General features: G+C 33.3%; 7 protein-coding genes and 1 pseudogene across 15 annotated transcripts; 2 read left to right on the forward strand and 6 right to left on the reverse strand.

Moving 5' to 3' along the window:
• Positions 1–3,500: 3,500 nt before the first annotated feature.
• LOC11416852 (lamin-like protein) lies at positions 3,501–5,766 on the reverse strand. The gene is made up of 2 exons (XM_003618526.4): positions 5,512–5,766; positions 3,501–3,983 (listed from the first exon to the last, which is right to left on the reverse strand). Exons 1-2 carry the CDS (start codon positions 5,690–5,692, stop codon positions 3,637–3,639), a joined length of 528 nt encoding a protein of 175 aa, XP_003618574.2. The 5' UTR covers positions 5,693–5,766; the 3' UTR covers positions 3,501–3,636.
• A 5,729-nt stretch (positions 5,767–11,495) lies between these two features.
• Positions 11,496–12,483, reverse strand: LOC11412989 (lamin-like protein). Its single transcript, XM_003618529.3, has 2 exons — positions 12,247–12,483; positions 11,496–11,948 (listed from the first exon to the last, which is right to left on the reverse strand). The coding sequence occupies exons 1-2, from the start codon at positions 12,437–12,439 to the stop codon at positions 11,620–11,622; spliced, it is 522 nt and encodes a 173-aa protein (XP_003618577.1). The 5' UTR covers positions 12,440–12,483; the 3' UTR covers positions 11,496–11,619.
• A 1,148-nt stretch (positions 12,484–13,631) lies between these two features.
• On the forward strand, positions 13,632–15,165 carry LOC11412510 (40S ribosomal protein S28). Its single transcript, XM_003618530.4, has 2 exons — positions 13,632–13,783; positions 14,748–15,165. The coding sequence occupies exon 2, from the start codon at positions 14,749–14,751 to the stop codon at positions 14,944–14,946; it is 198 nt and encodes a 65-aa protein (XP_003618578.2). The 5' UTR covers positions 13,632–13,783; position 14,748; the 3' UTR covers positions 14,947–15,165.
• A 4,092-nt stretch (positions 15,166–19,257) lies between these two features.
• LOC11408816 (putative F-box/LRR-repeat protein At5g41840) lies at positions 19,258–25,602 on the reverse strand. Of its 9 annotated transcripts, none has more exons than XM_024785404.2 (7): positions 25,444–25,592; positions 25,018–25,094; positions 23,649–24,934; positions 22,361–22,510; positions 20,978–21,973; positions 20,749–20,884; positions 19,298–19,770 (listed from the first exon to the last, which is right to left on the reverse strand). In XM_024785404.2, exons 3-5 carry the CDS (start codon positions 24,930–24,932, stop codon positions 21,668–21,670), a joined length of 1,740 nt encoding a protein of 579 aa, XP_024641172.1. In that variant the 5' UTR covers positions 24,933–24,934; positions 25,018–25,094; positions 25,444–25,592; the 3' UTR covers positions 19,298–19,770; positions 20,749–20,884; positions 20,978–21,667. The 9 variants fall into 9 exon arrangements, with proteins under 9 accessions (XP_039690871.1, XP_024641172.1, XP_024641171.1 ...); XM_024785403.2 differs by having other exon boundaries at positions 23,649–24,937; XM_039834935.1 differs by lacking the exon at positions 25,444–25,592 and adding an exon at positions 25,214–25,431 and having other exon boundaries at positions 23,649–24,937; positions 25,018–25,105.
• Positions 25,603–37,894: 12,292 nt separating this feature from the next.
• LOC11408817 (uncharacterized) lies at positions 37,895–39,184 on the reverse strand. Its single transcript, XM_003618534.4, has 4 exons — positions 39,002–39,184; positions 38,545–38,724; positions 38,350–38,438; positions 37,895–38,202 (listed from the first exon to the last, which is right to left on the reverse strand). Exons 1-4 carry the CDS (start codon positions 39,182–39,184, stop codon positions 37,974–37,976), a joined length of 681 nt encoding a protein of 226 aa, XP_003618582.2. The 3' UTR covers positions 37,895–37,973.
• A 3,627-nt stretch (positions 39,185–42,811) lies between these two features.
• Positions 42,812–44,335, reverse strand: LOC11407686 (F-box/kelch-repeat protein At3g23880). Its single transcript, XM_003618535.4, has one exon. It carries the CDS (start codon positions 44,148–44,150, stop codon positions 42,957–42,959), a length of 1,194 nt encoding a protein of 397 aa, XP_003618583.2. The 5' UTR covers positions 44,151–44,335; the 3' UTR covers positions 42,812–42,956.
• Positions 44,336–47,433: 3,098 nt separating this feature from the next.
• On the forward strand, positions 47,434–53,451 carry LOC11412301 (spliceosome-associated protein 130 A-like; annotated as a pseudogene).
• Positions 53,452–54,396: 945 nt separating this feature from the next.
• On the reverse strand, positions 54,397–59,591 carry LOC11415996 (proteasome subunit alpha type-5). The gene is made up of 9 exons (XM_003618538.4): positions 59,335–59,591; positions 59,044–59,246; positions 58,886–58,972; positions 58,644–58,769; positions 58,436–58,513; positions 58,158–58,213; positions 55,291–55,393; positions 54,906–54,971; positions 54,397–54,813 (listed from the first exon to the last, which is right to left on the reverse strand). The coding sequence occupies exons 1-9, from the start codon at positions 59,531–59,533 to the stop codon at positions 54,721–54,723; spliced, it is 1,011 nt and encodes a 336-aa protein (XP_003618586.1). The 5' UTR covers positions 59,534–59,591; the 3' UTR covers positions 54,397–54,720.
• Between the last annotated feature and the right edge of the window lie 12,498 nt (positions 59,592–72,089).

Consider the following 72,089-nt stretch of genomic DNA (forward strand, 5'->3'; position numbering starts at 1 on the left):
ATTCAATGTATTTGAAAAATTATTTTTTGTTTATAAATTTACATATAATAATTATATATTTTAATTTTAATAATTATAGGTAAGATATATTAGTTATTCAATATACTTGAAAAAATATTTTTTGTTTATAAATATGATCGAAGGGAGTATTTATTATTTAAAAAAATAATTATAGTTTTTAATAATTTTAATTTTAATAATAATAGTTTATTTCCAAAACCCTGAATTTCCAAAACCTCTCCCTGGTGAAATCGTGATCGTTTTTAAACCCTCCGCTTCCACCTTCCATCTTCTACCACTCCACCTGCGCCGTTCGCCGTGCGACCTGCTCTCTCCCTAAAATCTCACCCTCTGCCGACAAACTTCGGCGGTACTGATATTTATTCTTTTCTTCTTATCGTTGGTTCTGATTTATGCTCTTGTTGTTGTTGTTGTGTTGCTGAATATTCCTTCACCATATTATTCTACGTTTTTTTTTCCTTGTTTAATGATCCTATTTAAGATATAATAAAATGCACACCATTTGTTTTATAATCCATGCATTCCATTGTGTATAAACTGAACTGCTACTACATAAGGTGATAGTATCACTTTCACTCTGCCATATGAGCAGATAATTTGGTATTATGACACAAGTCAGTGTAATCATATGTGTTGGTGTCAAACACGATATATATACGACATTAGAACACGCTTGATACGAGGAGTACATGTGCTTCATAGACAGTGACAAATAGAAAGCTAGGGTTGATGAAGTGACAAACCCTAAGCTTCTTCAGGTAGGTTTTTACAAATCTGACCTCAAGGATCAAATACAAACCCTACCTGGAGTGTAGGTTTCGTCTTCGATTCTAAAGCTTCTTTGTCTTCAGGTTTTTACAAATCTATATACATGTTTTTTGTTTCTCTTACTTGTTTTCAGTTTTCTTTTTGTTGTTCTCTAATCCTTGCTTGGTTTTAAATCGAACAATTCTGAATAATTGGTAGTAGATAGATGTATGTCTAGGTTACAAATCTATCGGTCAGTGTGTTAGAAGTCTCACATTGAATAGATAAAAGTGCTCAATATGGTACTTAAGCCATGAGACTCTCCCACGTAATGAACTAGTCTTTTGGGTTGGACTCTCTTCATGGGCTTAAATCCTAACACAGTGATCGTGTGTTGTTGTTAATTTTTGTTTGAATCAGCCCATGTTACTTAGTATATTAAAGTCTCTATTGCTCACTAACATCTATTTATTTTGATTAGTGTTTGTTTCCCTTCATTTGTCTTGTCTTCCATTCCTCAAGTATGAATTGATGATGTCTGTTCTGTTATTTATTACTTAGTATCAGACCAAACATATCGATAAAATAGTAATGTTAAAGAATGAATGAAGCAAAGAAAGGTGTATTACATTTTATAAATATTTTTCTTGATCATGCAGGCAGATTTCTAATAATTAATTAATTTTACTGGGCTAAGCTTAATATCATTGGAGTAGGAATACAAAGAGTGACATATTTTGTACGATCGTCTTTTTGTTGATTGATTCATTCAATCAACAAAGAAAGAAACTTAACTATCCATGGCACCAACAAGAAAAGGAACAGACAGGATCAGCGATTTACCGGATGAAATACTCCATCACATCCTCTCATTTTTGCCCTCCTCACAAATCGCCCTCACAAGCCTTCTTTCAAAGCGATGGAATCCACTATGGCTAACAATCCCAAACGCAGACAGAATCAGTGCTTTACGCGTCGAACTATTATGTCGCATCCTGTCTCGTTTGCCTACAAAACAAATCTTCGTTGCATCCCTTCTCTCAAGGCGCTGGAGACTGCTCCGTCAAAGAATTCTCGATATCAACTTGGACGACATGGAGGGTGACCATAACCAAGACACCTATATTCTTTATTCTGAGGCGGTGAACTTCCTTATGCTGACAGACAGCTACCTATCAAAACATTAACTCTTTTGTCCGCGTCTCGCTTCTGCAACTCTGCCTCGTTATGTCATTGGCTTTACTATGCAATCTATTGGAAAGCTGAACATGTTGATTTCACTTTTTTGCAGCAGCACTCTTCCGCTACCCCGATTTACTTGCCAAATAACATTCTTTGTTCAACTCTTGTTGTTTTGAACTTGAATGGGAATGGGGTGTTAACAATAGACTGTGTTTATGAATCTTATACTAATCTGCCCAACCTCGAAAAACTCCACATGACAAAGGTTCATTTTCTAAAGCTTAAATATCTTATTCAGATTCTCTCTGTATGTCCACTTCTTGAGGATTTGCTCATAAAAAATGTCACCACCAATGATGATAATGATACTCTTGATGCTCTTACTAAACAAAGAGACAAGTTGTTAAAACCCTTCCCCAAATTGCTCAAAGCCCACATTTCCGACTCTTCTTCTATTTCGTCTTTTTTGCCCTTGAAATTGTTTTACAATGTGGAGTTTCTACGCGCACAAGTCGCGGTACAAACACCCTTGAAATTGTTTGACTATGTCGCACCAGTACAAACATCTGAACAACAAGACACTACTCAGTTTTTCAATTTAACTCATATGGAGCTTAGCTTTGAGAAGGAGGATGAGGAATATTATCATTGGGATTGGTTGAAGAAATTCATCCGCGCCTGCCCCTCTCTTCAAAGTATTGTGATTCATAAGGTTTGTTAACTCTATCATATTATTTAATTAGCAACAGCTTTTGTTTTATCTTTTCCTCAGTTATTTGATTTCTTTATGTAATTTTTGTTTGGTTTATTTTTGTCAGATCGTCGGAGGAGGAGTAGGTTATGGATTAAGCGGCGATGATCATAATTCATTGCATCCACAATTTGTCCCCAACTGCAATGCCTTTGATCACTGCAATAAGTCTTCTCTTTTAGAAATTTTGGAGGCAAGGAAAGTGAGCTTTACAGAAATAAGCAGCTCCAAATGATCAAAGAATTACACTTCTGTTCTAAGCCAGCTTCATTTTGAATGATCTAGCACTAGAAATCTGAACAAGAGCTATTCGTTGCACTCGGAGTTTCTGCTGCTTTTATTGCTTTTAGTTGTTGCTGAATGATTCTAGCATGCTACTCGAAAAAAGATTACTACACCTTTTTATCTTAATCTTAACTATAGTTTTTTACTTATGACTGATGAGTCATTTTGACATTACCAGTTTTCATGATTGTTAGGTTGTGTTGTTTAACTTGTTTTCTATATGACAGTGCTGCTCGTGTTGCAGCTGGTCTCTTTATGGTACTGATGTCGACTTTGTGTTCTATGTTGCCCGAAGAATCATCGAGTCATGTACTAATTTGCAATAAGTCCTTATGTTAATCTCTGAGAAAATGTGAGTAGTTTCTATTTCCACTTATGATATTTTTGTATCTGGAAAATCATAAACCAACATTGATGACATGTTTAGAGTATTTGGTAACTTTGATCATGATTCCCAAATTTACTTTTCTTCTTTTACCACAAGCAAGCGAACATATATTCAAGCGAACATGGGTTAAAGTAACAAGTACCAAATCCTAAATAAAAAGTAACATGTATTATTCAAGCTGCTTTCACTTTTCACTCACATAAGATATCCTTAATTTATATAATCCATGCCCAAATAATTGTCAATTCTTTACCCTAATCTCTTACAAAATCCCCACTAAAACCAAACTCACATAAACAACATTAGCAACAATAATCCCAAAGCATGTATACATTGATGGCAAAATAGAATCACCACCGGATTTCGCTGTATCTGAAAGAGATGGAGATGGTGCAGGTGTTGGGTGTTCTTGAACGTCCACGGCAACTTTCATTCCGTGAAAGCAGTAACCTCCACCGGTGATAAAGTAGTATGTCTTTGCCTCCGTCAATTGAACCACGTCGCGACCACCTCTTGTCAAGTTTCTTATGAAGGTCATGTCGATGCAGTAATCATAGCCTGTCTTGTTCACTTCCAATACATTGTAGTATCTTTTGTCAAAGACAAATTCTACACACCATACCAATAATTATTTTGTTAAGCATGTAACAATAACAACAAAAACCTTTTCTAGTGTTACAATAAGATGTTTTAATTTCATTAATCAATATGAAACTTTGTTAATTTGAAAGATCAAATTGTCATAATAAAGTTTTCTCTACTATAATATGGTTACACAAAGTTTAATTCATAATAATACTAAATTAAAGCACCTTTTATGAAATTCTATATAGAATTTCAATTTTGTCTCCAATTGGGGATGTTTGTTAATTGGTTCATCATGTGATTCATTGCAAACTTTTTTAGGTACAAAAGTTAAAGCACTATATCAAATCGTACGTTTTGAATAGAGGATTCTTTTTTCTTTTTCTTTTCTGTTACTAAGTTTTGCTTCTCTTGATTTTACCTTTAACTTTTTCTCTTTTATTACTACTCCTTAAGACGGTAATTTATTAGGGGATAAGTATAATCATTTTCATCATTGAAATGGAAGAGACGTTCTCCTTATTACTAATTACTATTAATAATATTTTGTATTTTGGTATTATGAAAGTTATGTTTTAGCATTTAACAAAAGAGGAAAAGTGGTTCCAATTTTTTTTCTTTTATCTTTAATAAATGTGATGGGTGGTATACTTGGCCAATACTCCAACCCACGTAAAAAAACTTCATATTGATTATAAAAGATATTTTCATGAAGCTTTGCCAAATTCTAAGCAGAAATTGAGATGCATGCATCATTATTATGCTAAATACTCCCTCCGATCACATTTATAAGCAAAAAATAAATTTTTAGATTTATTGAATAACTGATGTATTTGGTAGACCAAATACATCAGTTATTCAATAAATCTAAAAATTTATTTTTTGCTTATAAATGTAATCGAAGGAAGTACATAATAACAATGTTAAACTTTGAAAAGAGCGAATAAATAAGAACAATTTTGAAATAAACAAATCAATAAATGAAAAAAAAAAATTGGCAATTTAAAGTTTGATCGAAAAATAGACAAATGTTGGGTAATAATTTTTTGGACTCGAATACCACCTTTTGTTTTTACAAACTTCGGGTATTAAACAATTTGACATTAGTTAATAAAACACGTAAAATTGTACCAAAAAAAAAAGTGTTGACAGCTTACAAGTATATCTGATAGCTTAGCTCTATCCATTGATAATTATGAGAAATATTTTACTTTACTAAAAAAACCTAAAATTCTCAAATTTCATATCAAAATTCAAGAATATAGTACAAACACCACAATTTATAATCAAATCGATAAACATTAAAATGATTTGAATTTATGATTGAAAAAATAGTACAAACACCACAATTAATAATCAAATCGATAAACACAAAGACCGGATGACTCTCATACTTCTGCTTCATATCATGGATTGATTTAGAATTTGAACCATCTAATCTTTATCTAACAAATTGTTGATTTAATTTGTTTTTGTATGTTAATTATTTGATAGTAGCAAAACTATGACATGACAATTAAACAGAATTTAGAAAAGATGTTTAGAGACTTACTTAGCCAATCACCAACATAGACATGCTCTTGAGAAGACCATGTAGTGTAGTTGACATTCTCTTTCCAACCTTTGGATCCTCCCACCTTATGAAGCTTTGGACCTCCCATGACCACCATTGGCCACAATGACAACACTCCCAAAACCACACTCACCATCAAAAGAACTCTTGAATTTTTCATCACTTTAGAAATTCTCCCTCTCTTTAATCTATTTTTCCTAACACAATTCTTTCTATGCTACCCTTCAATAGAACAAGTGTATATAAATATGTGTAAAGTGTGAAGAAGGGGTTTGTAAAACGTGAGAAAAGAACAAATGACAGCTATATTTTAATAAGTTTTCTAGTGCCAAACACGCATATTAGAACAATGGGGTCCACATAAACTCAAATTATATGCATGGAATTGCTTTTAGTTATACAAACTTTCTTTTAATAAACCTCTAAAAAAAACTTTTAATAGAATATAATAACTGCCTAACTGTTTAATATGATGATTTTTTTTTTTTGAAGTACAATATATGGCCATCTCTTCTCCTAATCAAACTCATTTATTAAAAAAATCTTTAACAATGATATTAGACTCATACATGAATCTATGACAAATAGGATGACATGAATGAATCTCATAATTTTTTTTTTGGTATATAGATAAAATAAAACAATTATAAGAACCTCATTTAAAAAAAACAATTATAAGAAACTCACACACAAATGGAGAAGTCGGGGTTCAAATCAATCACGCCATCGGTCTTAGCAAATTCAATATATTTTTAGTTAAGTTAGGACTTGTGACAAATATCATAATATTTTATAAATTAATATTAATTAGTCAAATATGCTTATATTTTAGGCAGATATAAAGTATTTATTTAAAAAAATTGTAAATATGGAAATATATTAATGTTAATTAGAAGAAAAAACTAACAAGAATGAAAATCATAACGTATAAAGAAAAAGATAATAAAATAATGAAAAACGAGGGTATATTGGTTTTAATTTTAATTTTTTAGTCAACTTTTTAAATTTATAATTAATTATTTTAATTCCATTTTCTCCAAATAAATATTATATTACTCAAGCTATTAAACTTCATTATACATTTATGAAAATAATTAATATTCATCCATTAATCCCATAAAAAAATATTCAAAAGTTAATAATGATAAATTTATAAAACTGTCACACTTTTTTTTGTTTGAATAGTTTACTGGCTAGATATTCAACCTTTTAGGTAAATAAGTAGGGTGTATGGGATTCAAGGACATTGTCACACATCTTTATTCATTTATTATTTTTCTTTATCCACGTGAAAATTATTTGTAGGGTACTTTTATGGATAGATAGAGCACATAAATAAATGATGATGCTAACAAGTGTTTTTAGGGCATTTTTAAGAAGTTAAAAATGAAAATAAGTGATATAGTGTTTGTTTGGTTTGGCTTTTTTCTTGCAAAAAGCACTTCTACAACACCTCAAAAGTGAAAATTGAGTTTTCTATCATGTTTGGTTTGGCTTTTCAGAATTGCTTCTACCCCCCAAAAGCAATTCTGGATGAAGCTACAATTCCTAGCTTTTGAGTTAACTAGAATCAATTCTCCATTAATTTTATATTTTGATTATTACAACCCATTATTTTCCTTTATTGTCCTTTATCAAAAAAAAAAATTATTTAAATTGAGGACCAAATTTAATCAAAAAATTTAACGAACCAAATTAGCCCCATAAAATATTTACGGACATGAGTTACCAAGTTGTGTTTTTTTTTTTTTATGTTATTTCCATTCAGATTTTCTGTATTTTTTTTCTTTTACGCTACATTTTATCATTTGTGCCAAACATCTCTATTATTATTTTCTTTAAAAAAAACTCTATTATTATTTAACTTAAATATATTTTATCAAAAAATATAAAATACATAGAACAAATATTTTGTCAAAAAAATTTGGTTTAATGATCGTATTTATTATTTTTTAAATTAATATATAGGAAAAATTATTTATTTACATTAAATAATATATCTACCTTTAGTATTGAGCTGCACATACATTCAACTATTATGTTCATTTATTTTTATTTAGTTATGTCTATTTTAGTAATTATACATTCAAGAGCAATTTTGATCAAAACTATCCAAACAACATTCATTCTGTTTAATCAATTCTCTCAAAATCAATTATGATGGAATCAATTCTATCAGAATCAATTCTGTCAGAATCAATTCTATCCAAAGCTGAACCAAACACACCCTATTCAAAGTAAAAAAAAGTCAACATTTAAAATTTAGAGGTGTTAAATGCATCATTTCCAAGATAAAGTTTCCTTTTTGGATTTCTTATCAAGTGCATCCACCTGTTAGCATTTCCCATAAATAAATTAACCCTAAATTAATATAAAAAATTAGTTTTAATTTTCAATAAACAATTAATGTTATTCTATCAACGAGTGATTAATATTTGTAGTTGCGTATAAATGATACTCAATTCACACTCAAAACATTACTCCCTCCGTCATAAATTGTATGGCGTTTTAGGCATTTCACACATATTAAGAAATGCAATTAATATTGTGTGGAAAAGAGATATTATGAGTTTTTTTTACAAAATTGTCCTTAATAAATAATACTCCCTCCGTTTCAAAATACATGTCCAATTTTTGCAATGTGCATTATTCACTTGACTTACTTTGACCATACTTTTTAACTAATGTATAAATACAAATATTAGCATGTAAGATGTTGTTTGATTTGCCTCGACAAATATTTTCAAAATATTAAATTTTTATACTTTTTTACTTTAGATAATTAAAGATATTAACAATCAAAATTATGCATTGGCATATGTGAAGTGGTTGACTTGGACATGTATTTTGAAACTGAGGAAGTATGGAAAAGATAAATAAAAGAATTGAAAGAAGAGAGTAATAAATAGTTAAGGTTATAATAGGAAAAGTAACATTAATGTTGCATTCGTATTGTAAAGCGACATATAATTTGGGACAATTTTTTTTTCTTAAAGTGACATATAATTTGGGATGGACGGAGTATTCTACTAAATCATAAGATTAAAGATATTTGTCAACTATTTAATTTGGTGACAATTTTTGTGACAATAAAGAGAGAAAAAGAAAGAGAGAATAAAAATATAACAGGAGTATGAGAAAGTTATCCAAAAATCGTCATCAAATATTATTCAAATATTGTTTCTCAAGAAATAAACAATTAACTTTTCGCGATTTTATCCTCAATACTTCTTTTGGAAGAATGCTTCGTGTATTCTGCACACAAAAATCCCCCTCATAAAACCCAAAACAAACCAAAATCACAACCTCCACCACAATGAAATTCAAAGCATTCCTAGTGTTGCAATGTCATTTTTTACTTTTGAAATGCGTTATTAAGTTGGTGTTTTGTTTTGCAAATATTAGTTTGAGTTAAAATTGTACCTTATTGTTAAAAATTCTCAAATCTGACAAATGTTTATAAGTGACGGCAATCATCATCTCATAAGCCTGTTTTTTGAGGTTGTGTTATGTGCAACCACAACTTCTAAGACTTATTTAGCTTGTTACATTTCGTAGCTTTGCAAATCGCGATGGTTCATTGTGTTTCTGCCAAATCCACTACTACGATACCAAACATGTACAAAATTAATGGATTTAAAATTAGTTTATTTTCAATTAGCAATAAAGTTCAATGAAAACTGATGTAGGATATTAGTTGAAATTAGCTTTCAAATGGAGTGCAGCACAAATACTTACCTGCAAACCAAACATGACACGATAACGATATGTAAACACCGTTATAAGGCCTGTTTGTTTTGGATTTTTTGATTAAAAAAATCACTTTTTTATTTTTTTAGTGTTTGTTTTAGATTTTTAAAAAATCCATTTTGTTAAAAAAATTATTTTTAGCCTCAAAATGAAAAGCTATTTCAAGTAGCTTTTTCAAAATCTATTTTTTCCTAAACATAAGGAACTCAAGTGTAAGAGTTTCAAATCTTTCAAAAATGATTTTTTCTAAACAAATGGAAATAGCTTTAGATTTTTTTAAAAATCTCTAAAAAAAAACTCTAGATTCTTTTAACTCAAACTCTATTTTTTTTTTTTTTAAAGCTGAAACAAACGCATCCATAATTTAAGAAATAGAAGTGATTGTATGTAGTGTCATGTTTGTGTCGAATACTCGAAAACACTTCAATGTGAAGTTTTGGTTGGTGCTAAATAAATCAAATGTGATTATTAATTAAAATATAGTAGTAGTAATTATTGCAATTTGATTTGAAATTAATTTATTTACGGTGTGTTTTGTTTTGCATATGTTATTAGTTGGAATTAGAGTTTGATGGGACTAATGTAGGATGTTGGGAGCACCAAACATGCCCTAATTATGTGCTTGGTTTCGTGATAGAAAGTGTAAGAATTTATTTTATCTCTATCAAAGTAGTGGTAAGAGTTTGATTTTAAATATGCCAATTTATATTGTGTTTGGTTTGCAAATGTTGGAAAACTTTGGATTTGAATTAGCTACAAAGTATTGACACAGATACTGATAATAATTTGATAAAAAGGAAGTCGTTGAATGGAAACTCATGCATTAGTGTCCGTCTCAGACTAGTCAAATATTAGACATGTCTTCAATTTGAAGTGTTAGTGTTACATAACTATAGAGTTCATTTGGGACAAATGTATGATGTTTGGACACCAAACATGCCCTTATTATGTGTTTGGTTTCGTGACAGAGTGTTAGAATTGATTTTACCTTCTATCAAATGATATGAAACATTGACACAAACATACAAACCGAACACGGCACCCACATCTATACGTAGACACTGAAAACAATTAAAGAAAATTGATGTGATTGTATGAAATCACACCTATTAACATCATGGTGGTGTGAGACATTGAAACGTGACGGACTCTGACACCTTAAATTTAAAGTGTCACTACTACATAGATCAAATGTTATTTTAATAATAGTAATTTTGTTTGGCTTGAAAATTTTACATTAATATTTGCATCATACTTGGTCGTAGTACATATTAACAAATTTATTATTAACTGCATGGTTCTATTGCTAAAAAAAAAACTGCATGGTTCTAATGCTGAGCATTATTTATAACTCTGTCTTCTATGCACTATTGAGGTGCAAGTCTGCAAACATTGTCGAATCATGTTGTACTATGTTATCTTACTTTTATTGTATTTTTAGCTTAAAAAAAGGAATATATGTTGCAAGATTGTAATGCTTCAAGACATTCAAGATATCTGTAGAAAATAAGCAGTTGAAAGATCAAAGCATTGGCCATGGCAGTCCCTTGGAAGATTGCGGTGGCAAATTTTTTAACAAACGCCATGGCCAATTTGTGAAGGATGGCAGCGCCTTGGTGGCTTAAAATGGTTGATTTTTGGCTTTCTGCCATACTGCTCCTCCATCCGCGATCAACAACACTGTTTTGGATCGTTTTTGGATTTGCCGAGTTAGTCATTAGTAACTAGTTTGTTCAGGTTGTTACTTTTTAGCTATAGTTTTTAGTTAATTTATTTACTTTCAGCTATTTATACTCATTCAATTTTCACTTCCGATGCAGGTGCCTGATTTGAATCAGTTGCTTAACTTTGCGGATCAGATGAAAGATGTGGGTGATGCGGTGAATGTGTCCATAAGTATGGAGATTTGAAGGTTCATGTTTCGACCACATTGATCAGCCTTAGAGCTTAGTTTCAAAAGCTGTAGGTGATCGGAAAGGATCAAAATCTCAGTGCTCAGATGTGGTTGGTTGAGTATGGGATGAGATGCTCAATCAGTGCTCGTAAGTGTGAAGCACTTCGCCAAGAGTCTGCAGTGTCACTCACTTGGCCAAACCAGATTGTGTTTTCTATGGGATTGCTCCTCAGGGCAGTTGTCCGACTGCGATATTCAATTTCTTCATCCCATGTACCCGTCGGACTGATAAATCAATCAGCTATCATTGCAGGCTTAAAGTCAATAATTAAACTGGTTTCTAGCATGTAAGGCATAGTATAATAAAGAGACACAATACATTTTAAAGCACAAACACCAGACATTGCTTAACATGAAAGAAAATATGAAAAAGTTGCTTTTCTTCATCGTTGTTTTTTGCAATTACCCGATCCAACCCTCTTTTTTTGGTTTTTTGGATGGGTTTTACGGGATTTTTTGGGTTGACCCAACCCATGTACACCCCTAGCTACAGGCGGAGGTGGATAGTTTTTGACATGAATAGCTAACTTCATACCACCAAAGCAAAATCCTTTGCCACTGATGAGATAGTAATCGCGAGTCACATTCAATGGAACAACATCTCTTCCAGCTCCAGCTGCCCAATTGTAAATTGGATGATCCGAGTTACAAGTTTCATAATCTGTTTTGTTCACTTCTAGCACATTCATTTGGTTCCTATCATACGAAAAAACTGCACAATGAAAGAGTCATCACTAGGTTAAAAGGTCAATTATACCACATGTAGCTCGAATTTGGATTCCTCGCAATTGCTAAATCACAAACTTATAGTACCTGGACAATCCTTGATCAGATGAAATATATTCCGACTTTGGTATGTTGAGTTCAAAATACAAAGTCAGAATACTAGTCTTATCAAGGGTTGATTGATTGCGATAAATTTGTGATTCATCGATTATATGTAATACAAATCATGATCCTATTCTTAAAGTTGTTCAAATTCAACATGATAGAAAAAAGAAGGTGCTTACAAAGCCAATCACCATTGTAGAAATTATTGCCTTCAATCCATGTAGAGTAATTAATATTCGTAGTCCAACCCTTCTTGTCTCCTACAATCCACCGTTTAGCAGAGGCCACCGGCAACATAACAAGCACAGTACAAACTAGAAGCAAGATCATCATAGCTTGTGACATTGACACCAACAACTTTATCCCCTTCATGATTGTTGTTCAAAAACCTCTTCAACAAAACTTTTATTTATACACTTGTAGAGTTCTATTATTTTTTACCTTCCTAGGAAGTACAGCAAGAAAATATTTTTCTTTTCCATTGACTTTCTACAAATGCACGCTTAAATTTCAAGTTGTGCTACATAAGAAATTTGTTAAAAAAAATAAAATTAAGACAATAATGCATACTAGCTATGTGATATTTAATTTCCCCAATATTCCCATTGGAATATACTATTATGTTAATGACAGCATTTTATTCAATAATTTCAAAATATAAGTTGTTTAAGATAATTATTTTTATTTATATCTTACACAAATACTTTATGATATTTTTATTTTAATGAAATTGACCAAATATTTATTTTAAAGAGAGCATATATTTTTTTTGACAAGAGCATATTGTTACCAACTCTTATATATACTCTCTTAAAAAGCAAAAATTAGCTGCAGAATCTAATATAGTTCATGATAGTCATGAATACAATTAACCTGGACATGAGTTTTGACTTTTGATATTGTCAAAAAAATAAAATAAATACAAATAATTTAAAGGGTTAGCAATCATGTTGGTGCTTACAAAAACACATTTAAATATGATTTTTATTAGCCATTGTGATATTGGAATATGTCATTTGTTAGTGTAGTTATTTTTTTACATTTTGTAAAAAAAAAAGTGTATTTAGTTTTTACATGTCTTTTTTATTGGAAAATGCTAACCCGTGTCGAGGCACTAATTAAAGTATCAAATATAGTAGGGGCATGCTAACTTGTGCACTTAAAACACATGTTAAACATTAATCTCAATCTATGAAGCTCAGATACGAGATACGATACAGGTACGATACTGCACCGATACACTGATACAGAAAATTTTCAAAAATTAAGATACGATGCGGCTGTGATACGTTAATAAAAAAAATTATATAATTGAATGTACAATATAATTATAACAATTTTTTCATATGCAAATATATTAACAAACAAAAGAAATCAGTCATAGGCTCATAGCACATCAACATAAATATAAATAATATTAACGATTAAGAGAGTGATGATCACTCAATTACTTACACAATACAAAAAAAAAAGTATACAAATTCAAGGGTGTGAATAACATTATAAGAGTGTGTGAACCATTAACATTTTCTGAATAGAGGAAAAGCATTTATTTGGGCCAACCCATAAATAAGAACAAGGCCTGGAAATCTAATCATTACTATAAATACCCAAATTAGGGTTTTCACATTTCCATACGCAGCAGCTTCCAGGGTTTCATCGCAATCAATTCTCCAACGCCGATTCATCATTTTTCTTCTTAGGAACCAGCTTCAAGTTCGTTTCTCTCTCTTCAATTCCTTATTCATCTATACTTTTAGCTAAAATCTTCGCAATCTTAATTTTTTTTTTATTTTGATTTTTTAATGGTTGATTTATGTTGGTAAATACTTATTTTAATGCTTAATCGTGTTTTTATTTTGCTAATTGTTAAATAGAAAAGTCATTTTGGGTTGTGTTAATTGTGCTTGTTTAAGCTTTTCTAATTAATCAGAATTTTTTTTATTGATTATAATGTGAAGTTTATTTTAGTAGCTTCTGAAAAAAAATCTGATTTTATAGTGTGTAAGATGAGAATTTTCACTGTTATAGACATACTTATATTTTTGGAATATCAGATACTAAAAAACAATTTTCTTATTCGATTGAGAAACTGATTTTAGTAGTTTCTGAAAAGATCTGATTTTAAAATGTGTGAAAGATAAGAAAGAAGACAAAGACAATGATTTTGACTGTTATCTTATACATACACAAACCAGCTTCAGCTTCAGCTTCGTTTGTTGTTTAGTCTATTTAAATATTAATCGTAATCATAAGCAAACAGAACTTGGAAATAACTTTTTTAACTTGAAAATCATTTTAATTGCTTTTAATTGTGTTTGGTTAAGCTTTTTCTATTCATCTGAATCTAAATAAAATGAAAAGCTGATTTCAGCAGCTTCTGAAAAATGAATGTATATGTTAATATGTAGCATCTGAAAAATGAGAAACTGATTTCAGTAGCTTCCTCTTTGATTTTAACCAAACAATCTTTTTGATTGCTTATATTTGTGTTTTGTAGAATTATTCAAACTATGATTTTTAAATGTGTGGGAGATAATAGACAGATAACAAAGTGATTTTCAGTGGCTTCTGCTTTTGTTGTATTTGATAAGCACTTGACTTAAACAAACAGATCTTATATCTGATGCTTCTTTCCTTGCTCTCCTTTTAACAATTGTGAATGTGTGTGTTTGAGCAGGATGGAATCACAGATTAAGCATGCTGTGGTTGTGAAAGTTATGGGTCGTACGGGATCCAGAGGACAAGTCACTCAGGTTAGAGTGAAGTTTTTGGACGATCAGAACCGTCACATCATGAGGAATGTCAAGGGACCAGTTAGGGAGGGAGACATCCTTACCCTCCTTGAGTCCGAGAGAGAAGCAAGAAGACTCCGATAGAAGCGTAACTATCTCAATGTTTTGGCGCACAATTCAATGAAGAAGTGCTGGATCTGTAATAGTTAGCTCTGAAAATCTTTATGTTGAACTAGTGTTTTGTTTTGCTTGCTGAGTTTTTTTATTAAAATTGTGTTGAGACTTTATTATGTTCATGTTTATTTGCTGAGTTGAGACTTAGTAATTTGCTATAATTAATGAAAGGCTTATGATTATGATTAACAATGTGCTGTGACTTGGATATAACATCCTGGTGTTTGTTGTTCATTATGCTAGGTGTGTGTTGTCTTGTGTGTATATAGATGAAATTTCAAAGAGTTTCGAAGAGTCTCAAATTCCTTGATTAGCAGGCTATAGGAATGATTTGTTTGGAAAATAAGTGTGAAAGATTCATTCCTGATTCATGCTTTCAATAATTCATGATAAATGTTCTTTTGTTCTGAATCTCTCTTTGAATTACAACTAATTTTGAGCAAAGCTTGTTTATTTCATTAGATGTTTCTCTTGAATTTGTTGAATCAAAAGACAAGTTCTAAAGACAAGTTTACTCAAAACTCAGCAAAATCAAGTTCTAAGTTCCACCACATCAAATGTTATCAACATATGTGTAAGCCTCACCTTCACTTCTAAGTTCAACATGTGCTTTTAATGTCCTCAACTAAACCAGATTGAACTAATAGAGGGCGGTGATCTGCGACCGATCTCTCTAATCCCCGCAGCTTCAAAACCTTGAAATGCTCTAGCCATTCCTGATCTACAAAAACTCTATCTACTCTGCTTGCATGTTTATTCTCATAGTCATACCATGTGAACTATCCGTCCAACAATGGAAGCTCCACAAGGTTCATTTCAGCTATACAATGTTGGAAGTCTTTCATTCCTTGTGAAGTCACCTCATTACCGATTATTTCTTCTGGTTCCAAAACTTCTTGAAAATCGCCAAACATCATTAAAGGCATTGAGATAGACTTCTTGAGATTCATTACATCTCTCCATAAATCAAATCTCTCTTGACTGCAACTTGGTGCATGAACCAGTAGGAAAGACACATCAATACCTTCATGAATCAATTTTCCTTCAACCAAGATGTATCTCTTATATGTTAAAATTTTTGATTCCGAAAAAAGAAGTTCATTCCAAGAGAATACCAATCCCGTTCCCCCACTTTTTCATAACCTAACAAACAGGAAATTAAGTTTGAGTCTCATTGAAATTCCATCATATTAGCATGACATTCTTAACTAAGCTAATACACAGGTTTCAAATCATAAGCATTTGCATAAAAGTAATCAAGAACTACATCTGGGCCAATCAATAATTCCATCTCTTATTTGTTAAACTTCTTGATTTCTTAAAATGAAGTTCATTCCACGCGAATACCATTCTGGAACATCAATCCAGCCTACCTTGTCCCCCTCCTTCCACTATCCTTTAACCCTTTCCTCAGTGAGCCTTGAATATATGCATTCACCAAGTAATTATAATCAACACCAAGATTAAAATTGAGTGTGAATTGAAAAAATTGTGTGGGTCGCACATAAATTAAAACTAATGTGTTTAATTTTAAATACTTGAGAATTGATAAAAATAATAGTATTTTCTCCGCTTTTAAATATAAGTAAAATTGACTTTTTAGGTTCATTCATTTAATGATGTATGTGGTCCATATTATAAATCATGTACATCATTAAATGAATGAACCTAAAAAGTCAATTTTGCTTATATTTAAAAATGGAGGGAGTAATTATTATTTTTATTCGAGAATATCACTTCCGATAAATTTAGCTTATGGTGGTTGTAATAAGAATAAGAATTTAATTAAATTTCTTATATTTCCTTTATTCAAATCCAATAGTTTGTTTCCTCCATTTTTGTGGATTTGTTTATTTTGAGTCTATCCACAAGTGTTGTTGAAGTTCAGTTGAACTGATTAATGGATAAACTTCATTTTAATCTTACCCATTAGAGTAACTCTTGTTGCAATTTTTGCTAAAACAGTTACAGAATCTATATATAAATAAAGGACTCCACTCAGTTCAAAAATTACACCAAAAAGTTTCATTGAGTTGTCGGGAACTCTTTCTCTCTTCTCTCTTTCTAGACTTGTGTTAACGAGTCTTTCTTTTCTTTATCTCCTTTTTCTTCTGTCCCTTCGGAATTAAGATTGTTCTTAAGACCATAGTCCTTTTTCGGTTTAATGTCCCTTCGGAATTAAGAATGGTCTTAAAAACATAGTCACTTCAATAATATAAGTCCCTTCGGAATAAAGAGTATTATTAAGATCATAATCCCTTTTTAGAATAATAATGTCCCGTCGGAATTAAGAATGATCTTAATGGGATATATAAATATTCTTTCAATATTTTAATTGAAGAGAAATTAAAAAGTGGAAATGGTGATATCACCATATTTGAGTGGTGGTAGTATCATATTGATGTTTTGGAGAAATTAAAGTTTGAATGGTGGTGACACCATATTTGAGTGGTCTCAGCACCATAACAGAGCGGTAACAATAACATATTAAAGTGATTTCAGTATTAAAGAGTGATATTAGCACCATATTTAAGGGTGTAAATTTCGAACGATTTTCTACAGTGCAGTAGTTAACCGCACCGTTGTAGCTGAGTTTGTTTTATCCTAGAGGCAGTGTGGTTGAAAGTATGTCTTGCACAAAATGTATTAAAGGTGAAATCTGGTGCGGGGAGGCTTACATAACCTTCAAATAACCACAACTTGGACAAAATGTTCCACACTTTCAATCTGAACCATCTATTTAAAATTTCATTACATCGAGGGTTGATATTAAGTGGTCCAAGTTGGACATAAACTTTAGGTGGTCCAAATTAAAAGTATGTAAAATATATGATGGTATCTTTTTTTATGTATGAGGATCTCTATTCACATGGCATATAGGACAAATTTGATGAGACAGGGAAAACTCGCAAAATGAGAGTGTATAAAATTTGAATTCAATCACAACAATAATGGTAGTTCTCGCCATTATAAATAAAACTAGACTTTTCACCTGGGCTGCCGCACGGGTCATATATAGTTCAAAACATTATCTGCACTTTTTATTAAACAATATAGGTGTAATATATCATAAGGTCTGTTAAAAGAACTCATGTTATACGTATGTAAGTTAATTTGTTTAATAGAAATTAGCTTTTTGCTATCAGTATGTTTTCTTTGAAATGAGCATATGAGTTCGAAAGTTAGTGCATACTTGGAATATAAGGGATTACATGAGTGTAGGTCTCAACATGCCTTAGATTAGAAAGCTGCTAATTAATATACATACTTGGAATATAAAGGATAACACCAATGTATCTGTCAAAATGGTAAGATGATAAAGTTGCCAATTAATTGACCAAATACTAATATACATATAAATTGGTCTAAGGTGTACATGTTTTCAGCAGGAAAAAAAACCTGTCACGGAATGGCATAACTAACTTGGAGTAGATATGAGAGAAGCAATGTGATACTAAATGCATTTCAAATCATGACCATCACTTTTTGCTTTCAATTCCACAATAGCTAGGAATTCTTCAAGTCAATTAACATCAGACCATATACTTCAATAATCAGATCCTAAAAATCTCAAGATACCAGCTTTGATACCTACAATGGTAGTGGAATTATAGAGAAAAAAGAAAGGAGAGAACCAAAAGTATCAAAGTAGAGACTACTAAAAGATTTGGGTTTGAAGAGAAACAAATTAAAACCATTAAGAGTAATAGATTTGATAAGATAAAAATTAAAATCTGTAGACAAAAGCAAAATTTAACAGCACAATTCCAACTATAAATTTAATGTCATAATTTTGAATAAAAATTATAATTTGATTGTGATATATATAAACACCGACATGTTCAAACAAACGATTACCCCTAATTTTTATTGATAGTTATTGCAAATGAAACAACCAAGTAGACATTGTCATCGTTGACATTTGAAAGAGATTCTTTTATCGTAAGGAGTCAATTATAATCTTTGGAATATTTGGCGTTGTGAGTCAATACTAATTCTTAGTTAGTTATGATCTTAGAGCTTTACTTAGGTTAGCATGAGTATTGACACCGTCTTTATGGCCTTAGAGAAATTTCTTCGTGTTGCCAGATTCTTTGTGCTCTATGAAAACATTAATGTGTAGCTAGGATTTTGAGCTCCATGAAGAAAATAATGAGTTAGGATGTATGTTATCTATTAGAAGTGATGTTTGACATAAATATCATATACCCAACCTCCAGTCTATTACAACCAAAATAAAAAGGTGAACCCTACCAATAACTCAATTTTTGAACTGGGATGAAGCAAATGTACATAAACCTCTAAACTTGATATGAAGGCATCCAACCAAATGTTTCTTGAAATCAGCATATATTGATTAACAAACCCCGGCACAAGCAGTGCCTAACAGGGCAAGGAGCAGTACAAAAGGCCAGCCAACAACAGAAAAGCAAAACCAGTAGCAGGAAAAAAAAGAAAGAAAAAGCTAGACAGCAAATCAAACAACCACTATAGCAGTTATCCCGCACCAAAAACCCACCCAGCCACGTAGGGATGATGTGCACATCATCCCTAGCTGTCACCGCCGAACGCAAACAGCAACAGCACCCGCAGAAACATCTCACGGCAGCAGCAGCAGCAGCTCATGACAGTAACAACACCTCCAGCCAAACTACCTCCTTAAGCACTCTTTCGGATTCCAACACTGAATCCAACCAAATGTTGATGTGTCTCACTTTGAATTTGAGTGCCTCGGTTGCAACATCATAGGGCAAGGGATGTCCATAATATAAATACATTAAAGCAAAAATGTACCTAAAATAAACAATTACATTACATTCATAAATACTAAGCCTTTAAAATAAACAATTACATTATCATGGTCAAACAGTAAATCCAAGAATTTGATAGAGTAAACAATACCTTTCATATTATGCAGATACATCAATTTTCCATAAAACTTAATCACATCAATTTTCATATAATCATATCTCAGGTGCATTATAAGGCCTACACACTAATTTATGAATATTAGTCAGATTTCAGGTTATAACTAAATATTCAGCCATACTCGCAGAAGCTTTACACGAAGAGGGTGACCACAATTAAACAACAGAAAAGCGCTTCAGCCATACACATGCAAACTTTTCATGACCGAGTTATAACCTGAAATCTGACTAATATTCAGCGCATACACATGCAAGCTTTTCATGACCGATAACAGCAACATATGTCCAATTAAATGAGACCATAAATGGCATTGGTTTTGAAGATGGCGGAAACAGGTAAACTATAATTGCTTTAACAAACCAGAAGTAGCAAATAGAAGCAATGATCAACATGGTTAAGCTGAAGTATTTAAAGAAGCTCATTGATGTATGAAATGTGGCAAATGAGAAGCAAGTGATCTCAGAATATTATTTGACCAATCAAATGTGATCCAAATGCTACCAAATTAAATACTATGCATCCCAACATACCTATACACATATACACAATTTTAGATTTGAAAGAAACATCAAAAAAAATTTAGATAGAGTTATTAGTCTAATGGATTTTAAAAAGTAAGAATGGTAGAACTAAGAATCCCTCAAGTTCTCATTGTCATTGAGAGAATATACAATATGTTAGTACAAAAAATTAAAAAAAATTAATAAAGTTATTTTAAAACCCATAATCAGATAACAGAGAGTTTAAAAGTTAAAACCCAACACCAACATTCAAATTAAGATTAAAATAAATCATTCAAATTAAGATTAAAATAAATCTGAACAGTATAGTGAAAAATAATACTTGAATATCACGATCCTTCGGTGAGAATGGAACTGGAGCAACATTAGCCATTTGCGGCACCGACGTAGATTTCTGAAACCCAAACCAATCGAATGTGATAAGAGTGAAACATCCTGCAAACATCCTTGAATTTTTTCTATCCAAAAAAAACAAAATCAAAAAGAGTCACATATGAACCAAATTGGAACAGACTCAACCACTAAATTGATAACAATGATTGAGTGAACACCTGCTGGTTCTCAATTGACTATTTAGTACACCTCCGGTGTTGATAAGGTTGGGACCGTGGCTGTCCGTCTCAGGCTTGCCGTCCTAATTTTTCACTTTCTTGCGGTTATCGAGAAGAGAAGTGAGAAAACCCTTTCTGCAGCGATTCTGATTTGATCGGAATCAAACATGGTTGAGGCGGCGTTGAATGGTTTGAGGGTGAGGAAATGATTAGAGATGGTGCTGCAACGGCTGGTGGTGGTGATTTTCCAGAGCTCCGCTAGGGTTATGGCGGCGGGAATCGATGGTGGCGGCGGATAGGTGAGAGAAAGAAGGAGAGAGAGAGGGGGTTAAGTCATAGTCATGGTTCTCAGAGATAGAACAGATGAAAGAGGGAGTAGAAGAAGTTTGCTGCACGCAGAAGGAAAGGAAATGGGAATGGAGATGGATGTGAATATGTGTGTATTGGAAAAATGCAATGTTTTGCGTCATTGATAAGGGGTTAGATATTTTAGGCGGTGGTGGAGCTTGAGGAAGAGAGAAAGCGGTGCTGAATACAGAGAGGGGGAGAGAGAAAGCTTTGGAAAATACACTTTAGAAGGGAAAAGAAAGAGGCACAAAACAATGTATACCCCGTTTTCCAAAACAATGTATAGGCACAAAACACTGGGGGCATCAGCCCTCTTTTATTACCAAAAATAAATAAATAACACTACAAAATTATAAGTTGGCATTGTTCATCTACTTCATCTTTAAGCACCTCATGAATAAGGTTACCATCATAGCAACAATATTTTGAGGTTTTAGTCCATCTTTCGGCACCTATATAGAATTTGTCACAAGAACTGAAAGTAATTTGCTTGAGCGAATTCACATTCCTCAATAGATGACTGGCTAACTCAATCACGTCCATGGTGCAAACACAACCACGTAACTCGACATATTTCAAATAATTATGAAAAAACTTTCCATGTTCTCTTCTTTGCCTATGAGATCCATCCACATGTGAATTTCTAATCTGAAAATTGAAAATACAGATATCATGATTTTACATATATAAATTTTTTAAAATACCATCAGACATATACCAACTCTTAGAAATCGTGGTTGGGCCTAACACAACCCCACAAAACTGGATTGTGTGGTGAAGATTCCCCCCGACTTAGAAACACATGTTCAGGTCATCGTTTATCCGAAGTAGAACTCTTTAAAGTAAATAAGTTTTAATTTGTAAATTTCTTGATATATGTAAACACCACATTGTGAACATTAAATAAGGTAAACAAAATTTATAATTTCATAATATTTAGATATAACTATTGAAAAAAACTAATATCCATCAAAAAATAGGTTATAACTTTTTATAAAATGAAAATCCTAAAAAATAAAAGGTTGAATAACTTACTGTCAGAGAAAGTTTTCTGAGATGCTGAGAAGCCATTATAATATCTAAAATCCAAAAGTAGTCCATATTAGGATCACATGCTCCCTCGATTAATAACTCCAATTGTTGAAGGTTTTGAAATTGAACCAAGACCTTCGTTAAGTTCGCTATCTGTTTACACCAGTAATATTTAAAGTAAATTAAAAATAAAAATAAAAACTAATGAGACGATTAATTAAAAGAAACCAAGGCAACCAATAGCAGGAAAAAAAAAAAAAAAAAGCTTGTGGCGAAAGTTGCAACATGACTTCTGAGTGTGTTGAATGCAATGCAATGAAAACAAGAGAAAACTAAGAACGCGAATAAAAGAGCATTAGAGCATTAGAAGAAACATAAAAACAAAAACACATCATTCTCTTAAAACCCAGTATCATCGCCCTAGACATTGCCACTCGGTTGTATTGCCATGTTGGGATTGAGAATTTCAGTTCTCACCAAAATCCATCACTTTGTTGCAGCAATGAAACAGTAATGTGAAGCCTCATTGCAAGACCCAAATTTGAAGGGGAAAAAAAAAATTCTAAAAAAACTCAACTCCAGACTTCCGATTCTCTCTTTCCCTGTGTGTTTGTTAGGCGTTTGTAGGTAATGGATGCATCACTACAATCAAAACAATTTCATCATGAATCAATTCTTATCCACAACCAGAAGAATATTATTCCAAAAAATTTGCATCTGGATTGGGGGTTTAGGTTTGTGTTTTTTCAGATTTAGTTTTTTTTAGGTTCAAGAGAAGTTGATATAAATTTGTGGGTTTCAAAAAAAATTATGGGTTTTTATAATTATGGAGGACTAAAACTTCTTTTATATTTTTACAAAAAAAAAAAAAAAAACAAGGATTCCAAAAGAGCATTAAAACATGTATGTTTGGATAAACAGTATGCAGCTTATAGCACAGGCACTTATCATGATAAACACTTACACATAAGCTATTTTTATAGAAATAGATAAAATAAAGTTAAATTGTTTGTGTATATGTTATAAGCTATTTTTATAAGTTATATTAAAGAAAGCTCATAAAAATTGTCATAAGTTGTTTTCATAGGTTCTCACGAACAGTCTCGTAAAACTTATGCCAGTAGATAAGCTCAAATAAGCCAATCCAAACATGCCTATATTTTCGAATGGCAGCAGTGCCACAATGCAATATACCACTATGTCGATTTTGGGACAAAATGTTACGCGCCACTATCAAAGGTTGACAACATACATATAAATAAACATCATAATTAGGTTTTGACTGACTCACCTGTGAAGGCATCATGATCATAGCTAAATTCTGAACATGACGTGATCTTGGAATTGCACCAAAGAGATGATGTGGATATCTCTCTTCCTTAGTTGCATTCCAAAAAACCTTCAATAACCTTGGAGCTTTAACATGAAGTTCCCTTGTGTAGCCACTATATTCAAAGGATGAGAGATTCAATGCAACAACAGTTATCTCATCTGGAGTGAGATGTTTATAGCCACAGTCAATTATTTTCAAATGACGCAGCTTTCGGCTTGTAATAGTCAAATCATACATGATACGACAATTCTTGAAGGTGACATCCTCAAGTTGGCAACATTTAGAAAACAACTTAGGCACGATGAATTCACATAAACATTCAAGAAGTCCATCCAACACAATAGTTGTCACATTTTTTAATCCAGAAAATCCAACTGGTTTAAAAATTCTAAATATTTCACCACCGGTGAAGCTAAACTTGGACAACATATGAGCCTCAATTTTTATTGGGTGTACTTGACAATCAATACAAGAAGAATACTGAAAAGATGAGAGATTTGGCGCAGAGATGTCTATTTTCTTCCTCTCTTGAATGCTAATCCCACAGTTAACAATGTTCAAATGAAACAATGTTGAACTGGTTATTTGTATGTCAGAGATGAAGTTACAGTTATCAAGGGTGAAGTCTACAAGATGGATGCAGTTGGAAAATAGGCCCCGAAACATATCTTGACTCACATCAATTATATGCAACACAAGAGTTCTCAAATTCTTGAATCCAGAGAAGTCCATTGGTGCTACTAGGAGGCATTTCTCTAGGTGCAGATGTGTGAGAGAGTATGTGTCAGATAAGAGAGTAAAGGGAAATTTGTATGGCTCCCCTTCAAAAATAAAATCAGTAGTATAATTAGTTTCGTTCGAGAATAGCAGTTCAATACGTTTGGCACCCTTAGCAATTCCTTTGGAAATCAATTTGTCAATGACATCCCTATGTTGGTCACCTAATGGAAAATTTACTCGGATTGAATGGATCATGGCACCTTGGTAATGCATCATGAATTGATCCAATATTGTGGCAAATTGAGATTGGAGAAGTGGAAAGTTTTTTGGCAACTCTTGAATTGTATTATAGTGAAACATGTTTTGGAGATCAAAGTTGAGGTCTGTACGGAAACCCCATTCGTGAAGCCATTGTTTCGACAATGTGCTAGTTTTTACCAAATCTTTCATACTTAACTTGGAAAAGATGTAAGATACAATACAATCAGGCAACTTGCTCTTGAGATTTTCACACCTCTTCATTGCTGCTGCACACGAAGCACAAGCATTAGAATTAGAATTAATAGCATTTGAAAAGGATTACAAAACAACAGATCCAGGCACTTACTGGGTAGATGAACGACTTTAAAGAAAACGCCGAGTTTTGGACCGAGAGGCTTGGATGGAGAGTTAGGTTTTCTTGTTCTAGATTTGTCGTCAGAAAGTAAATCTATTTTATTAGGAGTACTCTTACTAATATTTAGTTTTTTTCACAAAAATTATGTACGTTTCAATTTGGTAAATTACAGAATTCATCACTTAACTTAAAATTTCAGGGAACACTTTTGTCCTTTATCTTCTTCTATCGATTTAATTATTTTATAATCAAGTAAGGTTTTTGTTCAATAATCACAAAAATATTGAATAAACGATCAAATATTGTATTCCCCACTATAATTCTTACAAATCATAGCATAAAATTCCCGCTACCATATGATATGCATATCTAAGAGGATTTGAAAAGGATTACAAAACAACAGATCCAGGCACTTACCAGGTAGATGAACAGACTTTAGAGAAAACGCTGATTGTGAAGCTTCGTTCCGAGTTTTTGATAGTGACGGCTTTGGATGGAGAGTTAGGTTTTCTTTCTTCTCAGAGAGAGAGAGGCGTATTACTTTCTTCTCGTCTAACACGATTGTACTTAGCAAATCTATTTGAGATTTCCTTTGAGAAAATTACTTTTTTCACATGTCTTTTTTTTTTAAACACAATGAAAATACATTTTTGCCCCCAATGATAGTTAACCGTACAGTTGCCTCAGCTGCACTTGAGTAGAGCTGTCAAAACGGGCCGGCCCTAGCGGGCTTCAGCCTTTAGCGAGTCGGTCCAAAAAGCCCGGTTGACAAAACGGGCTTGAAATATACTACCCGAGCCCGGCCCTACACGGGCCGCGGGCTAAACAGGCCGGCCCGTATTAAAAATTATATTTTTATTTTTATTTTAAAAAGTACTATAAAACAGTACTATAATTTTTTTATAAATAATATTTTTAATATGTTTAAATAATGTCTAGCAAAATAGTAAATTGTAAACATTTTCGTACAAACGTCGTAAACTAAAACGACGAGGAAAATGATTTTAAATAAATTAGATATGTTATGGTTATAGATATTTATATATTCGATCTTTAAAACTATAAATAACGAAATGAACATGCTTTTATATCATTTGCAAAGTGGCTAAACATGAGAAAGCGTGTTCTGACAATCAACATGCTTTTATATCATTTGCTTTTGACACTTTCGGGTTCCTAGCACCAGAGGTTGTTGACCTTCTACATAGAGTTTAAAAGGTCATGCATGACAATGTCATGTCACCTAGGTCAATAAATATAGTGTTTACGAGGATTGGTTTTGCCATCCAAAAGACTTGGCGACATAGTTTATTGTCCGCTTGTCTTCTATTCAAATGTAAATAATATATAATACTGTTAATGTTGTATCTACAATCATGAATCTAAAAAGTATATTTTTGTGGAGGGTGTATTTTCTGTTGATAAATAATTCGCGACAAAATACGTTTACTCGTAATGTTTAAGGCAGAATATGCGAATATCGTAAGTACATAACATGATCCTTACAATGAAACCGAAATATACAAATGTGAAATTTATGTGCCAAGGCAGAACAAGCTGATCAATTTTAGAATTGAGAAATGGCAAGAGTCATTTTATTGAGGGATTAATAGTGTTTGCAAACAATAATTTCAACGGTGATCAACTTGTAAGTGCTTGTTTGTTTGGTTTAGTATTTGAATGTGACTTATATTGCCTTTGTTCGATTGTTGAAGGCAGCTGACTTCTTTTTTAATTGTCTTCTTGGCGGGTATGTGAAGGGCATTAGATAGCATTTTCATATCAACCAACTTGATTATCTCCTTAGGATGACGGTTAGCATACACAACCAACTCTTTTTGGGTACCATACAATTTTCTTTTTCAACCTTTAACAACAGGTGAACCGGTTTTATGTCTAATACTAAATTGACCCTTTTTGTTGTTTAAACTAAAATACCTCCTCAAAACAACATAATATACTACTTTTGACCAAATTCACTTCTCCATGTTTTTTTAATTAATTGTTCAGAAATCATTATGCTTTTTAAACAATATGAGATTCTAAGTTGCCTCTTCATTAGGACGGTGGATCTTACTGTAAGAGGAATGACCATGACACCCCTCAATTTTTTTTATTTTTTTTTTTTAATATTCTTCTACGGCAGCGCTCTCTGTGTCACTGTGTACTTCTGCTCCCTCGGATAGCACTTGGGCGATATAGAATTGGTGACATTGACCAACCACACTGTCACAAGTGGCTCTCTCTCTCTCTCTCTCTCTCTCTCTCTCTCTCCGAGTCTTCCTTCTCAATCACTGAAATGGTCAGTTGTAACACCCCGTTTTCCCAATATAAAAATTTCTTAAATCATATATCAGAGTAAGCATCTTAAACAACGGGATATCACATAAAACATAATCCAAAACAGTTAAATAATAATTTAACCAAATATCTTAAACATTGCAGCGGAAATTATATCATAGTCATAAAACGTTTTGGCACGCAGGCCCCATCAAAACAGTTCAAATCATAATTCGTAACATTATAAAAATAATATATTAGTCACGTAAGAGAATGAATCATGCATAACATAAAACCTCATCCCGTTACGTATCAGAGCGACCTAGGCGACACGGTGAGACAAGGCCACTCACAACAGCACACTAAACACGATCACCTGCAAGTTACCCATACGAAGGGCAACATTTCCAAGCAGAAGGGGTGAGATTTCATAACAAAATAATGTTAATCAAAGCAATTCGAAATCATAATTAACATTAACATCATAATCATTCTTAAATAACTTTGCGTATTCAATAAACAAGTATCACGTATTCACATATTCAATCGTCATCAACAACATAGCATTATAGACATGACAATGTGACAATGCTCTTAGAATCCTTATATGCATGTGGTACCAATCGTCATCATAAGTATTAATATACTTTCATCGTGCGGAGGACAAAGCTCCTAATAAATCGTGCGGAGGACAAAGCTCCTAATAATCGTGGTGAGGACTAAGCTCAATGAAATGCTAATGCATGGACTCTTATGAACAAAACATCGTAATCAACATATCAACATGCATCCAATAATTTGGAGCTAAACGTCATCATTTCATCATATATATATAGACATTATGCACTTAGTTAAATAACAGCAGCAGCACAGTCAAGTCACATAACAGTATGATATCATTATACCAATAGCAAATCATTTGCATCATAATTAAACTCTCATGTCTTACATAATCGTTCAACACTTTATTCATACTCAATTAATATCAACATATCTGGAACAGCTCTACAGACTGCATTTAACGTCATCATTAGGTCTCATTACCATAAGGGGGTTCACTCTTGATCGAAACGTGCGACACAGATCGCACAACACTCAAGGCACACTAACCTGGAATTGCTCGCGAGGCGAGAATCCTTAATCGCCATGGCGATTACCAAACAATTCCCAAACTAAAGTTGTTATGGGTCTAATCTTGCCCTACATTCATTCCTAATCATTACTAGGTATGTGCAGGCACTCAAGGTCCAACTAAAAAGTCGAAAACACAAAACCTAACATGCTCTCTGCCTTAGCTCGCTATGGCGAGTAAGGTTGCTCGCCGTGGCGAGCGATGAATGTCGCTACGGCCAGGCTTCCTAATTTCACAAAAATCTGACGATCCACATGGTTCTAAGCCTAGTATTGATTCCAAAGTTTGTCCTAAACATAATCTAAGGTCCAGGAACACTTTCTACAACAGTTTAATCAATTCCTACCGTTTAATCATCAATTTTAGGGTTTTGACCTAGTTTTCGTTTTCTCCAATTCAATCCTATTTCTTGCTAACTAATCATCATAATTACATTCAATTAACAGTACTGAGTTATTAGTCTCACCCTTACCTTAATTGCAGAAATCGCAGCTCTCCCTCTTGGTTTCTCTTCTCTTGGCTTTTTCTCCAAAAACGTACGTACAATAGTTTTTCTAACAATTAGGTCTTCTACTATTTATATCTTTTCTTAATTACTTATCTTATCTCACTTTCTCCCACAAAACTATCTAAAATATCAAAACAGCCCTCAACTAAATATTTTATTTTATTTTATTTAATAATAAAATAAATCCTTTAATCTTATCAAATCTTCCAAAACTCATAACTCATCATAATATCAACCAAACCATTAACATAGTCGTAAATCATTCAAATCATATCATAATCATGCATATATCATATACTTATAATATAATCGTCTAAACTCGATTAAATAAACAATTAACGAAAGTGGGCGTTACATCAGTCACCGCCATGGTCGCGATGCACCGTATCAACCACCACCATGCCGCAGTGCACTACATCGACGACCCAATCAACCACCAAATAAAGTCTTTGAAACACATCTGACCCTAATTTTGAAGTTTTTCTTAAAAAAAGATCTTTATAATTTGTAAACCCAAAAGCCCCAGTCGATTTGAGATCTAAGGAAAAAATAAAATTCAACGGTCCCTTCGCACATCTTCTTTGTTTGATGTCTTAGTTTACTTATTTTAAAGTTTAGATGTAACTATTATATTTTGTTCCTTAGTTCAACTCGAGTCATCTTCATTGTTAATATATATTGATTATTGAAGGTAAATTCATACGCTTATTTAATGGGTAATTTCAAGCTAGAATAAAAATTGAAACAGGGAAGGTAAATTAATGGCCAAATTAATGAACCGGATTTATGTCCAGAATTAAAGCAAGACTAATAATTATTTTAAAAATGGTAAAAACAATTAAGTTTTTAGTCAAAAAATTAGAGTAAATTTAATTAGGAAGTAATTATAATAAGACTCGTGCTAGTCACACCAAAAAAAAAACAAGTTACACCCAAATTTATTTAAAATTTTACAATAATACCAAAATTGCCCTCTTCATGTAAATTTTTAAAAACCCATCTTTTATGATCATTCTGAACCCTTACCCCCTTTCATCCACAAATCACCATAGATGTGCAACCAATATCTGAATCAACATCTTTGTTATTGATCTGTATTATATTCATAAATGTTAGTGAATTTCATGAATTTCATTTTCGATGAGTTTCTATTTGTTTGTTGTTTGTTTTAGTATGAGATATGTTCAATTTAGGTTAGTGTAAATTCAGTTTACTTACGTTCAATCTAGGTTAATGTAAATTAAGTTTACTTATGTTCAATGTAAATTAAGTTTACTTATGTTTAATTTAGGTTAATGTAAATTTAGTTTACTTATGTTCAATCTAAGTTAATGTAAATTCAGTTTACTTACGTTCAATCTAGGTTAGTGTAAATTCAGTTTACTTACGTGTATGTATATAAGAGGTTAGTGTAAATTCAGTTTACTTACGTTCAATCTAGGTTAATGTAAATTAAGTTTATTTATGTTCAATCTAGGTTAATGTAAATTCAGGTTAATGTAAATTAAGTTTACTTATGTTCAATTTAGGTTAATGTAAATTTAGTTTACTTATGTTCAAAGTAAATTAAGTTTACTTATGTTCAATTTAGGTTAATGTAAATTTAGTTTACTTATGTTCAATCTAGGTTAATGTAAATTCAGTTTACTTACGTGCATGTATATAAGAGGTTAGTGTAAATTCAGTTTACTTACGTTCAATCTAGGTTAATGTAAATTAAGTTTACTTATGTTCAATCTATGTTAATGTAAATTCAGTTTACTTATGTTCAATTTAGGGGTATATTAGTCATTCTGGAGTTTTTTTTGGGGTGTGACTAGCATCAGTCTTATAATAATTAATTAATTAAATGTTATTTCGGTTGTGTATGTGTATGTAGGTCCTTTATTAATTTAACGTGTTTTTAATATATCACATTTTATTTGGACTAATTTTTTTATAAAATGAGTAAAATAATTCATCACAAATTTTAATGAATTTTAAAACATCTATAAATTTATTTACATGTAATATAGGGGTGACATTGTAAATAAACACATAATATCAAATAAACCTACTAAAAAGGTAACTCATCTCTAATCTTGGCCATTAAATAAAATACTAATATAATCAACTAAGTAAATAATTATTTGATATATAATTTATAGATTTTTTTTTTTGTTATGCGGGCTAACGGGCTACCCGCGGCCCATTCAGGCTAGCCCTAACGGGTACCGGGCTTTTAAGGGCCGGGCTAAAAAGCCCTATTAAAATTCGGGCTCAATATTTTAGGCCCAAACCCTATATTTATTCGGGCTAAACGGGCCGGCCCATTTTGACAGCTCTACACTTGAGTGTAGTTGCAAAGCATCAATTGTGATTTTTTGCATTTCGATCGAAAAATCAAAATAATTTTAAGCTTATTTACGGAACTTGATCCTCTATATGTATTTGAGATTAATTATAATGGACTGACAATGTAAACAAACTTTACACTATCATCCAATTAAAATCGTTTAATTAGACACATCAGCTTAATTAAAAATAGAAAAAATCAAATAAAATATTTCTCAATAAATACATTCTACCCATGTTTCTTATTTTCGACATTTCATGTAGCTAAAGAAGAAAAAATAATGTCCTGAGCATCTCTCTCTTCCCAAACCACCCGCTTCATTACATAAGGGAAATGTCTCTTCGTTAGAAAACCAAATTATAGACAATGAACTTGGAGACTTTCACCAATATATGTCCATAATTGGTTCTATGTTCAATTTTACACATTCTTACGGTTTTATTTGGATTTATCATATTTGGTGGCTCAATTCTTAATGATGTACTTGCCAACTTTGATACTGATCCTGTCATCCTGGCATACCTTATAGAAATCTACTCTACATCATTGTTTGAATCAGCTACACCTTTTATCTCATGTTTGTTTTCCCGGTTATCATCAACATGGGTAAAAGGCATTTATTGACAAAGATTTTATTTGATTTTACATCAACATGTGTTGTTTTTGTAAGAGATGAATTGTTGTTGTTGAAAACTTTGGTGTTTTAAGAAAACCTTTTCAATTATTTCAAAAACTATTTTCAAGTGTCGGAAAGTGAGTGTATTCGACGTGTTTGAGCCTCGGGTTGAGCCTCTAATAATTTTGGATTAATAGGAAACTTAATTGGACGTTTTTGGGCGAAAAGTGGCGAAACCCATGGCCGGAAAACACGCGAAAACGCGCATTTTCGCGGCGCTACGTCTGAGGTAGGGCGTTGGGCGTCCACTCACAGAGCCAGCACTGCACTTCTGGCGCCCTGGACAGGACACCATGCTTGTTGTTACGTGTTCGGGTGTGTAGGGGTCCTATGCGCTTGTTTAAGTGTGTTCTTTTGCTGTTTTCATAGACATTGCTACTGGAACATATCTAGCTCTTTCAAACTTTGGATTTTATAAATGGTTTGAAACTTGGATTTGTGTTTTTTCGGTTTTCGGAAATAATTGGAAAAGGGACTTTTTGTGAACAAAGATGATTACATACTTGTTCTACAGTTCCAGTGGACTTAGGAGGAGTATGTAAGGTTGGTGCAAAACAATGGTTGTTTTGGAGCTTGATTTCGGTAATATGGTGGCATATACGAACTTAGGATTTTTCTTAAGTGAACTTGAGGCTCTATAATTTATAAGTAGACTATGTTTATGATTATATGACTCTTTAAAATTAGTTGTGAGTGGTCTTAATGAGTTTTTAACTTGTTTTGCTATGAAAATGGAATTCTTTGTGAAAAAGGATAATGAGAGACGAACTTTGAGATTTTTAGAAATTCGACGTAGTTGGCTGGTGATACGCACATGTATACTTAACTACACTCATAAGTGATCTAAGAGTATACAAAGTTGAGGCACTTGACTTGGTTTATTTAGTTTTGGTTCAATTGTCTCAATTGTGTTAAAGTTGTAAAATGATAGACGAACTTTGTCGAAAATGATCTTTAAGATTGAATATCTTGCAAATCTTTTGTGAATAGTTTGACATGATTATATGAAGATGTATGAATGATTGATAGGTGTTGAATATGATGTTTATCATAGTATAATAAATTTATCATTTACTTGGATTGTGAGAATTGTATGAAATTGTTGAGTTGTAAGATGTAATTATTGTTGGTGAATGCATATATGTTAAATGATGGTGATATTGTTGGTGAATGCATATACGTTAATTATGATGATGATGATGTTGATGTTTTTTGATAATTGTGATGACGATTATGTTGATGATAATACGGTGATGACTCTTATTTGAATTGTGACTTGTTGATTGTGTGTATGTAAATAGTTGATAATGCAATTGTTGGTGAACTAATCAATGTAAAATGATGTGTACTTTTACATTGTTGTTGGTGAATGTATATGTGAGGTGATTTTGCATTGTTGATACTTGTATGTCCATGCATCATAGTCATATTGAGTCATATGAGAAGTGTAAAAGGAGATGTACTTTTACATAGGTGAATTGTAAGAGGAGGTGTACTCTTGCATATGATGTTCTATTGGCATCACGGGGTGACTGCCTAGACGTTGTTGGTGTCGGTACAACATGCATCTAGAAGTGTCTAGAATATTGCATGCATTTAAATAGTTAATGAGTTGTGTCATAATTGAATATGTGACTTGGTGAATTTGGTGAATGTTGTGATTATGTAGATTGGTGTATATGTGCATTGGTGGATTTTGTTGATGGTTGTGAATAATTGAACTAGCTCTAATTGCATGTTTTACTTGCTTGTGCTTATACACTTGGTGAATCTATTTGATGAATATTATTTTGGTAACAGTAATGAGGTGAGAATTGTATATGTTTATGTATATGATGTGGTGACTCCTTTGATGATGATTATTTTGGTAATAGTAATGAGGTGAGAATTGTATATGTTTATGTATATGATGTGGTGACTCCTTTGATGATGATGATTACTTGCTTATAACTTTGAAATGATGAATTGTACTTGTTGAGTTAAGTATGCTAAATGAAGAATAAGGTGAGTAGGGTTGGGAATAGGCCAGACCGGCCTACAGGGGCCTACGGTCTGGCCTGCTTTGGCCTGGCCTGGCCTGGATTGTTTAGTAGATAGGCCTAGGCTTAGGCTTTTTAGAAAGCTTGTTTAGTTAAATAGGTCAAGCTTTGGCTTCAAAAAAAGACTGTTAAGCCTAATAGGCCGGCCTATTAATACTTATTTATTAAAAAAAAATATTAAAATAATTGCATATATTAAAAATATAAACATCTTTTTCTCTATCTATTAGTCCCTTAATAGGCTTTGTTGTTATAGGCTTTTATGTAGACTTTAATCTAGTTGAAATTTACTTGTAGTGAAAGAGACTTTTAAGTAGGCTTTAAGACATGTTTAACCTATTTAGTAGGCCAAATGAACTATTTGATGGCCTTAATGTGAAGTAAGCCTGTAATTAGGCTTTCAGGCCAGTCCAGACTTTTAAATAGGCCAGGTCAGGCCTAGAAAAACGGCCTATGATAGGCCGTAGGCCAGGCTCAGGCTTGTGATTTATTTTGTAGGCCAGGCTCAGGCCTATCAAAGCCTGGCATGGCCTGGCCTATTCCCACCCCTAAAGGTGAGTAATCCTTTCATTGATTGAGATGAGCTTATGTTGATGACTTGATTAGAGATTGAATATGCTCGCTATGCTATGTTAGTATTGTGATAGCTTGATGGTGTGTAATTGGGGATAATAATCATGTGATGTTAGTTTTATAGAAGGGATGAGTATGTATATGTGATATACATGAAATCCTTGAATGCTTATCTTTAAAATTGTTTATGTTGATTATGATTGATGTGAAGCTAACCCCCAGTGGTCTTTGACCGCCTACCTGTTTGTATGGATGGGTAGACGGCGTGCAGGAGTAGTTATTGATTGCTTGAGGAAATCGGTAACTACCTCCATTTTCTGTCTTTTGGAGTCTTAGATTAGACTCTGATCTAGGATGTCAGTCTTTTGTTTATTCTGGATTGGATTATGTTGTTGTGTTTCATTTGGAGAATTGATATGTTAATGTGGTTATGACATGTATATTTTGGAGATGTATGCTATATATCTGCTACGACGTTGTTGTGAAATTTTTATGCATGTTATATTCGGTGAACTTTTGGAGACGTGACGTCTATTTCTTGAATAATTCTATTATTCGCGTGTTTTATTGCTTTAATAGAAGTTGGACTTTACAAGTTGGTATCAGAGTCGTGGTCAGTCTTGTCCGGACTAGAACTCGGTGAAATTTCATGTTTGAATGCGACATGTACGGAAGTACTGTCGATACTAGTTGTGTTGTTCCGTTCTTTTAAGGTGAAATTTCATGTTTGAATGCGACATGTACGGAAGTACCCATGTTTCTTATTTTCGACATTTCATGTAGCTGAAGAAGAAAAAATAATATCCTAAGCATCTCTCTCTTCCCAAACCACCCGCTCCATTACATAAGGGAAATGTCTCTTCATAAGAAAACCAAATACTACATCCGTCTCTAATTATAAGACCCTTTTGAAAAAATAATTTGTCCCTTTTTATAAGACCTCTTTGATATTTCCAAATACATTAATTATTTTTTTACCAACATACCCTTATTTATTTTGCATTTTTTTCTTCAATCAACAATAAATATTATATTGAAAACATAAGTTAACTCTCTCTCTTAAGGATAAAATTGTAAAAATAATAGTAATTTTATACAAATTTAATATTACAACCAACTTTCTTAATCTCCGTGATTTTAGCAAAAGGCTCCTATATTTAGGGACGGAGGTAGTAATAGACAATGAACTTGAAGACTTTCACCAATATATTTCCACCATTGCTTCTATGTTCAATTTTATACATTCTTACGGTTTTATTTGGATTTATCATATTTGGTGGCTTAATTCATAATGATGTACTTGCCAACTTTGATATTGATCCTGACATACCTTATAGAAATCTACTCTACATCGTTGTTTGAATCAGCTACATCTTTTATCTCATGTTTGTTTTCCCGGTTATCATCAACATGGGTAAAAGGCATTTATTAACAAAGATTTTTTTTGATTTTTTTCTTCTGTTTTTAACATTAAGCTGATGTGTTGAATTAAGTGGTTTTAATTGGCTGACAGTGTAAAGTTGTTTTACACTGTCAGTCTATTCAAATTAATCTCTATATATTTTTATAGAGGTATCTGCAAAAAGCAGCTCAAAATTTGATTTCTTGAGTTTTTGGCGCATTAAAAGGAATCGTGAAAGCACGTACGCATTTCATGTTGTGATTGACAATATTAATCTTGGAGCAATGCAAGTGATGATTAAGTTGAAGGATTATAATGGAGAACAATGTGTGCTACATACAATTGAGGTTAATGGTGCACACATTGTGCGCCATTGTAATCCTTCAACTTGAACATCTCTTGCATTGCTCCAAGATTCATCTTGTTAGTTACAACATGAAACGCGTACGTGCTTCCACATTTTCCTTTGCATTTTTTGTTGCCTAGTTAGCCACAACATTGTTTGGGAAGGTGAATATTATCTTCTAGAGGAGGCTTTCCCTCATCTATATATTTCTCTAGATAAGCAATCCGCTCTTTCGTCAACCTTATTAATAGACAATGCAAGCTCTTTGGAATGAATTTAGCTTGGTGACAATTAAACTCGAGAGCTAGCTTTTTTGCCTTCTTTAACTGTTCATTCACATTATATCCTTCAACTTTTGAATCTTGAACTGGTTATCAAATGACCCCTCTCTAATTTTGAATGTTTTTTGTTGTTTTGTAACATGAGGGTATTTAATTATAATAGTCTTTTTTAAATAATCACTCTTGCCAATATAAATAAAACATGTTGCATTAAAATGACACATCAAGTCAAAATTTGAGTGGGGATGGAAAATATCTATAAGAGGTCACATGTGGGGGGCCATAATTTCTCAATTGAAATTATGGATCCAAAATCGCATAATTGAGAAACTAGAGGGGCAAAAGGTGCAATTAAATCTATTATATTTTATCCCTTATATTTTTAGTTGTAAAATCAAATACCTCTATTTCATCTTACCCACGTTTTTTTTGTCAAATCTCAATCAAAGATGGATTGTAACATCACCATGTAGCTCGCCAAAGACATTTAAATAACAATATTCATTACTAGCTAGGTCAGGGGCTGTCTTTCACTTTTTCTTATGAGATAGAAGATCCTACCAATGGGAGTAGGTGTAACATCCTGATTTTTATTAGATTTATTTTTAATTGTTTTTATGTGTGTTTATATATGCTCATATGTGATTATTTGTCTTTGTGTGCATTTTGATGGGTTTCGAGTTATAAGGGTATTTTAGTCGTTTTGGACTTAGGGGTATTTTGTGAGCAAGGATAAATTAGTAATTTCACAGTGTAGATTTTAGTGGTGTTTTGAGTGAGAATAGCTATTTTTACTAAGTTACTAGTAAGTTGGGTAATTAATTTAGAACCGATAACTATTCGTTATTTTTAGCCGTTAAGTGAGTAGAAACTTTGTGAATTGTTTAATGAGTGAGGTGAGCCCATTAAGACATTAAGGGTTAAACCCAATAGTGAGGAGCCTATTTAAACTTCAGTCATTGAGGAAAATTAGGTCACTTAAAATCTTTTGTTCATTTTCACAAAACTTTTCCCAATAGTGTTGTGTATGATTGTGTAAAAATCTAACACATTTTGTTATTACTAACTAGTTTTATTTGAAAGTATTTGAAAGTAAGTGATAAATTTATTTGCACTAAAGGATGAATTAAGAAGAAGAAGAAGAAATAATGTTACATAAAGGATAGTATCCCTTTATATATATAGTATAAATTATGCACAATTTCATAAAAAAGAGTGCAAGTCACAAATATATGTATATACATAGAGAGAAGAAATAGACACAAAAATTCCAAAACCCAGACATAATATTACATAATTTGATACAATATTTTTGTCTACAACACTTGCTAAACAAGGTGTCTAAAACATTTATGTCACTGCTCATTGATTAATTCTAACAAGTGTTGGGAGCTGACAAAAAATTAGGGCAAGGATTATGGAAATGATTATTGACTGATACTGGAGGAGTTGAATATATCAGAGATGGTGGTGTAATTAATGGTATACCAAAAAATGAAGAATCCAAACTTGGAAAAGGTCTTTGGCTCAACTCTAATAAGTGCTTATTAGATTGCAACAGCTTCTTAAAGTTTACTTTAGGAGGAAATTCAAGGTAGTGTCTCCTGCATGATATAAATAAAATCAATCATGTGTGTGACATTATAAATAGTTACGATCAAAGTCTAACATTTTTTATGATGTGACGATAAATTATTTACGCTAACGGTGTACAAATTAAATTCATATAATAAACTTTAAAAAATATATACCTGCATATGGCAGCATGACCATCAGTGAAGTCTTGTGATGATTCCCACATGGAATTAATATGGTGATAGAATGTGGGTACCTTTATTAACTGTAGAAAAAGAAAATCACAATTAAAATCAAATGCAAGTAATTTCTCTAATCAAGAGGAAAAACCATGCAATTCATAACTATGAAAAAGAAAAATATATACACACCTCAATTTCAAGAATTCCAGGTTTTTTATCTTCATCAACAATTCGAATAGCTGAAATGTCTTGCCACATTATTTCAATTTTGTACTTTATGTTTGTGCTTTTATCTAACATCCCCCACAGAAATTTTTGATGTTCAAAGTAACAATGGGCCACCAAGTTTACTTCATTTCGAGGCATAAACTGCAATAAATATTCAACAAATTTTATTTTATTAAATAAACACAAACAAAATAAACAAGATTAACATTTGTTGTGACTTGGATTCAAATTAAAAAAATATATAAACTATGCATGAAAATAAACTATGAAAAAATCGATTGTTAATGAATTCTATATTACTCATAATTTAGTTAACGAATTAAATTATTGTACTTCGGAAAAAACAAAATATCTTGAGAAAAAATTTCACCAAAAAATAAAAATAAAAATTGAAATGCATATTTATGAACTATCATACCTCGAATCTTCCAATCTTGAGCAAAGTAGCCAGAAAACATACATGTGTGATTGTTTTGTTTGCCGTTAATGTAGTTCTTTGCAAAGGAGTCTCTCTTTGTCTTTTCTTAAACTCCAATTCATCAATTATTTCTTGGATGACACTCTTTGGGAATTTCAATCCAATTGGTGGTAGGAGATCCATGATTTGGTCCAATGGGGTATTGAATACTCTACACAAATTAAAATTCAAAGAGTCAAGAAAACCGTATACACATGAATCAATGTGTTTTTCGTATGATTCTTTTCATCAAGATTTTCGCAAATTCATAATTTTCTCATAGTTTAGTATGCCAAAAAATATGTAGTTTTAGTTAAGAACCATACGAAAAACATTTAAAGAATTGTACTAAGTTTTATCCTTAAAAAAAAAAAAAATACTATCTAAAAATATTAGTTACTAGAATTTTCATATTAGTTACTAAAAATATTAGTTACTAGAGTTTTATCCTTCAAAAAATAAATAAATTTCTTATGCAGATATTTTTAAAATAGTGATGAACCATTAAAGTTTTATCTTTGATGCACGTCGATCTGACAAACTATCCCATTAGAAACCTAGTCAACATGGAAGGACATTGCTCCAATGATTAAAACGTACAAAACCGACTGACGATATCAAATATAATCAATCAGACCGTTGAATATAACCTTATTGGAATATGAACGAAACAGGAACTGAAATTTCAGAAATCAAAATCTTTGGTGTAAGTTGATATGACAAAATATCACGTTTTAAACCTAATTAGCATGAAAGGATATTACTCCGACGATCAAAAGAAATTCAACCGACTAACACTATCAAATATACTCAATCGGACCATTGAATAATACCTTATTGAATATGACATTTATGAAGGAGATGTCTTAAGACACTTTTTAATGATTACAAATAAAAAAATTATTCTTTTTAGAAAAATCAAATATTTTAATTTGCAATGCATTGAATATTGGGTTAAATGTGTTTTGATCTTTATAAATATTCTAATTTTTCATTTTAGCCTCTTTAGAGTTATGAGACTAAAATGAAAACAACAAGTAGCTTAGCCTTAGGGTACCAAAGGTTCAATTAAGTTAAAAAATAATAATTCAATTTAATTTCTGTATATATTGCAATTGTACAAGATTTTCATAATAAATTGGTTGTGATTCATTGGTTATAATGCTATACTTGTATCTTGAGGTTCCTGGTTCAATCCATCATACTAATGAAACTCGTGTTTAATTTTTTTTCCAGCGCTTTTTTTTAAGCAAAACAAAAATAAAATCAACCTTGGCATGGAATCAAACTCACAACCTTGAAGCGTTTTTAAGTAAATTAAACCACTGCAACGTGTGCATTTAGTGTACAATGTTTTCGTTCTTGCTTATTTATAAAATAAATCTGATAAAAAAAAGTCATCATCTTCAATCTCCAGCCGAGTCACTTTAATCCGGTTCAGATATTCGAAACCCAAAATCAAACCCGACGATTTAGAGCAATTTCAACGTCAAAAATGATGATTATATAAATTGTTTTCAATACTATTCTCCTTTACTTCCCACCTATATGAATTCCAAATCAAGTATTTGAAAAAAGTTGTGTGTTGTTCATACAATCCTTACACCGTCGTCGGATTATTGCTGCCATTGCCGACGGTTATCCACCCATCTTTGTGCCTACGACGCCGGATTTTACAACATAGATTTGGAATTATTTTTTTTAAAGCATAAATCTGGAAATTTTAATAACACAAAAAAAATTGGATTTTTATTTTATTTTTTCCGTTTATTAAACGCTTCTACTTTAGTCCAATAAGTTTGTAATATTCAACAAGCTAGTGGATAAGACTCGCCAACGTCATAGTTGATCGGCGTGAATTTTCTTCTATTTGGCTCAGTTACACTAGATGTTTTTTGACATGCTACGTCACTGACTTGTGAATAACCAAATGATGCTCTACTTGTTTCTATTTCATGTACTCTTAATTGAATTCCAGTAATGTGATTGCTAAAAAATTTAAAATCAATTCAGGTCTGTGGAGATAAGTTCAAGTTGCGTTGCGCAGGAGATTAAGCCAATCCATACTTCACGAAATAACACAGAACTGCAAATTTTAATTTTTGGAGGTGGTGGCGGCGGCCATCATCATGGTGGTGGATATGGTGGACGGGTTTTATGAACAGTTTATCATAGAATAGTAAAAAATTATAATGCAAAACAATAAATAAATAAATTGGAATAAATGGGTTGTTGAAATAGAAAGAAGAAAAAGTGAAAAAAGAGAAAGAAATTAAATATAGTGTGAAAGGCAACACAATAAGACTAGTGAGGTACTTAATCCGATGGTTCAAAAAATCTAATAAAATTAGTCTTCGGTAGAATAGATTGAGCAGATGCACAACACATACTATGCAACAATAAACACACATGACACATGACGCATTATTATTGGATGTAGGATAACTTCATAAAAAAAGTCAATTGAATAACTTCACCATAAATATTGCCCGGGTAGAGATCTAGTGGAATGTAATTAAGGAAAGGTGTTAAACAATTACACTATCGGAATATTTTCGTGATACTTTTTGTCTATCAATTTCCTTATTTTTTTACTTGTTGAATGCCAAAAGGCATGGTAAAAATCATTTTTTATTATATGTTTGATAAAGAAATTTATGGAACATAACATATGACTGTTTTCTTAGCAATAACACAAGATCTTCCAAACTAGGAACAATACAATGTTTAAACCTTGAGAGTTTTTCCTTCAGCCGTCTAAAGAATTCTCCTACGCTTTCCAGTCAGCAAAATCTGGTTGGAGCTGTAATATAAATAACCTTGGCCCCAACTATACAAGAATTTATTCACATGAAAACAACCATGATCAAAGAATTCATAAAGGACAACTCTATAGAACATAATGATTGCTTCACCCTGTCAAAAAATCTGTACTAAAGGCCAGAAATAAATAACTTCTTAATGTAGAGAGGAGCATAAATAACATGAAATACACCAAGTACATATCATTAACCAAATTAAATGATAAAATTTTAAATAACCCAAGATAGTTATATACTATATGTTAGTTCAAGAACATGACTATTAGCTTCAGGCAGGGTCATAGCTCAACATGGCTACTATGTATAGGAAAACAATAATAAGATTAGAATACCTCAAATATATATGCATTACTCTGAATTACATACAATCATGCTTCAAGAAGACCAAACTTTATGTTTATTCTCCCCAAATAGGCATTTTTCACACGCACAAAACTTTGTACAATGGATGATAAAATAAACATTCACATCTTAATTAATCTACTTTGGTCTCTCGCAAGTCATCAACTGCATCCATGACATGATCTAGTATTGCATCTGAAAACTCAAAGATGAAGGCATATATGTATTATGAAAATATAACCATAATATAAGAATGTTAATATTTTTGTACCAGCCAATCATTTGCAAAGATGCTATGACCAAATATAATTTTTTCCAATGAACTTTTGCTAGTAGTACAGCAGCAGAAACAAACAGTGATGAATTGATTAATTTAGAGTTGGAAGATAAATTAGATGTAAATGAGACAACTGTTAAAACTGCAAGATACAAACCATTACCAAGCAACTACCAGAAAGGGATGTCTCAGAACTTTAAATATTCGATCTCTATATGATATTGAAAATAGTAGTAGAGTAAAAATAAGAGAATCTATGGTGGAAGATTTGAATAATTTACTAACTATATAAAATATAGTGCACGATGACAAAACCGCAACTCTAACCCATAAATAAATTAAAAGAACATAGCAATATCTCAAGCCGCATATTCCACATACCATAATTTAACAATAACTCGTAAAATCATTGTTAACCAGAACAAGTATAAATAAATAACAAGTTCATAGTTTCACATAGCACAACATCTACATCCTAATCCTGAAAAAAAGGTGATATCAAACTCTCAATGTAGACGTATGGAAAATAGAATCTTCCTTCCATCGGAACTTGGATGTTGCCTTGAATTTCAGGAATCTTATAAGTATCATTTATGGAATCATAGACAGCCAAACTAAATTTCCTCCTCTTCATAAAATACATCAGCACTTGGTCATGCTCAGAAATATATAATGGTTTAGTTAAGATATATATATAAGCATCTCCCATTTGAGGAACACTTAACAATTTAGTCCAAGATTGTCCATTTCCATATTCCTTCATGATCCAAACATCAAAAAACTTGTCACTATTAGAAAAAATGCACAAACAATCCCTCAACATCCCCAAGGTATTGTCAGTTTCAGATTGGATATCATAAAGAGGGTGAGAAAGCTCTTGATAAGACTCCTTCTGCAAATGAAGAGAAACAATGACCTTTCCAGAACTACCACTACGACCATCATATGGCAACCAATGAAGCGAGTCACTCAAAAATATTCCCGGTCCTTGAATGAGGTGACGATTTGGGAAATCATGAATCCCTTTCCAATAATCGGTACCCAAAGTATGAACATTAATTTCTCTGTTTTTTTGATAATAATCGCGTACAGAAAGAGCGATAATCTTATAATTAGAAGTGAAACGATCATAGACTAAGGTAAATGAGGTTTGTAAATATTTTTGGCTTGGATTTATCAAAGGAGGCAATATCTTGAATTTACGAATGGAAGGGTTACACAGAAAAGCTAAAGACTCATCGATCCTAACACAGACCATGCCATCACAAGTGGTAACTCTCCCAATATAGTCTCCCTTAAGATTAAGAATCAGACGATGGTTATTGAGCCACTTGAAACTGGTAAAGGATGCAGCGGAACTGAAAATAGAGGAGATTGAGCATCCAGATAAGTAGAACAAGGGCGCAGCAGAGACTAAGATTAGGTCGTGGCGGTCGTGGTTGGAGGTGGACAAACGAAGGTGGTTCTTGGCGAATTTGGAATCATGGGAGATAAGAGAATTCCAGGACTTGCAAACGCAACGGAGTTGAAGGAGGTGTTTCACAGGGAGACAGCATAGGATTTCTGCCACAAGATCGAATGGAAGTAACGGAGGAGAGTTAGTGGGAGGCAGTTGTGTTAGGGTTCTGGTTGAGGTTCCTCCTCGTTTGCGACCTGTCATCGTCGTCATATCAATGGCGGCTGGCTGAGACTGACGGTACTACAAGTACTTTATCCTTAGGAAACATAGCAAAAACTAGTGTACTCTAGGTTATTATTATAGAAAGATTAGGTCAAATTTTGAGTAGTTTTGGCAAAAACACAGGGTTGCGTAAAAACTACAAAACTCAAAAACTAACACAGTATTTTGGTCGAAAAGTTATTTCGATATCTTTTGTCATAAGGATGAATTTTATAGTAGTATGCTCCACACACACACACACATATATATATAGGTTTGCTAGAACACAGCCACTAATTTTTATGTGAGAGTGTTTTAGTAAGTTATAACTAAAAAGTTAATAAATACACCTTAAGGTACGTTGTTATAACGCACCTTCTAAAAAAAACAAGTGGGTGTGTTCTAGCAAATCCTATAGGCATTTGCTAGAATACACCAACTTATTTTTTAGAAGGAGTATTTTAGCAAGTGAATAACTAAAAAGTGGTTAAATACACCTTAAGGTGTAGCTTTGCTAAAACACTCCCACATAAAAACCTAGTGGATGTGTTCTAGCAAACCTCATATATATATATATATATATATATATATATATGAAGTATAATGACCATATATTGTGTCCCATTTTCTTAATATCAATATCAATGATGTGGCGTAATTATTGCTCCCTCTATTCTTTTTAATTGTCTTTTTAAGTCGAATTTTTCGTTTCTATTTAACTGTCATTTTAATATTTTAAGCATATGATTTGTCAATTATTCTATTTATCAATTACTCTTATATTTTTAAATAAAATTAATTAATGCTATATATTTGTTTGTTTTGTTTTAAAACAAAATTTGTTTCTTGTTATCTTTAAATTTAAACAAAATTTTGTTATATGATAATGGTTCCATATGAAGAGTTAAAATTCTATGTCACACAGTGTGAATCTAACATTGGTTGAACTCATAGTTGAAGCCTTAATTTTGATTAAAGGAGTTGGAGAAAAGTTAATTTTTGCTTAACTTTTGATTAATGTGAAGTTGGAATAATTTTGATATAGACTTAAAATAATTAAAGAAATATGCATAATATTTAAAAAATTGAAAATTGTTTGTTATGAGAGAAAGATAAAGCGCGCAAGAAAAGAAAATAGAAATTTAGCATGATTTAGGACGAATTTTGGAGGAATTGGAAACTAGGTCAAAATTGGAGAATTAACGATTAAACGGTGGAAAATTGTTAGATTGATGTAGAAACTGTCCCTAGACCTTAGATAATGTGTAGGATAAATTCTGGAATCAATGTTAGGCTTAAAACCATGAGAATTAGTGATTTTTGGTGAAAACTGCACTTCTGCCCGTAGCGACATTCATCGCTCGCCTTCGCGAGCTATGATCCTCGCCTCGCGAGTGATGAAGATTTATCGCTCACCTCGTGAGCCATTTCCCATCGCCTCGCGAGTTGCGCGATGCAGCTCGCCACAACGAGCAATCCTACTCGCCATAGCGAGCTAGACCAGAGAGCATGCAAGATTCTGTGTTTTTGACTTTTGAGATGACCCTTAGATGCTTTTGAGTGCATGAACAAGTCTAATAACGATTATGAAAGAATGTAGAGTGAGATTGAACCTGGAAAGAGTTTAGAATGAATTTTTGTGAACTGAACCTGAACTCGCCATGGCGAGTAGAGGCTCTCGCCTCGCGAGCTACCCATTTATAGAATGCCTTGCTAGGTTAAATGCGATCCTTGCCGCACGAGTTGTTGTGAGTTGATCTTAGATGTTAAGAACTAAGTTGCCTAGCATGTTGTTGATGTTCCAGTGAGTCTAATTGTTTAATCCAATGATGTTGATGATGTTAAACAAATGTATAAACATTGCATGATTTATGTTGATGATATGAAGTTGATGAATTGCATTCGATATTGTTATATCATGATGAGTTGCATACTGCCTATGTTGCTGTCTGTTGTTTAACTATGCTGCATGAGTCGGTCCAAGTTGATGATGACGATGTTCCAAATTATTGGACTATTTAAGAAGTTGTTTAAGATGTTTAAGAGGTCGAGTCCATGCATTATCATACATTTGTTGGGGGCTTACTGCTCCGGGGCTTTGTACTCACCACGATGGAGCTTTAGCTCAAACTCGATGGGGGCTTATGCCTGACAGTATATTAATACTAATAACGATGAATTGGTACCACATGTATATAAGAGGTCTAAGTTTCATAGTCGTATCTGTCGAGTCCAAGATGATAAGATTATGAATGTTTCTATTAGTATTAATATACTGTCAGGCATAAGCCCCCATCGAGTTTGAGCTAAAGCTCCATCGTGGTGAGTACAAAGCTCCGGAGCAGTAAGCCCCCAACAAATGTATGCTAATGCATGACCTCGACCTCTTAAACATCTTAAACAACTTCTTAAATAGTCCAATAATTTGGAATATCGTCATCATCAACTTGGACCGACTCATGCAGCATAGTTAAACAACAGGCAGCAACATAGACAGTATGCAACTCATCATGATATAACAATATCGAATGCAATTCATCAACTTCATATCATCAACATAAATCATGCAATGTTTATACATTTGTTCAACATCATTGGATTAAACAGTTAGACTCACTGGAACATCAACAACATGCTAGGCAACTTAGTTCTTAACATCTAAGATCAACTCATGATGTAGTATTTTTGCCTCAAACAATTGTAAGTATTTATATCGTCTCCTCAGGGACTAGTGCGATATTGCGGACCGTTCGACACCAAATATAATTCTAAGTTAAAAGATAATTGGTTGTTTGTTTTAGTAACTAAATTGCAAATGATAAAATTGAGATTAATAGGGCGTAGAACTTGTTAGGATTAGAGTTCCTTGATCGAGCGTCGCACGTAACCTAATGATCATACATGGATTCTAACTTTTCTTTGATATTATCATGTATCCCTCGACAACACCATTCGTGTCCAAACAATATTGTGAAATCAATTGTATCATTCAATCGTTGATGTCTCAAACTATTGAATGATTCAAGAGTCGGTCTTATCATTTAATCGATGATTTCTCAATCTATTGAATGATAAGAAAGCTTTAAGTTTGGATACAAAAGGTGATTATCAAAACATCGATTCCATGTCTAGAATCTATGTTTTGATAGATGGTTATTCTAAACCTAGATTCAAAAGTATTTCTCAATCACAATTAAATCAAAGATAAACATTGAAGTGCAAGAATAACATCAATACCAAATCAAATGCTAGAACCATATATTTATAAATCAAAGGATTACATGTTTAAGCTATGATCAAGTACCTCTAATTCCAACAAAGGAGATTTAGCTACTCATTGTCATGGAAGCCTTGCAAGGATGAATTGAAAGAGAAAGATCCATTACACACTTGTAATTTCTCAACAAAAGATGAAGAATCCACTTTCTATCACTCTCACTCTATGAAGAACAAGCCCTATCTCTCTCTCTAAGAATGTTACAAGTGAAAAGTATGAAAAACTCAGAGAAAAACTAAGTATCAAACTATGTATCTAATGAAATGGTTGAGTGGGCTATTTATAGAATTCTGATTCTGTCCTAACTCGCCTCGCGAGCTCCTTCATTCACCATGGCGAGTTGAAGTTCCTTCGCCATTGGGTTTGTGCCACGTCAGCTGTGAGAGGCTAAACCGCCCTAACTCGCCTCGCGAGTCATTCCACTCGCCATGGCGAGTAAGCTCGCCTTCCACTCGCCATTGCGAGTTGGTGGCGTGTAATCTTTGTTGCTTTCTGGAATTGCTCGCCTTATGATATGTCATTTATATACTATTTTAATATGCTTTTTAGTTTAGTTTTATTTAGATTTTATATAATTTTATATTAGTATTATTTCCTTTTTAGGATAGTTTACTTTAAATTGCATTTTATTATATTTCAGGAACGAATATTGGATGGATTGAGTCTTGGAGCAAAAGAAAGGGGTTTTGAGCTGATTCGGTACAAAAATATGAAGATTCGAGACAAAAATACGTCTCCCTCAAGTCATAATGCTGGCACGGCCCGTGCTAGGCTTGGCACGGCCGTGCCACCCTCCAGAACACCTTTTGCTGCTTTTGCTTGGATTCTGAGCTATTCTATTTTGGCGCACAATCTATCGTGGAATATTCTTAGAATATACTTGCTTAGATTTTAAGTCGAATGTGTACTATAAATAGAGTAGCTAGCCATCACAAATAATGATCTTTTCTTGGAATGCAATATGTGACAATTGTTTTCTAATAAAAGTTCGTTTACTTTATTGTTATTTACTTTTATGCTTTCTCTCTTCTTCTCCTTGTCTACGATGAACGTCAGTGAGTAGACTTCTCTTGTCTTGGGATTGTTGGATAAGTCTAATGACATAATCCTAATCAAACCAAGCTTTAAACCTTAATCTTATGTAACCCTAATTCCTTATCTAAATTCACCGCTTTAACATGGATCAACCATTATCAAACTGTGGAAACGAAAGTGGAGGGTTTGATAATTGTTTATCCATCATCTCAAATATCAATTCATAAAACGAAAGTGGAGTTTTGATATTCGAACAAGTGAATTTAGACAAAGATTGCAAAGTCAGCGAAATAGGCTTTGCAATCTTTGAGACATATAGTTTCGATCTTGAAGGGAACTAATAATGATCAAGTCAGCGAAATAGGCTTGGTCGTTAGAGGAACCAAAATCTAATAGTAATCAAGTCAGCGAAATAGGCTTGGTTGCTAGAGGAACAAAAGAGAAACTGTCTTGAGAAATTAGGTCTAACATAAGGTTATAAGTTTAATAGTTTGGTTTGTGAAGGACTTGTCATTAGGATGAACCAATGATTCCAAGGCTTTTATCTTTTCTTTTATTTTCTTATAATTAAAAATCCAAACTTTTAACCTTTGAAACTTTCATCTAATCATTATTAAAAGTTAATTGAATTCATAACTCCCTGTCGGAACGATACTCATATTTTACTATTTCGGTAAGACCGTGCACTTGCGGTTTTATCTCATCACCTTATGCTTGCCATGGCGAGTTGGAGGCGAGGGATCTCATTTTTGAGCCTTTTTGCACTTTTCTCCATTTTCTTCTCTTTGCTTGATGTCTTGAGTTCAAATCCTGCACAAATGGGTGAAGTAAGATAGATAAAGCGTAAAAGGGCAATAATCACTTATTTCTCAGCTTTTCCCTTAATAACTTGCAAAACAAGTAACGAAAGTGCCTAAAATATATCACTTAAATTACAACTTTCTAGCACTTATCAACTCACAACAACTCGTGCGACAACGATCGCATTTAACCTAGCAAGGCATTCTGTAAATGGGTAGCTCGCGAGGCGAGAGCCTCTACTCGCCATGACGAGTTTAGGTTCAGTTCACAAAAATTCATTCTAAACTCTTTCCAGGTCCAATCTCACTCTACATTCTTTCCTAATCGTTATTAGACTTGTTCAGGCACTCAAAAGCATCTAAGGGTCATCTCAAAAGTAAAAAACACAGAATCTTGCATGCTCTCTGGTCTAGCTCGCTATGGCGAGTAGGATTGCTCGATGTGGCGAGCTGCATCACGTAACTCGGGAGGCGAGGGGAAATGGCTCACGAGGCGAGGATCATAGCTCGCGAAGGCGAGCGATGAATGTCGCTTCGGACAGAAGTGCAGTTTTTCAAAGTTTTCATCAATTCTCAAGGTTCTAGGCCTAACATTGATTCCAGAATTCATCCTAAACATTATCTAAGGTCTAGGGACGTTTTCTACATCATTCTAACAACTTTTCACCGTTTGATCATCAATTCTACTAGTTTGACCTCATTCTCAATTCCTCTAAAACTCATCCTAATTCATGTTAAACCTAATCATTGCATCATATACTCAATGAAATTGCAGAGTTAGTCTCACCCTTACCTTAATAGATGAAAATCGCAGCCTCTAAGGTCTTCTCCCTCCTCTTGGCTTTTCTCCCTTTTTCCAAAAGTTGTTGTACGTACAATGTGTTTTTCTAAATTAGGTTTTCCCTATTTATATCTTCTCCAATTATCTTATCTTATTTCTCTTTCTCCCCTAAAATCTCAAAACAACCCCCAAACTCAATATTTATTTATTTTTCAAATTTTATTTTATTAAACAGTAAAATAAGTAACAACTCCTCGTAAAAATCACATAAATCATACCAATCACATAATTCATCTAAAAGTCATATAAATCACATAAATATATAAAGATATATTCTAAACTCCTCTTAATAAATTCTAGACTCAATTAAATAATTAAATAATCAAAACAGTGTTAGAGAGACAGTCAAAGAAGTCACTGACAACGGGTTTTTGGACACTACTCCATCCCTTTCGGTTTCTTTGATAGGTGATGATTCTCTCATGCAAGTTCATCCAAATGGTATTAGACATATCAGGGAGGATGGCCATATAAATGAGTGGAGAACTCCTGGAAAGAGGACAATTGCAAAAGTTGGGTCGAATAGACTTCAGGTGGTTATTGCTCTAAATGGTGGGGAGCTTATATATTTTGAAGTGGATGTAACTGGTCAGTTGATGGAGGTGGAGAAGCATGAAATGTCTGGCGATGTTGCTTGTTTGGACATTGCTCCAGTGCCCGAAGGCAGACAAAGATCCCGTTTTCTTGCAGTTGGATCATATGACAAGACAATCCGAATCTTATCACTGGATCCTGATGATTGTATGCAGACTCTAGGTATACAGAGTCTTTCTTCAGCTTCAGAATCGCTTCTTTTCCTTGAAGTTCAAGCATCTGTTGGCGGTGAGGATGGGGCAGATCACCCCGCTAGCCTTTTCCTAACGCTGGTTTGCAGAATGGTGTACTATCTAGAACTGTGGTGGATATGGTCACAGGTCTGCTTTCTGATTCTCGATCCCCATTCTTAGGATTGAGACCCCCAAAGCTGTTTCCCATTGTTGTAAGAGGGAAGCGTGCTATGCTCTGCCTGTCAAGTCGCCCTTGGCTTGGTTACATTCACCAAGGACACTTCCTTTTAACACCCCTTTCGTATGAAACCCTTGAATTTGCTGCCTCATTTTCATCTGACCAATGTGTGGAAGGTGTAGTTGCTCTTGCTGGTGAGGCGTTGAGAATTTTTACCATTGAAAGATTAGGAGAAACATTTAACGAGACAGTTATTCCACTTAGATACACGCCTATGAAATTTGTGCTGCAACCCAAACGGAAACTTTTGGTTGTGATTGAGAGTGATCAAGGAGCATTTACTGCAGAAGAGCGTGAAGCTGCAAAGAAAGTGTTTTGAGGCTGCTCAAGCTGGGGAGACCAAATGGAGAATGGCGGGGAGGATGAGGATAAAGATGACCCCCTCTCTGATGAGCATTATGGTTATCCAAAAGCTGAATCAGATAAGTGGGCATCCTGCATCAGAATTCTTGATCCAAAAACAGGAAATACAACCTGTCTTTTGGAGCTTCAGGATAATGAGGCTGCATTCAGCGGATGCACAGTAAATTTTCATGATAAAGAATACGGAACTCTTTTAGACGTTGGCACAGCAAAGGGACTGCAATTTACGCCCAGAAGGAGTTTAACTGCTGGATTTATTCATATATATAGGTTTCTAGAGGATGGAAGGTCTCTTGAACTACTTCACAAAACTCAGGTTGAAGGTGTTCCTCTTGCTCTTAGTCAGTTTCAGGGAAGATTACTTGCAGGAATAGGACCTGTTCTCAGGTTTTATGATTTGGGAAAAAGACGGTTATTAAGGAAGTATGAGAATAAGCTATTCCCCAACACAATTGTCTCTATTCAAACCTACCGTGATCGAATTTATGTTGGGGACACTCAAGAGGTATGTTTCTACTCAATGTTTCTCTATGTTTTTTTAATATTTGAGTTAGGCATTCTAACTGTGACTTTCCGTTGTGATTTCTGGTATTTTCTCTTCGCATCTGATATTGCATTAGCTTCTGAGATTATAACTCGTCCTTGGCCAGAGTGTTAATATTTGAATTTTAACTAAACTTGTTTTTATTAGAGCTCCAGAAGGGATTGTTCTATATTTCAAAACATGACTAAGGCTCTGAAACAAAACTTTCTTAATTTTAGACAGCATGCTTATTCGCATATTCATTGTACTGCTGCTCTCTGATTTCTGTTTAACTGATAAGATCTTCATCTGATTGTGTTTTATGTATTCTCTCCAGTCTTTCCATTACTGCAAGTATAGATGGGATGAAAACCAACTCTACATATTTGCTGATGATTGTGTTCCAAGATGGCTTACTGCATCATACCACATAGATTTCGACACCATGGCAGGTGCAGACAAGTTTGGAATTTGCCACAGGACGTGTCTGATGAGATAGAAGAAGATCCTACTGGTGGGAGGATCAAGTGGGAGCAGGGTAAGCTGAATGGAGCTCCCAATAAGGTGGAAGAAATTGTGCAATTTCATGTTGGTGATGTGATCTCATGCCTGCAAAAGGCCTCTCTTATACCAGGTGGTGGAGAGTGCATTTTAAATGGAACAGTTATGGGAAGTATTGGAGCATTACATGCTTTTACTTCACGAGATGATGTTGATTTCTTCTCTCATTTGGAGATGCATATGAGGCAGGATAATCCACCTTTGTGTGGAAGAGATCATATGGCTTATAGATCCGCCTATTTTCCTGTTAAGGTATACCTAATCTATATTATGCCATTGATTCTTTCTGTTATTATTACTATGTACTGTTTGACATCCATACTGGATAGAAGCTTTCTCCCTGTTATATTTTCCTGGTTGGGTCTGCTTATAACTTTTTAAACCATGCCTCTGGTGAAAATACCAACATGTCCATACATTTCATGTTGTTCATTTGGTGTTATTTTAACCATAGTATTAATTTTTTGACAAACTGAGTTCTATATATTTGTGTAGGATGTTATTGATGGGGACCTATGTGAGCAATTCCCAACATTGCCAATGGATTTGCAGAGAAAAATTGCTGATGAATTGGACAGGACCCGTGGAGAAATACTGAAGAAACTTGAGGAATATAAGATTATTTAAGAAATAAATTATCATTAGAGAGGTATGATCTCCTCTTTCTGTTGGGTTACTGTCTATACTCTATAGTACTATTATGATTGCTAGGAAAGTAAGCAGTCAATACTTATAGATGTAATTTTATATCTGTTACAGAACTTCAACAATGACCAACAGATCATTTTTGAACAAGGGGAAAATTCTGCGCTAGTCAAATGTTGATATGGTTTGATATTCATAAGAGAGCAAGAAACCGAGAATTTTGATTTGACGAATGCTTTACACTGCGTGGTTTTGTATTTTGTGCAGGTGTTGGTGAAAGGAATCGTGTTGTTTGAGTAAGCCGTTTGCCCTTGGTCCCTAACAAAGTGAAGAGAGCACGGGTTTCTTATTCATACGGGAAGGCGGAAGCTGTGATTTATTGTCCCATTTATGACTGTTTTATTTCTAGAGACAAATGTAATTGGCGTATGTTAGTTTTCTGAGATTGAACTTTGGACCTCTAGTAACTTGGTACTTCTTTGGTGTCCCTCAGTTCGCCAATCAGGCTGCCTATTTGGGATTTATTTATGACTTTGTACTGTATCTGTAGTTTGTACTGAAAATTTATGTTGTAATTACTGATAATTAAACTGTTAGTTTCATGCTTTGTGGATGTCATAACAGAACCCATCTCTCTCAATCTAATCCAAGTAAGAAGTTTTAACTTGAGACTCACATTTAAATGCTTTGTGGATGTGATAACGCCCCATCGTTAGTCCTTTTTCATTGTGTAGCAAACAACGGTCAATTCTTTTATTAGTACTAGTTATAATGCATCAGTTTTTCATACTTGCATGCAATATTTACTCGAAATAAGAAGTTGAAAACTTAACTAATTGCTTTTAAGTCATCAATGAAATTAATGTTTGTGGATGGTTTCACAATTATAATTAATGTTTTTGCAATGTATGTATTCTCCATCCTTATTCTCCTCTGACCACAAAAAACTAGACAATTCAAGTCATTAATCCAAACAAACATTTGCAGTCCCCTCACGATGATTGCAAAATCCAAACAAAAAAGCAGTTTCAGAATCAACACATTGCATTGGCAGCAAGAGACAATTCAAGTCAACAAATAGAAAATAGACACACGTACTTTGTTAAAGATTATCAAGACTAGCATTGGACCTTCATAATTTATACATTATTTCTTGTATAGTTTGCAAACATTACTACTGCCCATTTTCGTGAATTAACAGATACTAAAGAAAATAGGAACCATACTTTGTTTCCTTTTAAACGAGTGAAACCAACCATATTACAATTAATACAATTCCAATCCACTCATTCCACCAATCCAAAAGCATGGATATTGTGAATGACGCTCAACAAGACATTAATGTATTTTGTTTTCCCAAACAGTGTGATACTATTTTAGTCCTCAATTTCAACTAGACTGAATGTCAGAAAATATGGTAGCAGTATCTAGTATTGCGTATAACTTGGCCACATCATCTACCAAAAAGTTTCAACACAGGACTAGTTATAGACATACATCACGAAACAAATCACGCAAATAGATGGAAATTATAGGCGACTTATCACAGCTTCCAGCTCAGAAAAGGTGTAAAGATGATATGCTGGAGCAACCTTCGCTATGTCAACGTTGTTGGGAGTGACCTAATGTGAAAGTACGGAGGAAACAAGTTAGAATTTATTCTCAGCAAGGGGGCAAACAACTTGAAGTCCATGCATATGAATTTAACTTTTACCTTCTCTCCCATTACTTGCTTCAGAATTGATAAAGCAATAGTCTCAGCTTTTTCAAGAGTTAAGTCCTGCACAACATAATAAATCAATACCAAATTCACTTTTTCATGTGATCTTGGTGCCAACATTTGAAATTATAAAACACTCAATATGATTTCTAGGCGAGAGTTGAATATGATTTATAGGCGAAACCCCCAAAAGTGTGAAGAATGTACTACATTATTCTTGCGGGGAAAAATGGAGTTTAATTTCTTCTTCATATTGACAAGGTTATGTTTTATCTTCTCATGAATTAAATGAAAATTAAGCGAATCATGATAGGAAAATTTAATTTGTGACCTACGATTAGTAATATATGGATTTGTGCCCCCATAAGAATATGGATACCTGGTTGAATTGTTCTTCTAGAGATCTGTCAGCACCTTCTGATCGTAAACCAATAGCTTTTGCATTGCATTGCTGGAATGAGCCAAAAGGATCAGAGTAGTATCTGCAAGTCAAAGCATTTCGACTCAGTAAGAACAATAAGCCCAAAAAGAAAAGCAAAATTAATAGAGCCTCTGCCTACAAAATCAAAATACATGTGTATCAGCAGCAATAAACAGAACTGTATCATCTAGTGAGTGTTGAATTAATAGAGCCTCTGCCTACAAAATCAAAATACCCATGTTGTGCTTTTTATTATTTGTTTAAACAATGATCTGCATTACTTTGTCTGTGATGGGCATGGATATGAAAATTGCTAAAAATCGAGTCTTAAGTCCTTATAGGGAGGTAAGATGCCAAGTACCCGTACTGTTATGGTTCAAAAGGTGCTAAGTTCCTGCCATGAACTGGTTTAAACAATAAACTAAAAGATCAGTATATGTTTTATTTCAACAATGCAATGGGCGAATCCTAAATTCCCACTCAACTTAGCAATCATCTAAACAATCATGAAACGTTAACACATTACAGACAAGAAATGTCCGCATTCACATGATTCACATTTAGGTCAATCATCATTCTTTCATGTAACATTTACCATTCAAGACCTTTTAAAAAGATATAGAACATGAAGGTGTATATATATTATAAATCAGAATTTTCTATAAAACCATCTGCAAATAAAAGCCACGAAAGACATAAATTTTGGAGTTAGAAATTTTTGTAAATTTTTCTGAAGATAACCAATACATATATGAAGACAATGCATGTGGTCCCATATCCAAATTCAAAGTAATCAAATTCAGAAAATTCTAACACTAAAACTGATCTGCAATATCAAATTCAGAAAATTCTAACACTAAAACTGATCTGCAATATCAATTCCAGAACTGCAGTCCATAAAACCGATAATTGAATCAGTCATTTCAAATCAAACATTTCTGATTATTTTACTGAAGGTAGCCAACTTATAAATTCACGTTTTGCAATTGGTCCCATCTAAAAATTCAAAACCAATAAATTATTAAAAATCAAACACTGAACCTACTTTATGCAGGAAATTTTAGTTAATCTATTAAGTTTCTTCTTCATATGCAACAAGAATCACTTCACCACAAAATCAATTACTCAAACTATTTCAATAGTTAAAACTATCAAACTTTAATTCATTCTATCATTCACACATAATCAATTTAGCAAGAGGCACAAATTAATGAATGCAACAATTTTAATTCTTAAAGTCTAACATGCATAATGAACCCTTTATTTTGAGAGCAATGGGCTTAGTAAGTGGGGGAGCTGTCTGAGAAGAAGCAGATCTCTGCGAACTTGGTGCCTCTCTATACCCTTTATGGTCTTGATCTTTTCCTCCAAGCTCTCTAAATTGTCTACCACCTTCTTATGTTCTGGCCCCTTTTTTGTTTGTTTTAACTTCTTTTTCCCATGTCTCATTCTTCTCAAGTGCACTCATCTCCTAACGCAGGCAATGCAACAAGTAATTAGCGCTTCTTTGGCAAAGGCTACTCGCTCGCGGTATACTTTGCTAGCTTTATTGCTGGCTCTAAGCCTACCTCCTTGACTACATCCTGATAACCGCCTGCCTGTCTTGACAGAAGAAGCAGTAAGCGTCTCCGGACATAGAAAGTAGGCAATCACTTTAACTTCGTTAGCGGTGTAGGTTTCAGTCGTAGTTTCTGGTATCGACACAGACAGTGGGAAATCTCTATACGATTGAAGTCAGTGTGCAAGACAAAGTCTAGTTTTTACTTTGAGTTCCTATTTTACGAACATATAAGAAGCATTCCACAGTCGTAGGTACTCAATTCAATTGGATTGAACTGCTTGAGCAGGAGCTTTGGACTCGACGAGGTATTGGGTGCTTGCCCTATTGAGAGAATGGAAGAAACTCTCAGGCAAGCAGCTCGCAATAGCAAACGCCTACTTATCGCTCCCATCTTTTGACTTCAACGACGACTTCCTAATATTATCCATGTTTCGGTGAAAGGTCTGTTTCTTCTTTTGTTTTAGCTTAAGGTGTCAGCGAGGAACTGTGTATGCGGGCCCATTGCCTAGTGTCTTAGTAAGTGAAAGGGAGTTGCAAGTCCATTCTTTGAGAGCAAGTTTTGTTTTCCCGGTAAAATGGAGGGATGAGGGAAAGGGGAAACCCACCTTAATCCATATGAGATGGAGATGATGCAAAGCCCTTCAAGCCCATTCCTTGCTCCTAGCAATTTTTCCCAATACCTTCCTTCTCTTGAAACCCTATACCCAACTTTCTTTTGCTCCTAAGCTTCAATTATCATGCTTTTAAACTCTTGTTCAGACCTAGAATCAATTACCCATCTCGATTTCTATTTGCATGTATGTTTGTATTTGGGAATTTGAGTGAATGGTGAAGGTTAGGGTTTTATGATGAAGGAGAATGAGAGGCCAAGAGAAGAGAAAGAAAATGAAGGAGAACTGTTTTGTTTTTCTGATTTTGAGTAAAATGAGAAATAGTAAGATTAGGCATATATATATATATGTTTGGAGACTAAATCATAAAGTTACTGAAATGCCCTTAGTCACATACCAATATTTTCATTGTGCCTATTTCTAATTTATCCTCTAAACCACTTAAGGTTAAGGTTAGAAACTACATGATGAAGAAAATTTATATAAGGGAAAATGTGGGATGTCACATTCTTCCCCTCCCCATTACGGAACAACAGCATCAATTCAAGAAAAATCAATATAATAGATTTCGACAAACACGTGAAGTGAGTCCAAAGGACAAGTTGATCATATGATCCAGAAGTAACCATAGCTTAGATGGAAGATATACTTACAAGCTAGGTCTATTATTGTCATGGCCAGCAATGAGAGACACCACAAATGGATGAATCTGCCAAACAGAAAAAATAAATAAAAAGACAGTGGCTTATATCCAACAATAGATGTAAGTTTAGGATATCTCTGAATCTCAAATTATAGTAACAAGAATTCTATTTACATCTCCATTAAGCATTAAAAAAATGCAAAACACAGCATTCATATTTCTAGCAAATTTGAAAAATAAAAAGCAATTTGGCTAGTTCAAAAGTTTCAGGCCTTAAAGAAAGTACACCTGATCAGCTAGTTCGTAACTAAGTTTTTGACACATAGAATCTACCACCATGGGTTGACAACGAGAGATATTATTTGCCTGTGAAAAATAAACCAAAATATATCAACATCAATCATTAACACATCCAACTACCTACAACATTCTTAAGAGATAATAATAATAATAATAATAATAATAATAATAATAATAATAATAATAATAATAATACCAGAGCAAGAGTTCGGGCCTCCCCAACAAGTTTAGAGGCATTTGCTATGGAACCAGTCACAGTCACAGTCACAGCAATGCAGATGTTGTTATCAATTTCCATAATATTCTGCACAATGCCTGGGTACTGAAAGCAGAATTTTAACACAACAATGTAACTAAACCGGACACAATCACATCCAACACCAATAGCTAATAGTAGTGTCACAACAAGATGATAAAAAATTCGGGAAGAAGGGAGACCAGAGGCGAAGTAGGCCAAGTAATACGCTTTTCCGCTGCAAGAACCACGCCCTCTTTAAACTTCAACCCAATAGCAGTTGTTCCAAGCTGAAATCCAACCAAAAAAACTCAACAACAAACGGCAACACAAATACTAAAACATGTAAAAAAATGTTTACCTGCATCTGCTTATTCTTTAACTTCGTATATTCATCTAGAATGAAATCTTTCTTTGCCATTAACCGAGCTAAACATCTCACAGCAATCTTGAGTGATTTCTTAGAATCACTCAAATTTTCATTGACGTCCATGCGCTCTTGTTCTAATGACAACAGAATACTATCCTCACCCTTTCCATCCAAGTCCTCTTCATAAAAATCCTCTGCGCCATTATTGAACAACAATTAGGGTTAGAGAGTTACATATTAAACAACAATTTTGGATCTGTGCGATTTGATTGAATCCCTTACCTTCTTCAAGATCTGGATCTTCGCCGTAACGATAATCGTCCTCGTTGGGAATTCTGTCTTCTTCCTCTTTGGCATCACGCATTTCACTCTTCAGATCTTCGATCTCCACTTCCTTCTCCTCTATCCCGCTATCAACCTTCGTACGCTGCTTTTCCAATTCGATATATCTTTTCCAAACGCCATCGCCATGGCCCCCCATTCTCTCGAGCAATTAGTTGTTTGATCTTCTTTTCTTTTTTTTGTTGGTACAGGTTTCTAATTCTGCATTTATATTGGTCCCAAGGTAATAAAAACCGGACCGGACCGGTATAAAAAAACCGGACAAAAACCGGCGTTTGAGACGGTTTGCAGGTCTGAAGGTGTTTTCGTTCGTTTTCTGGAAGAAGAAAAAAAATCCAAACCACAACCCTTTGGTTTTTCGTGATTTGTTTGTTCTTGTCTCATCAATTAGGGGGTGTATTGGATTAGGATTTTAAAACACTATTTTAATAAAAAAAGTCTTTTAAGATTTTAAAAGACTGTGTGAGATTGTATTGATTCTGTGAGATTTTAAAAGACTTTTTATGTAAAAGATTTTATACACTCAAGATTTTAAAGGATTTATCACACAGACTTTTAAGGATTTTAAAATTTCAAAAGATTCAATAAATTTTAAGGGAAAAAGAGCAAACTTACAAGCGTGAATGATAAAAATAATGAACAAATAAATTCTAGCGTTTGAATAAAAAAAAATAAAACCAATAAAAAATTCTTTTACTATTGATTTTCAAATTTTAAGAATTTTATGGAATTTATAAGATTTTAAGGGACTAAAAAACACTCTAACACATTATTCTCAATACACATTTTTTATTTGTTAAAAATGTTATTCCCATAAAATTCAATTGTACATATTTAAAATTATGCCAGCACTTACAAATCTTTCAAAAAAAATATTGTGTCAGCCATTACAAATCGGTCGAGTTTACCGAGTGTTAACTCAGTCAAACTCGTTAAACCTTCCAATTTTACCAGAAACCGATTTTACCTCAGAGTTAACATGATTTTTGTACTTAAAAATGTAAACTCGATAATCTCGGAGATTTAACACTCGATTTGCGGAACATTGATTACGACATACTCTCTATCATAATATTCTCAATACAATTTTTTATTTTTTTTATGAGATAGAGAGAGGGAGAGAGGGGGGATGAGAGATGAGAGAGAGAGAGAGACGAAGAGAGAATAGGAAGGGAGAGGGGGAGAGAGAGAGAGAGAGAGAGAGATGAGAAGAAAAAGATAGTAACTTTTAAAATAAAAACAATCTCAAGAAATCTCATCTTTTCATGAAAGACTTTTTCTTGTTAAAATTACACTACAAAATCCATCAAAATCCAATTTATTAAACAATCCTTCGAAATTTGAATTCGCCAACTTGTTTGTTTTACAAATGGCACTGGAATCCAAATGAGTGTCTTTTGAGGTAGGGGAGCCATTTTTTGCGACTAACAGCTTGAGGCTAGGGTATGTAGCGCCTTCTGTCTTGGTAGCAGGCTGTTTTTGGATAGCCCGGAGTGATTTCGGTGTTGGGGTTTTCTAGTATATCGGTGCCCTTTGTTTTCTTTTTTTTTTTTTTCCCCATGAATTTTGTTGTGCATCTTGTACACTTTCAACGTGAATAAATTTGCTCATTCTATAAAAAAAAAAACTATTTATAAAAGATAGTGATCAATAATGTACATGATACTCATGCTTAAAGAGTTCAACAATTACACTAAGTAACCAACTCAACTAATTTCTAACTATTTAACTTACACTTAACCAACTCTAAATGTCTTAACATGTTGACTTTACCCAAAATAAGTTGAATTTACATCAGTTTTGAGAAGACCAAATATGATAAAAGCGTGACAAATACTCTAGTGGAATTTGTAATCTCAAAGTTTGATTGTAGTAAGCCAGTTAGAGAAGGCTAATTAATCATCATTAATTTAAGCAATCAAAACATTATCTTACTTCCTATCACGTACACCCTCCGGTCATATATAAAAGCAAAAAAAACAACTTTCACGGTGATTAAGAAATGCAGTTAAGTGTAGTTGATTTCCTAAATTTTGTGTAAAACATAAATTAAATTGACTATATTGCCCTTTTCTTAAAATTAATACACCAACATCATTGTACATATGCATTCAGAGAAATTTATTACACCTTTTGGTTTCCCACCTCACGTGAAAATATGCAAGGCAGTGGAACAAAACAATTTCATTTCAGCTTCTTAACACCAAATATTTGGTGTGCCGCCAAAATTTTCATTTGAATGAATGATACTGCAATTTTCATTCCATGTCAAATTTCAAAAGTTTTTTTGGGATGATTCATTTTCCTTATCATGTTCCTATAAATAGGCTATGAACATTTACACTATCACCATCTATGAGTGTTCTTCAATATGGCTTTTGATATTGATTTGAACGAACCTTATAATGATGCCGACGGATTCGCCGATGGGTCGCCGGTAAATGAAAACAGAGTTGTGTTACCCATCGACTTAAATGTGCAGCCTTACGATGAAGATGACATTTTCGACTTGAACGTTGTCCCATCACTTGAAGATGATTGTGTAAATGATGCTGAAAATGTCACTGGTGAAAATGAAGCTGATGATATATTTAGAGGTAAATTAGTTAGTTTCATTGAAGCTGAGTAATCTATAATGTAGTATAATCAAATGAGTTTTCTTTTTCTTACTTTATTTTTTATAAACTTTTTGTTTCAGGGACCCAAGATGATACAAATGGTGAAGATGAAGACATGGGTGACTTATTTAGTGAAGAAGATGAAGATATGGGTTATACATTAAATGAAGGTGAGACAATTAATTCAAACTATTACACACCATTGTTTGAGATATTAACACAAAAATGTTGCTACTGATTGATGGATACATGACACTTTAGAGCAATTTGCCATTGATTTTTGTTGTAACGCAACTCCCAAATTTAAGTCCTTCTTTAACCAATAATTTTAGTAACTGTGAAAGTTTAACTTGAGATATCATCATTGCTTGCTGCTGTATTAAAGAAGATTAAAATAAACTGGTTTAGTATTAAAATTAAAACATTGTTTTCTTCTTACGGTTCTGTATTTTTTCTTCTTGTATTTAATAACAATAAGAACTTCTTTTTTTAATCATGCAGAGGAAATTATCGTTGAGGAAATTCAACAATCTAATAACAAACGTTCTTTTCTCGACAACAATCAACGAAAGCTTGTTTCTCATTTATTGTTAAATTCAAGTTATAATGATCGTGGGATTGTCAGAACATTGGCATCTTATTTTTCAGTCTCTCAAGATGTCATTTATCGGATATGGAGGCAAGTAAAAAAAACGGGTGATCCGTGTCATAAGAAATCAAAAAATTGTGGTCGAAAAAGGATCCAAATAGATTTCGACAAAATGTGCAATGCTTCATTAGCTAAGCGTAGCACTTTTCAATCTTTACAAACTGTCTTGGGGCTTAAAACCAAGACAACTTTGCTGAAGTGCATAAAAGAAGGGGTCTTACGCCGACATTCGAATGTGCTCAAACCATATTTGAATGATAATAATTTGAAAGCTCGTATTGAATTCTGCTTGGATATGCTTGAGGAGAGTAGCATACCACATGATCCAGTGTTTAAGCATATGTATAATGTTGTTTACATTGATGAAAAATGGTTCTACATAACGAAAAAGTCATCGAACTATTACCTTCTTGTAGATGAGGATGAGCCACATCGTATGTGTAGGAACAAAAATTACATCGGTAAGGTCATGTTTTTAGTTGTTGTGGCTAGGCCAAGATTTGATGATGATGATAATGAGACCTTCTCATGAAAAATTGGTTGTTTTCCAATAGTTCACAAGGTACCAACACAAAGGTCTAGCATCAATAGACCTATCGGGACACTTGAAACAAAACCAATCACTTCTATAAATAGAGAAGTCACTCGAAAGATGTATATCGACGAAGTTTTACCAGCAATCGAAGAAAAATGGCCACGAGAATATGCACATGAAACAATTTACATTCAACAAGATAATGCACCTTGTCACTTGCCTTTAGATGATGAAGAGTTTTGTAGAGAGGCTTGCGATGGGGGATTCGACATTCGTTTGACTTTTCAACCTCCTAATTCTCCCGATTTGAACGTATTGGATTTAGGATTTTTTTTTCTGCCATTCAATCCTTGCAGCAACAGGAAGTAACTAATTCGGTTGATGCACTTATTGAAGCTGTGCAAAAATCTTTTGATGCTTTTTCCGCCCAAAGTTCGAACAACATTTTTCTCACACTTCAATCTTGTATGATTGAGATAATGAAGGTGAAAGGATCCAACAACTACAAAATTCCTCACATGGATAAAGAGATGTTGCTTAGGAGAAGCATGTTACCCAAGCAACTAAAATGTGACCCTGAATTATTTCAAGAAACTTTTGAGTACTTGTATAATGTTGAGGAAATGTGAAGGCAGAAACTTAAACTCTTAAGTACTTGTATTTCATGATTTCTTTTGGTGTACTTGTATAATGTTGAGGAAACTTTTTTATTTCAAGAAATTTTTCAGTATTTTTAGTGTGCCTACTGCATAATTATTGTTTCTTCAACAAAAGAAAGTGACTTTTCTCACTTTGATAACAGTGTACTAGTGCAATGCATGTAAACAAATGAATGCAGACGTGAAAGTTGAGGAATTATAAGTAAAAGAAAGAAAATAAAATATTATAATCGGGACAAATACAATTTTATAAAGAGAGGTGTAGTTTCATTATGAAAGAAGGATTAACCAAAGATAACAGGTTACAAAAAAAAAAAAAACTCATTCCAGTACCAAAAACATCAACTCTTTCTATGCCACACCTAGTTCATTGAATCTATGTATATTTTCAGCACATCTTCAGTCCCTTTCCTCAACTCTTCATGCTTCAACTCCTCAATCTCAAGTCCATTCTCCAACTCTTCATCCTCCAACTCCTCAATCTCAATTCCATTCTCCAACTCTTCATCCTTCAACTCCTCAATCTCATCTCCAGAGTCCATTGTTTCTACTGGAACTTCATTCAGATCAAAGTTTTCCATGTTTAAGTCCAGAAAAGCTCTCTCACATGGTTGGACAATTTTTTGACGCAGATTTTTCACTCTTCTAGATTGCAATACCTCTAGAACTTCACCACAAACACTCATAGAAGACCCATCTTCATTAGGGGCTTTGTTCAAATCAAAATTGTTCTTGTAATGCCCTCCAAATGCTACATCTTCAAACACCCATGTTTGCTTTGTTGTGACCTCATCATCACTTTTTGACATCACTTCACCTTCAAACAAAGTATCTTGAATTAGGATGGTATCTCCATCCCCATCAAGTGAGTCTTCAACAACAAGAAGGAAAATATCTTCCGAGTTGTTGTCAATGCCCAAATCAAATGAGGGTACTCATCAAACCAATTTTGTGGGGATGCCATTTTTTTTTTTTTTTTGAGTTGAAAAGAAGAAGATGTTGCAGGGTGATAGAAGACTGTAAATTAGAGGAAGATAAAATGAGTTTTTATAATATTGGGCATACCAAGAGTTAAACTTGTGGAGAATTGAAATGAATGCATTATGGAAAGTTGTTATGGGAAACATGTATGTACGGTATTCCAAGAGGTGTTTGAAAACCACAAAAGACTTTAAAGGGGTATATTAGGAATAACAGCGTAAAAGTGGTTAGTTTTGCTTATATTTGTGACCAAAGATTTAAGTTTTTTTTTGCTTATATATGTGACCGGAGGGTGTATAGATTGGAATCACATTTTACTATTGTGTTCAATATGCTAAGTAAGTTAAATTTGTCTATGCTCAATAAATATGAAATTCAAACTCACAATATGTTCAATGTATAAGTAGGAAATTTAGTGTATGTTTGATAAACTTGAAAACCACGGTAGAAACACACGGTGGCACGAAAGTTACAACTAGTAGAGTTGAGTAAACGCGAGTCTAACTCCACACACATACGTGGAAACAAACATATGCTATAATAGTAAATAGTAAAATAATTCATGAGTTAAGTTGAGGCTAATGTAAACATCTCATAATATCATCAACAATCAAGCACAATGTCCTTTCCTTTGTCCTTCAGTAAGCACATCATACCTATTCACACATTCAAATGAAGATAAATGAGTCAGTGAATTTATTACACAACTATTACTCTTATTCACACAACCTCAACACAGAAGCACTTGCCAAACTAAAAAACATGACCAACTCAAAATGTGATTTGTTTGTTCTTGTCTCATCAATTAGTTTTTACAAAACGTGACAAGAGAAGGAAGAGGGAAGAGAATAGGGAAAAAAACAAGTGTCTTTTGGAACATTATAACAAGAAATATACATGTTGAATTGGATATGAAATTGAGAAGAAAGACAAAAGATTAGGCAAGCAATTTCTTTTGTTTATATTTCCATTTAACCATCATTATGAAGACAAAAAAAAAAGGGATAGGAGAAGAAGAAAGTGAACGCAGTTCTAAAAAAGTTGAAGAGGAGGCTACTGGTATGTGATAAGGCATCTCACCAAAACTCCAAGTTGTAATTTCTGCTCTTTAACCAATGCAGACTTAGCATGTTTTTTAGCCTATTTTAGGAGGATTTATGAGCAACATGATGAGTCAATAATTAGTGTTTTTTATATAATATTTAAGTTTATTTTATTTAGATTTAGTGCAATTTTATTTAAGTTTATTTCCTTTTTAGATTTATTTTACTTCAATTGCAAAATATTTAATTTCAGGAACAAATATTCTAAAGGTTGCGTCTTGGAGCAAAAAAAAGGGATTTGAAGCTGATTCGGGATGAAAATACGAAGATTTGATGCAAAAATATATCTTCCCCCAAGTCAGAGTCTTGACATGGCCCGTGCCATTAGCCGCACGACCGTGCCAACCTTCAGGATCCACTTTTGCTGCTTCTGCTTCCTGGACAAGCTACCTATTAGTTTACTTCTGACCTAAAAGTCCGTCCCGATTGATGGGTTAGGTCAGCATATGTCACCAGTGGAGTACCGTACTATCCTTAGATCTCGCCTTACGATTCCACTATTTCCTATTGATGAGGCGTGCCCTGTTTGTCGTAAGGCGTGCCTGGATACTTTTGGGGAGCATGCCGTTCACTGTAAGGAGTTTCCGAGCTTTAAGTACATACATGACTTTGTTAGGGATGTACTTTTTGATATATTCAGACGTGTGGGAATATCAGTGAAGAAGGAGGCACCCGTGAACTTCTTGATTGACCCACTAGATAAAAGATCAACACTCAAGCCTGCGGATGTTATGGTGTACAAATGGGTTGGAGGAAAACATGCATGTGTAGACTTGACTGGGGTTTCACCACTTGTGGGATTAGGCATCAGACCTTTTACGGTAGGACATGCAGCCTTAAAAGTGGCGTCAAGCAAAGTGGCTAAACATGAGAAAGCGTGTTCTGACAATGAACATGCTTTTATATCATTTGCTTTTGACACTTTCGGGTTCCTAGCACCAGAGGTTGTTGACCTTCTACATAGAGTTCAAAAGGTCATGCATGACAATGTCATGTCACCTAGGTCAATGAATATAGTGTTTACGAGGATTGGTTTTGCCATCCAAAAGACTTGGCGACATAGTTTATTGTCCGCTTGTCTTCTATTCAAATGTAAATAATATATAATACTGTTAATGTTGTATCTACAATCATGAATCTAAAAAGTATATTTTTGTGGAGGGTGTATTTTCTGTTGATAAATAATTCGCGACAAAATACGTTTACTCGTAATGTTTAAGGCAGAATATGCGAATATCGTAAGTACATAACATGATCCTTACAATGAAACCGAAATATACAAATGTGAAATTTATGTGCCAAGGCAGAACAAGCTGATCAATTTTAGAATTGAGAAATGGCAAGAGTCATTTTATTGAGGGATTAATAGTGTTTGCAAACAATAATTTCAACGGTGATCAACTTGTAAGTGCTTGTTTGTTTGGTTTAGTATTTGAATGTGACTTATATTGCCTTTGTTCGATTGTTGAAGGCAGCTGACTTCTTTTTTAATTGTCTTCTTGGCGGGTATGTGAAGGGCATTAGATAGCATTTTCATATCAACCAACTTGATTATCTCCTTAGGATGACGGTTAGCATACACAACCAACTCTTTTTGGGTACCATACAATTTTCTTTTTCAACCTTTAACAACAGGTGAACCGGTTTTATGTCTAATACTAAATTGACCCTTTTTGTTGTTTAAACTAAAATACCTCCTCAAAACAACATAATATACTACTTTTGACCAAATTCACTTCTCCATGTTTTTTTAATTAATTGTTCAGAAATCATTATGCTTTTTAAACGATATGAGATTCTAAGTTGCCTCTTCATTAGGACGGTGGATCTTACTGTAAGAGGAATGAAGCCATGACACCCCTCAAATTTTTTTTTTTTTTTTTAATATTCTTCTACGGCAGCGCTCTCTGTGTCACTGTGTACTTCTGCTCCCTCGGATAGCACTTGGGCGATATAGAATTGGTGACATTGACCAACCACACTGTCACAAGTGGCTCTCTCTCTCTCTCTCTCTCTCTCTCTCTCTCTCTCTCTCCGAGTCTTCCTTCTCAATCACTAAAATGGTCAGTTGTAACACCCCGTTTTCCCAATATAAAAATTTCTTAAATCATATATCAGAGTAAGCATCTTAAACAACGGGATATCACATAAAACATAATCCAAAACAGTTAAATAATAATTTAACCAAATATCTTAAACATTGCAGCGGAAATTATATCATAGTCATAAAACGTTTTGGCACGCAGGCCCCATCAAAACAGTTCAAATCATAATTCGTAACATTATAAAAATAATATATTAGTCACGTAAGAGAATGAAGCATGCATAACATAAAACCTCATCCCGTTACGTATCAGAGCGACCTAGGCGACACGGTGAGACAAGGCCACTCACAACAGCACACTAAACACGATCACCTGCAAGTTACCCATACGAAGGGCAACATTTCCAAGCAGAAGGGGTGAGATTTCATAACAAAATAATGTTAATCAAAGCAATTCGAAATCATAATTAACATTAACATCATAATCATTCTTAAATAACTTTGCGTATTCAATAAACAAGTATCACGTATTCACATATTCAATCGTCATCAACAACATAGCATTATAGACATGACAATGTGACAATGCTCTTAGACTCCTTATATGCATGTGGTACCAATCGTCATCATAAGTATTAATATACTTTCATCGTGCGGAGGACAAAGCTCCTAATAAATCGTGCGGAGGACAAAGCTCCTAATAATCGTGGTGAGGACTAAGCTCAATGAAATGCTAATGCATGGACTCTTATGAACAAAACATCGTAATCAACATATCAACATGCATCTAATAATTTGGAGCTAAACGTCATCATTTCATCATATATATATAGACATTATGCACTTAGTTAAATAACAGCAGCAGCACAGTCAAGTCACATAACAGTATGATATCATTATACCAATAGCAAATCGTTTGCATCATAATTAAACTCTCATGTCTTACATAATCGTACAACACTTTATTCATACTCAATTAATATCAACATATCTGGAACAGCTCTACAGACTGCATTTAACGTCATCATTAGGTCTCATTACCATAAGGGGGTTCACTCTTGATCCAAACGTGCGACACAGATCGCACAACACTCAAGGCACACTAACCTGGAATTGCTCGCGAGGCGAGAATCCTTAATCGCCATGGCGATTACCAAACAATTCCCAAACTAAAGTTGTTATGGGTCTAATCTTGCCCTACATTCATTCCTAATCATTACTAGGTATGTGCAGGCACTCAAGATCCAACTAAAAAGTCGAAAACACAAAACCTAACATGCTCTCTGCCTTAGCTCGCTATGGCGAGTAAGGTTGCTCGCCGTGGCGAGCGATGAATGTCGCTACGGCCAGGCTTCCTAATTTCACAAAAATCCGACGATCCACATGGTTCTAAGCCTAGTATTGATTCCAAAGTTTGTCCTAAACATAATCTAAGGTCCAGGAACACTTTCTACAACAGTTTAATCAATTCCTACCGTTTAATCATCAATTTTAGGGTTTTGACCTAGTTTTTGTTTTCTCCAATTCAATCCTATTTCTTGCTAACTAATCATCATAATTACATTCAATTAACAGTACTGAGTTATTAGTCTCACCCTTACCTTAATTGCAGAAATCGCAGCTCTCCCTCTTGGTTTCTCTTCTCTTGGCTTTTTCTCCAAAAACGTACGTACAATAGTTTTTCTAACAATTAGGTCTTTTACTATTTATATCTTTTCTTAATTACTTATCTTATCTCACTTTCTCCCACAAAACTATCTAAAATATCAAAACAGCCCTCAACTAAATATTTTATTTTATTTTCAAATCTTTATTTTATTTAATAATAAAATAAATCCCTTAATCTTATCAAATCTTCCAAAACTCATAACTCATCATAATATCAACCAAACCATTAACATAGTCGTAAATCATTCAAATCATACCATAATCATGCATATATCATATACTTATAATATAATCGTCTAAACTCGATTAAATAAACAATTAACGAAAGTGAGCGTTACATCAGTCACCGCCATGGTCGCGATGCACCGTATCAACCACCACCATGCCGCAGTGCACTACATCGACGACCCAATCAACCACCAAATAAAGTCTTTGAAACACATCTGACCCTAATTTTGAAGTTTTTCTTAAAAAAAGATCTTTATAATTTGTAAACCCAAAAGCCCCAGTCGATTTGAGATCTAAGGAAAAAAATAAAATTCAACGGTCCCTTCGCACATCTTCTTTGTTTGATGTCTTAGTTTACTTATTTTAAAGTTTAGATGTAACTATTATATTTTGTTCCTTAGTTCAACTCGAGTCATCTTCATTGTTAATATATATTGATTATTGAAGGTAAATTCATACGCTTATTTAATGGGTAATTTCAAGCTAGAATAAAAATTGAAACAGGGAAGGTAAATTAATGGCCAAATTAATGAACCGGATTTATGTCCAGAATTAAAGCAAGACTAATAATTATTTTAAAAATGGTAAAAACAATTAAGTTTTTTTTTTTTTTAAGAAAAAACAATTTTTAAGTTTTTAGTCAAAAAATTAGAGTAAATTTAATTAGGAAGTAATTATAATAAGACTCGTGCTAGTCACACAAAAAAAAAACAAGTTACACCCAAATTTATTTAAAATTTTACAATAATACCAAAATTGCCCTCTTCATGTAAATTTTTAAAAACCCATCTTTTATGATCATTCTGAACCCTTACCCCCTTTCATCCACAAATCACCATAGATGTGCAACCAATATCTGAATCAACATCTTTGTTATTGATCTGTATTATATTCATAAATGTTAGTGAATTTCATGAATTTCATTTTCGATGAGTTTCTATTTGTTTGTTGTTTGTTTTGGTATGAGATATGTTCAATTTAGGTTAGTGTAAATTCAGTTTACTTACGTTCAATCTAGGTTAATGTAAATTAAGTTTACTTATGTTCAATGTAAATTAAGTTTACTTATGTTTAATTTAGGTTAATGTAAATTTAGTTTACTTATGTTCAATCTAGGTTAATGTAAATTCAGTTTACTTACGTTCAATCTAGGTTAGTGTAAATTCAGTTTACTTACGTGTATGTATATAAGAGGTTAGTGTAAATTCAGTTTACTTACGTTCAATCTAGGTTAATGTAAATTCAGTTTATTTATGTTCAATCTAGGTTAATGTAAATTCAGGTTAATGTAAATTAAGTTTACTTATGTTCAATTTAGGTTAATGTAAATTTAGTTTACTTATGTTCAAAGTAAATTAAGTTTACTTATGTTCAATTTAGGTTAATGTAAATTTAGTTGACTTATGTTCAATCTAGGTTAATGTAAATTCAGTTTACTTACGTGTATGTATATAAGAGGTTAGTGTAAATTCAGTTTACTTACGTTCAATCTAGGTTAATGTAAATTTATTTAGATGTAATATAGGGGTGACATTGTAAATAAACACATAATATCAAATAAACCTACTAAAAAGTAACTCATCTCTAATCTTGGCCATTAAATAAAATACTAATATAATCAATGGTGAATAGTTCATTTGTGTATGGTACACAAAAAGATTGTGTTGTGTATGCTAAATGCCAACTCTCCTTAGTATTAATATTTTCTTGCTCAATTTTGGCTTATGGAAATTTGCTTCTACTATTGCGTTTCATTGTTAATTAACAAAACTAGTTGCAAAAAATTTAATGAGGAAGATGTTTTCTTAATGATGATGATGTTATGCGGTTAGCCAATGATAGAAGAATGGTAGTGTCGTACTATTCTATAGTTTTCAATGAGTTTTAGAATAATCTATATAATATAAAGGGTTAATAGTGTTTTTCACCCCTGTAATATAGGGCATTTCTGGTTTTCGCCCTTATAAAATTTTCGGTTTGATTTCTGTTCTCGTAAATTTTTTTTTTTCCGAAATACCCCCCTCCTCCCTCCAACTCAGCAAATCAGCCTATGTGGCGCTGACATGAATTTTTTTTTTTTTTTCACTTGCCACGTGTATAATTCGTTTTTTTTTTTTTTTTAAAATTGTGAAATTTTAATTTCGTTTTTTATTTATAATTTTAAAAAACTCAATTTTTTTTTTAATTATCTACATCAGATTTTATTTTTT

This window comes from Medicago truncatula, chromosome 6, assembly GCF_003473485.1.
Source record: "Medicago truncatula cultivar Jemalong A17 chromosome 6, MtrunA17r5.0-ANR, whole genome shotgun sequence".
Taxonomy (NCBI): domain Eukaryota; kingdom Viridiplantae; phylum Streptophyta; class Magnoliopsida; order Fabales; family Fabaceae; genus Medicago; species Medicago truncatula.

Coding starts and splice junctions, on each gene's coding strand:
- LOC11416852 (XM_003618526.4), bottom strand. CDS start 5,692: ATGAAAAATTCAAGAGTTCTTTTGATGGTGAGTGTGGTTTTGGGAGTG. Junction 3,984..5,511: donor CTATGTTGGTGATTGGCTAA/GTAAGTCTCTAA, acceptor TATGGTGTGTAG/AATTTGTCTTTGACAAAAGA.
- LOC11412989 (XM_003618529.3), bottom strand. CDS start 12,439: ATGAAGGGGATAAAGTTGTTGGTGTCAATGTCACAAGCTATGATGATC. Junction 11,949..12,246: donor CTACAATGGTGATTGGCTTT/GTAAGCACCTTC, acceptor TTCATTGTGCAG/TTTTTTCGTATGATAGGAAC.
- LOC11412510 (XM_003618530.4), top strand. CDS start 14,749: ATGGAATCACAGATTAAGCATGCTGTGGTTGTGAAAGTTATGGGTCGT.
- LOC11408816 (XM_024785401.2), bottom strand. CDS start 24,932: ATGAAGAGGTGTGAAAATCTCAAGAGCAAGTTGCCTGATTGTATTGTA. Junction 22,511..23,648: donor TGATCATGATGCCTTCACAG/GTGAGTCAGTCA, acceptor TGGTGTAAACAG/ATAGCGAACTTAACGAAGGT. Junction 21,974..22,360: donor TCAGAAAACTTTCTCTGACA/GTAAGTTATTCA, acceptor TTCAATTTTCAG/ATTAGAAATTCACATGTGGA.
- LOC11408817 (XM_003618534.4), bottom strand. CDS start 39,184: ATGGATCTCCTACCACCAATTGGATTGAAATTCCCAAAGAGTGTCATC. Junction 38,439..38,544: donor CTGGAATTCTTGAAATTGAG/GTGTGTATATAT, acceptor CTTTTTCTACAG/TTAATAAAGGTACCCACATT. Junction 38,203..38,349: donor GGTCATGCTGCCATATGCAG/GTATATATTTTT, acceptor TATATCATGCAG/GAGACACTACCTTGAATTTC.
- LOC11407686 (XM_003618535.4), bottom strand. CDS start 44,150: ATGACGACGATGACAGGTCGCAAACGAGGAGGAACCTCAACCAGAACC.
- LOC11415996 (XM_003618538.4), bottom strand. CDS start 59,533: ATGGGGGGCCATGGCGATGGCGTTTGGAAAAGATATATCGAATTGGAA. Junction 59,247..59,334: donor AGATCCAGATCTTGAAGAAG/GTAAGGGATTCA, acceptor ATAATGGCGCAG/AGGATTTTTATGAAGAGGAC. Junction 54,972..55,290: donor TAGAAGAACAATTCAACCAG/GTATCCATATTC, acceptor TATGTTGTGCAG/GACTTAACTCTTGAAAAAGC.